We start from the raw sequence: 56,969 nt of genomic DNA, 5'->3' as shown, positions 1-56,969 counted from the left end.
GGCAGCGGGATGAGCGGGCTGGGGGGAGGAGTCCGGGGCGACGTGGCCTGACAGGTCGGGCAGGCCTGGCAGAACCGCTTTACCTCGGCGTCCAGGCCCGGCCAATGGAAACGGTCGCGGATGCGTTGGGCAGTATTGGCTGCCGCGAGGTGTCCTGCCATGGGGTGGGAATGGGCCAGCTCCAGAATGGTCTCGGTCTTGGCACGAGGCACAACTAGTAACTTTTTCTCCTCCCCCCTACGCTGGGCGACACAATACAGCAGGCCATTCTCTACGACAAAATGTGGGAGAGGGTGGGGCCGGGGGAGGACGTCCTCTCCATCCACGACTTGCACCTGGCTCCAACAGTGCTTGAGTCGGTCGTCCTCCCGCTGTTCCTTGGCGAAAGAGCCCCCTCCAGCGGCCTGTTGGTAGACATCATAAAACAGATTAGTAGATTGGGAGGGGGCCTCACCTTCTCTCCCACTGTCGGAGACGAGCAGGGCCGGTCGGCGGCGGGGTCCAGGCGGCCGCCTCGGTCTTCGACGGTTCCCCTTGGGGCTGGCAGGCTGGGTAGCGGCGGACAGCAGCTTCTCGAAGCCGGGCCAATCCCTTCCAAGCAGTACGGCCACCGGCAGGTCCTTCACCAGGCCTACCTCCACTGGCCAGGTGCCTTGGGGGGACGAAATGACCATTTCACGGGCCGGTACTTGACGAGTGTCTCCGTGCACACAGGTAATCGGTAGGAAGTTTTTCCGGCCGCTTCGCGGGGCGCACAGCCGCGCCTGGATGAGGGTGACCGCACTGCCTGAGTCCAACAGGGCCCGGAACCGTCTTCCATCCACCTTCACATCTGCTTCGGGGGCTCCCGCCGGCACCCGTTGGTGAAGGATGCAGCCTGCCAGCCAGGCTCGCGGAGGCGACGGTGGTTCGGCACTTGGCATGGGCTCATCTCGCGGTGGGGGAACCGTCGGCCTGCTGACGGGTCGCGCGGTGCCTTCGAGCGGGCGTCGCTCCTGGACCACCCTCCGGGGGAATGGCGGCAGCCGGTCCCCTGCCCCGCTGGGATGAACGGCATCCGCCAGCTCGATCGCCTCCACTAGTTCCCGGACGTCACGTGGGTCCCTCATGCCGACGGCCTGTCGGTGGGCGCGAGGTAGTGCGCGCAGGAGGCGATCGACCACCACTCGTTCCGCTACCTGTGTTGGTGTGGGGTTTCCTGCCAACAGCCAGTGCTGGGCGAGGCGGCTGAGTTCGGCTGCCTGGGCACGGGCTGGCACCCGGGGCTTGTATTCCCACTCGTGGAACTGCTGGGCGGCACTTACAGGGGAGAGGCCCAGCCTCGCCAGGATCTCTCGCTTCACTTCGACATAACTGTCGGCACTCGTCAGGGGGAGCGAGAAGTAAGCCCTCTGTGCTTCACCGGTGAGTAGGGGTGCCAGCGCACGTGCCCACTCGTCCTCTGGCCATCCCTCTCGGTGGGCAGTGTTTTCGAAGACCTGAAGGAAGGCTTCCACATCGTCATCGGCCGTCATCTTGGGCAACAGACGGGTGGCTTGTGCCCGAGGCTCAGGTAGCGGAACGCGCTGGGCCGCGGCCGCCCGGACGGCGGCGAGTTCATCCTCCGTCCTGCCCAGGCGAGTGGCGAGGTGTTCCGCTATTTGCTGCTGGCGGATGCTAACCTCAGCGAGGCGTTGTAAGACGTCCTCCATCGCGGGGCCGCGCGTGCCGCCTTCCGGGGTGCTGCTGACAGAAAGCAAAAAAAAAATTAGGAGTTGGGGCGGTGACCTTGTCGGTGATTCCTCACTGTTTTGCCCGCATTCTCCACCACTGTCACGGGGTGAAGAACCACTCGACAAGAGGTACGTGAAATCAAAAGCCCCGGAGGGTGGGTTTATTGAAAAGTGAAGGGTGCCTGGTGAAGTGTCCTGATCTGCTTTCCGCTGGTTGGTGCTCCCCGTGTGCTCTCCGTGCTCCTCTGTGCCAATCAAGGGGAAAGTGGGTGTCCAGACGTGGTCCAAAGGGTGTGGGCTGTCGGTCACTCGCTGCTTTCTGTGGGGATAGGAGAGAGGGGTTAGTCCAGCTTTGCGTTCTGTTTGAGAACCTCTTCTCAGTGCAACATGTGCTGCTTTTCAATGTGCTGGCTGATGGGGAGCAGCTGTGACCGATCAGCCGGTGACGAGGACGTGCAGGTGTTTTGGTTTGGTTTCCAGGGCGACGCTGATTCCTCTGGGAGTGCTCGTCACATCATCTATATCTATATCTATATATATATATATATATATATATATATATATATATATATATATATATATACACGGTTTTTTTTTTAAGATAGGGGCTACATGTTTCTAATCTGTATATTGTAGATTATGTATGGGCCAAAGGGGTTTTCAGGGAAGTTGGACAATAATTAAGACTCTAAAGACTCCATGTTTAATATGAATAAGGGATGATTTATGAAATATCTGTACTGTATTTATAGTTAATGATGACAGATTCACAAACTGAGTTTGTAGTAAACAGAACATGAACACGAGTAGAGCAGCTGATGATACTGAACTGCAGCATGTGCAGGTGTCCTGACATTTTATCCTACCCTGTCAGATTTTCCTACCCGGGTTTTGAGCGATTCTCATTCTCGAGTCAAGAACCGGTTGTATCAGTTTTCAGATCATCAGTAAACTGAACCGAAAACCGTTTCTTTCGGACGCGTCCGATTCGAGAACCGAGGAGCTGATGATACTGCGCATTCGTGATTGACTGACTCCCAGCGCGTCTGAACCGAACTGATTCTTTTGGTGATTGATTCTGAACTGATTTTGTGCTAATGTAATGAGTGCGGGTAAACCGAGGGCTTGAATGAAGGGCAATCTGACGAACCGTAAATTCATTTAATAACAAATACATCAAAATGGATTATGTATCCGGTGAACTGTTTTTTTTTTCAACCGGTTTATTGAATCAAACCGTCCGAAAGAACCGGTTCGCAGAAAAGAATCGAACTTCCCATCACTAATCCACATTGATATCCAGTGAGTGGTGCGTGTGTTTCGTCTACAAGCATGAGACTTCTGCCTGCCGGTGTGGTGCAGTAAAATGACAGAAGGGGATACATTCATTAATTTATCATTTCAATTTTATGCTGGTTTTATTTTTACACATGACGTGGACTCGACTGTACTCGGAATATTTTCCGAGTCCAAAATGTTCAAGTCTGTGTCAAGTCCGAGTACAAATTCACCCGAGTCCGTGACAAGTCCGAGTTCATTCAAAATTGGACTCGAGTCCAGACTCGAGTCCGAGTCCAAGTTCGAGTACCCCAACTCTACTAAGAACGTTAAAATGTTAAATTTTCTTGTCATGATTAAACATTATTTAAAGGATACAAAAACAGTTTTCACAACATTCAACTAACTTTATTTTGACAAAAAAATTGAGCCACGGGTTTAAATTTTCGACTTAAACACGGTAGCAGTCGATAACTCAATATCACGTTCCCAACGTCCTTTTAGAACAGCATATCTTCGCTTTACTTAATCTTAATCTTATCGACCACCCGGTATAGGCTACAGCCTGCACTCAGGACCGTTATCCACGCGATGCACGCATGGACGAATTTTTTACTGCATCATGCACTGTATTTGAGGGGTCTGTGCATGCAGCATGTGCATAACGGTCCTCAGGGCAGACTGAAGCGGTGGTAATGGCAGAGCGAAGTGTGGATGCGCTGTCCTTGAAGGACGTTCAACTTGGACTGGAAAATGGTCAGTTTACTGCTCAGAAACCCACATCAGGCAAGTCAAGACTATACACAAATTCGGATGTACAATTACAACAGACATATTGACAGAAACCTATCGCAAAATGTCTTTTTTGTCGACAACCATCCATTATGTTAATGAGCAATCTGAGCTACATTCAAGAGTGCTTTTTGCTGTCCCTTTTGACCCAAGCACCTCAAAGACGGGTGAGAATATTGAAATGCACCTGCTGCAGAATCTCAGAATATTTGGCATTCATGCGACAGAAATGGGCGGAAAGATAGTTTTGTCACAGATCGTGGAGCCAACATGATCAGTGCCTAGTTACGAGGATACACAAGACAGCGCACATACTAAAGTGACTCTGTCCAGTGCGTTTGGTTCTGCCTTAATGGAAATGTCTCCAGAGATCGCTGGGCTTCTAACTGATGTTAAAAAGTTGGTCACATATTTCAAACACTCAGGACAGCAGGCCAAGCTAAAAATGTCACTGAAACAATCCGTAGAGACACGGTGGAACTTTTGACATGCTGAATTCTGTCACCTGCCAAAAGGCCTACTGTTCTCTCTAAATTTTCAGATTGGGAGGACAATGAAGAATCTGTTGGATCGAAATCACTAGATATACAGATTCAGGAGTATATGACCATGAAACTTGAACTATCAAGTCAACAAAAACTTTTGCAGTGGTGGAATTCACATCAATCCCAGTTTCCTGCTCTGAGGAACCTTGCAAGATATGTCCTCTGCATCCCGGCCACGAGTGCACCTTCTGAGAGAGCATTCAGCCTTTGCGGTCGGATTTTGGAGGAAAGACATTCGGTATTGAAACCGTCATTAGTGAGTGACATTCTTTTCTTGCATGGACATGGATATTTTAAATAGTTTGGAAAAAGTTGATTTTGCCAAGTAAGTAAACGGGTTTCATTCATTTCATATATTGCCTACAAATTTGAGATGTTAATTTATTATTGGTTATTGTTGAATTTATATATTTTGTTTTGTAGGAGAGACGCTGAAATCGTCGTCGGCGCATTCTTCTCAATGATGTTATATTGTTCGGTTAAAAAGTGATTTCATTTCACGATGGAAGGCGTACATATTTTGCTTGTAATGGATGACGTCATATTGTTTTTTTTTCTCTGACACTTCTCCTGTGTTGACAGCAAAATGTTACGAATTTAGTATTTTGACAATACGAATAAAAATAACAAATAGGCTTCCATTTTTGTAAATTTGTATTTATTTTTTCTCTGCGACATTTTTTCCCCTACTGTGTTGGCAGCAAAATGTTACATTTCGTATCTTAACAAGGCGAATAAATAATAAATAGAATTTTTGTGCATGACTACATTTTTATTTTCGGTCGGGAAGAAAATTATTCTAAGCAGATAGCGGATGAACAAAGAGTGTATATATTTCGGGAACGGGTGGGTGCGGATATAACCCCAGTGGGAGCTGGCAGGAGCAGGACTTATAATTTTGTCTCAGTGACCTCATTAAAACTTCATTTTTGTGCATGTTTTGATAATCTTATCAAATAATGAGTTAATAAAATAATGATTCATTCATCACACACATGCATTGCATTGTGTACTGCACATTTTGAGCAATTTATTGTGCACAGTATGCATACTGCAGAAAATAGCATGCTAGCATGCTGTTCTCAGTGTAATCACAAATGTCCAAAAACATACATTATGAGAGTTTATGTGTACATCTGGTGACATTCTGGACTGGTCCAAAACATCTAATAGATTAGTATAAAAACTTTATTTAGCCACTTCATTGAACTGTGTTACTACAGTGTAAATTCTACTATACTTGTTTTCATAGTCGTAGCCCTCAGACTAGCAAAACACGTGCGCTAGCCGGCATGTTTGTTTGTGTTTTTCCATTTTGTGCAGCTCAAACTATAAACAGGATATACTTTAGATATGAACATCCATAAAAGCATTTCTCTGGTAACTGTTGTTTGCTGCTTTATGATGTCACCGCCAAACGGGAACCAGAAATCATTCATGCTAGGAAATGCCTTAATGATTGTTGATGCAATGCTACTTTCTACTGATAGATAGATAGATAGATAGATAGATAGATAGATAGATAGATAGATAGATAGATAGATAGATAGATAGATAGATAGATAGATAGATAGATAGATTGATTGTTGTTTTGTGTCTGGATCTTTACTCTTAGCTAGACCTAATTGTAAGTGTATAATTTTGCAGTTTAGGCTAATTTTGAGGACAATATATTGATGTTTTCTTTTTTGTTATTTTGATTATTTTTATTTTTTAATTGTAGATGCTTCAGTGTGACGTTAAACTTTGATGGTGTTGTTTAGTGGATAAATGCGTGTTGATGAGTTTGGTCTAAGCAGGTCAGTGGGTTTGGTTACTGAGAACAATATCAGAGCCATATAATGCTCTTGATGTACTGATATGAATGTTTACAGACGATCACGTGAGGACGCGCAGACTCGGCCTGTTTGCATGCTAAATCATTTTATTAGCCGTCAGATTCGACCAAAACATCCGAACCGATCAACAAGTTTGTGTGCGTGTGTGTGTGTGTGTGTGTGTGTGTCGCAGTCATTCCTGAAGCGTTTCTTAATTCTGGAAAAGCAGGAGTCGTGGTGGATGAACGGTCGAGCCCCTTAACTGTCACATACTCACTCTCTTAACTGAAAGGGTGGAGGAAAGCTCCATCAAGCAGACAGAACCGGAGCGTTTGAGTGATGGAGACACAAACAGATCAGTTTACATCTGACAGACGAGATGAACCGGTCCACTAAACCACATTACAGACATTCATTACTGCACACACACACCAACTGATTAAATCTCACTCAACCGCGCTCACTCACTGAACACTTGACAGAAATGAATAATAATGGAACTTTCTGTTGATCTGTGAATCCTGAAACATTAAATATATTACAGTTTCCACAGAAATATTGAGCAGCACAACTGTGTTCAACACTGCTAATAATCAGAAATGTTTCTCGAGAAGTAAATCATCATATTATTCTGATTTCTGAAGATCATGTGACACTGAAGACTGGAGGAATGATGCTGAAAATACAGCGGAGCATCACAGAAATACATTACACTTTAACACAGATTCACATAGAAAACAAAAAAAAAGAAAAAAAAAACAATTCTGTAGTTTTAATCACATGAATGTAGCTTTGGTGAGCAAAAGAGATTTATTTCTGAAATATTACAAATTGTATTTAATCCAAACTTTCTGCACATGGATTAAAGCTGTTAAATCAACTTTAATGTTGCTTCTAATTAAAATCTAATGTGTCGTAATGTTTAACTTCACAGCATTGTGTCATTTCCAGTAAAATTATCGGCTTTGACCTTATGACATCATGTCTGACATCATAATCATTTGTTTATGAGCTCCATACGCTCATTCTTTGTTATGATTTCATGACGTCATTTTTAATCAAAAGACTTAGCAGATCAACTAAGTAATGTTTTATATATATATATATATATATATATATATATAATTTTTATTACATATAATATTACTATTATTATTATTACTAATATACAGTATATATCAGAAAATAACCTGCATTGATATGTATTTATTTGTTTAACTTTTCTGTATTTATGCCTTCATTTATTTAAATATATTATTATTATTATTACATGTTTTTTAGGAACCCATGAGGAGATTTCTGTAAAGTCTGCTTTAACTCTGAACTTCTTGTTGGCACTATTAATGATAGATGAGCTCTTGTTAATATCTCCAATCTTTCTGCTACACAGCAGTGTGTTTCCGATGCTTCACTACTGTGATGTTAAATCTGTTGAGAGGAAATGAAGCTCTGTCTTCCTGTAGATCCGTGACATAACAGCAGAACAGTGAAGGGCGTGTGCCCTCGATTCATTCATCCGCTTCCCATCAGACCCAACAATACAGACTACAGACTTTTCTGAAACGCCGCTGCCCTGACAGAAACCCAGATCCTCTGATGTGTGATCCTACTTTCTTTCTTAGAAAAGTAGAGAATACACTCAATTTGTCAAGAATAACACAATAGAGTTATAACAATCCCCCACCTTAACAGACATCTTGGAAACCTTATTCAAATTCTTTTTTGACACAAATAATTTGGATTCTGTTTTACCTAAATGCAACATCAGTTTGTTTTCAAAAAGCCGTACAAAGCTCCTTAAATGAAATGTATATTACCAACGTCCTTGTCTGAAATCAATAAAGCAGAATCATCAGCAAATGGCATTTATGTATAAAAAGTGCTGTCAATCAATAAAATAAAATAACCAATTAATCACACTTTTTTTATTTATTCACAATTTAATCGAGATTAATCCCACCTAACGTTAAGGTTTTTATTGCAATAGTTTCACCTTTAATCTTCAAATTAATGTAGAAATTGAATAAAGACAGTAACTTTTTAATATTTGTTTAATGGCATAAAGGCGAATATCACTGATAGCAAGACTTTTTCCTAATATTTAACCATTGACTATAGTCATTCAACATTACCGTATAACAGAGAGCTATCAATTTTAATTTATTAGACTTTTAAAAAATATCAATTTCTAATTTAAGTGAACTTAAAGCAATCTTCACCAAAGTCCATTATAATAAATGTCATATTTACCTGTGCCCTTCATCAAGTAGACGTAGACAGAAATGAAAAGAAGTTACCAAACACTAAATTCTAAATTAAATACAGATGAATCCTTACAGCTACAAATGTTATGTATTTCCGCTTTTCTTTTGTTATTTGATTGACAGACATCACAGCAGCTGGTTATTAGGTTATTTGGCTGCTATTACTTTAAGAGTTGCCACTGCTTAAAGTGACATGCATGTTTGTAGCTTCATTCATTCTTTACTATAAATGATACAGTTAATGATATAGAAATGATACAATATGCCCACGCCGCCGTATTTGAGTGTGCAGCTGAAGAGCTCTCGCTAGAGGTGGGTAGTAATGAGTTACATTTACTTCCTAGACACAATTAATATTTATATTTCCACAGTATGTAAGCTTGCAGAAATATACATGTTCACATTTTGCAGAACAGACAGAAGAAGATCCGTCAATGTGCATCTAGTTCGTTATGTTCCGATGAACAGTAACTTAGCCGTCATGTGAGAAGTTTTCACTCTTCTCTGGGTCAGAGGTTATATATATAATACATAATTAATATACTTTAAAGTATAATTTCATTCAGAACATCACTGATAGTAGATCAATATATTGGAATGATTTCTGAAGGATTATGTGACACTGAAGACTGGTAACTTACTACTTGAGCAGTTTTTTTAATCCAATACTATTGTTACTATTATTCAAGTAACTAGTACTTTTAGTTTTAATTTAATTAATATTTCTATAAGTACTTTTACTTGAGTACAGTTTTTGGGTACTCTACCACCTCTGGGCCTGACAGCATCTCAAAGAAACAAAAGAGGGCCTAAAACATTTCCCTGAGGGACTCCATTTTTAACAAATGTTTCCTCAGAAAGGACCCCTTCAGTTTCTACCCTCTGAACTCTCTCAGTCGAATAACTATACTTAAGGCTATCACTATACTTAAAAAATTCCATGACACTTGATTTGTCTAAGAGTTTTGCGCCTCTAACACTTTCTGGAGGCCCAAAAGAGCCATACCACACATTTTGTCTGCCTCCTTAAAAAACTTGTTAAATAAAGAGGTATAAAAATAGTCAAATTTATATATTTGTTTTAATGGAATGATTTTGGCTAACTTTACATCAGATGGGACTATAACATTTTCCAAGGAAAGAACAAAAAATGTAATAGTTGCAACTAAGTTATCTGCAGCATCTCATAAAAATCTATCTGGAATGTCGTCCAGTCAACTTAGACACTTGAAACTCTTCTAGAATTTTCTACAACACATTCTCACTCCCAACTCGTCAGATCTATTTGCACAGCAAAATAATTAATTTAGAGTCATCTTGGAATCAGATTGTGACTCTCAGAATCGGATCATGAAGTGCCTAAAGATTCCCACCCCTAGTGCCTGTACTTATAGTATATTTGCCTGTTGTGTGTTTTATATTGCTCAGAAGTGGGAAGGTTTAGGGTAGGGGTGGGGTTAGGTGCTCCAACGATAGTATACATTTAAATGAAATATTTATATTTTTTTACAAATGCATGCAAATCATTAAATAAAGACAAACAAAGCTAACAACAATGGAGGACCCTGCACACTGAAAAGTGATGTTTTAAAGGGGTCCTGAGCAAGCGTCAATATGTGACGAGTTTGCTGTGAGAATGCGTTGTTGATCAAATTACTAAAATGCTAGAAGAGCTTCAAGTGTCTAAGTTGACTGGACGACATTCCAGCTAGATTTTTAAGAGATGTTGGATCAGTACACTAACTTTAGTAAAAGAAAGACCATTTGGCATCACCCCTTGTTTTAAATAATAATATGATAACTCTACTAGTCTCCACACTAACGTACGATAATGTTCATTTTGTGCACACTTTATATGTTTGTGCTCTTTAAAGCAGCATGGATTCCGATTAGCTGATTGTCAATGTTTCTATCATCGGCTAAAAAAATATCACTATGAAAGTGATTGCGACAGTATTGTTCATTTATAGTGTTATTGTGATGTGATGTGGACTCTGCTATTCTTTCCAATTTTGGATGACTTTTAAAACGATATCTTTGTGATTATAGTTATCGCTCTTGGTGTGAACGGACCTTTAATGTAAGTTACATAATCATCATCAGATTATGAACACAATACGGACAGTTAAACTCTAACTTACCAATCGATCACCAGCATTTATCAGTAATTAAAGTTCTCCTAAGTGACAGTTCAGCCAAAGGTTGTCATTATTAATTATCTTTGTGTCATGACCCTTCTTCAGTGGAACCAAAATGCAGATGTTTAGCTGACTGTTTAGCTTCTCTTTGACACAAGAGATCCTTATCCCATAACCTCTATATGACTCAGTATTTCAGGTGTTTTATGAGGAGCAGACGTCACAAACTGTAATATAATGAAATATCTCTGATGTAAATGTCGCCTGCAAAAACATTTTGTCCTATTTCATCACAAAACACATTTGAATGGATGAAAGATTGTGATTAGCCAATATCTACCAGCAGAGACCAACTAACCTGTGCTAACCAGCTACACCTTGCAGTTTGTCCCGGGTATTCTTTTTCTTAATTTATCAAAAATACTCTATTCCACAATATGCAATATAATAGTTATAAAATACTTTTTATATATTTTAAATTATAATATTAAATATGTTTTAACATATTATATATTAATATATATATATATATATATATATATATATATATATATATATATATATATATATTAATTGTAATATTTAATTAATAATTACACTTTAACACAATGAGGTCATGTGACCACCCTTGCATGTGATGTTGCATAACTCACATGCATTCACATACTGTATATTTTGTTGAACTGTAAAGGCAAGTATAGCGTGTATTTTCTGTGTTTTGACTGAAACCCAAACAAAGAGTTTTCATCCTGGAACAAAAGCTACTATTAAATGAGTAATAAATAATTGGCCCATGTTGATCTCTTTACGTAAGTGTGCCGGGCGTTTCACTTTGTCAGTACCAAAATATTGACTGGAAATGAAATGATTAACAAATTATCACATTCCAAATCCGATCTTGAACTTTTAGGTTTATATGAAACTATAATGCTGCTGTGTTTGTTCTGTAACTGTGTGTGTGTGTGGGACAGAGAGAGAGAGATTGTGTGTGTGGGCTCTTGATCTACATGGATTTTACTTGGAAGTTAAAGGGGAGAAGGCGGGAAAATCCCTGCATACTTATGCAAATCAGTGAGATGAGATCATAATGGGAGCGACAGGATGTGGGCGGAGCTTCATGGTCACTTGCTCTGCACAGAAACCAGCCTCACACACACACACACACACACACACATTTGCACACTGCAGTAACTTTATAACCTACACTAAATCTTCACTGTAACACAACTAGTAAACAAAACTTGGAAAAATAATGTGTTTATTTTAAAGTAAAATTAAAAATATTGTTTACATGCTAAAAATATCTTAATTTCTGCATGAGTCTGACTCTTTTTTGTTCTTCTGTTGTTGCTTAGTTGGATTAACAATCTGGTTAGTCAGGTGACTGCAGCAGTTTATATTGTTTAATTTATCATTTAATCTATTGGGCATTAAATTTTTTTACATTTAATTTTTTGCTATTCATAATTAAGATTAAATATAATTTCATATTTATGTTTAATTTTTATGTTTATAATTGAATAAATTATAAGTATGACTTAATTTATACAATTATATATAAAACATTAATTATTTTTAATTATATTAGTTTTTCAGCAATTTTACAATAAATATAAAACACCCAAATGCTAATTATTACAATTCTTATGGATTTTCATATACTTGTTTATTGTTTGCATATTTTACCTATATAAAGTAAATGTTTGATGCATTAAAATCAAATATTAATATTAAAATATTTTTGTGATGTTTTTACTGCATGCTGGGGTTTCGTTCGGCATAAATATGATATTACACACACACACACACACACACACTGACCATTGCAACTTCCTGAGAACTGTGGTAGAAAGTGGCGTTTCCAACAAACAAGCCTCGACAGGCACTTGAAAAGTGCCAGAGAACACAGTTAACACACATATGAGCTCTTATCTGATCACTGTCAGATAACTCCCTTCTGTTTCATGCACTTTAGTCACACTCAGTAGCTTCTCTTTAGGAGTCACTTCATAATAGTTTTACCTGGACAGGTAAACCTGACAGTAGAAAACAAGCATTTAATGCAGCTTTATTGCAGCTTACTGCAATGCTGTGAATGAAACGTGCACTTTAAAGCATATAAATGATAGCGTCATGACTTTAGCTGTGGGGCATAGTGGCAGATCGAGGCCGTGGGCGAAGCCGCCAGTGACTTCAATGGTGTTTCCAGCTTTCTTTCGGGCTCGGCTTATCGAAAAACATTCTTGACCTGAATAATTTCTGTGTCGGTAATCTAAGCCATGACAAAAGAGATTTTAGGAGTGTACAGGGAATGTTAGTCATGAGAGACACGTTCAAACTGACAAAGCACCTGATGTTTACCGTGCACATAGTTTTGTGTATTGTTCAAAACTGAAATTATAGCAGTGTACGCAGGGAACACACCTGAAGTACGTTATAAAATACATAAATTAATTTTTTTAACATTTGTCAATTTTGTTGAGACCTAATAATAACACACCAAACATGATGGCAGTAAAAGAATTCCGGAGTGAAACTGCTCTATTTAGTAACTGGTAATCAAGTCATCTGAGATGGTTTGTTGGATTCTAGTGTATAAGATAAATTCAGTTCAAGACCATCAGATTAACCATCTCACATGACCTTAATTCCAGGGTAGTTTAAAGTGTTTTTGAGCTCAAAAACTGTTTTGCGACTGTTTTCCTCAGCTCTCACGGGTTTTGAATGGTGAATGTGAGATTTTACAATTCAAAGACTGTTTACTGCTTATGATGGTTCTCAGTTTCTGTCTTGTTCAGCTGCGTCTATTTGCATGTGGATCCAAAATTCAAATGCAATGCCTGTGTATTTGAATGCCAGACCTCTAGAAAACAGTCGCTTTGTGCTCTAAATGCAAAACTAAACCTGCTATGAAAAATGCAATAAAGTTTAAGGCAAGGTCAAACTGCATCAGATGTGTTGTTTGGAAATTCTAGGTCTGAAATATCAAACGACAGCATGAAATTAGTATTTAAAGAACTAATTGTATTTAAACCTAATTGTATTTGCAATCATATTTAAATGTTATTATGTGAACTTAAGGAAAACGGACGTCATACAACCCCCCAAAAAAAATACCAAAATACCAAGACTTCAAACATTTTGGAGAAACGTGTCAGAATTCTTTTTTTTTTTTAAAACAGCTGAATCATTCTGATGATTTGCTGTGAAATTTGACCTGCATTTTTAATCTGTTTACACTTTATCCATCCGTGATACATAAAAATAGCATTCATCCAGCATTCTGCTGCATGTTTGTTTTGAACTTCACACGAAAGAGTCGAGTTTCAACAGATCTCTGATAAGGAGACTTGAGCAAATTGAGCAATTATAAAGTAAATGTTTAAATAAAGTTCAGTGGAACATTGTTCATAAAGGTGAGGCAAAAATGCAAGATAAAATACTTTTAATCAGAAATTTTATTTTTAGAAAAGACGTATACAAAAAAATAGCAAATAAATGCCATACATAATAGTTATAACATCTGAGAGGCAAACCTCATACATATTATCCAGTGACTTGACAAATCACAGAAAAATTGAGCAGAATCTTCAATTAAATATCTGATTTGTACTTGATTGACAAGTATTACAAAGAATATATAGTTTACACATACATTTATATACAGTAGAACAAATATCAATCAGTACAGCAGATATGAACGTTACAGACACTTCACTCTGCCCTGACAAATGGTTTGACAAATATACCTACACACAACACCTAATTTCCCAATACCAAAGAGCCTTAACAAAGCTATACATTCTCTTGCAGTTCAACCAATGTGTAGAACAAGTGATTACATAGAGTCTTAAAGTGATGTAGCAATACTATCTGATACATGGCACGCCTGCGTGCCACTCGAACCAGACAACTGCCACTTTTACAGGTTCATAAAACCTACTTTAGCCAAAACTCTGGCTTACAGTTTCTGTGAAACCTTTTCCCTCTGGGAAGAGTGTGTTTCTAAAGAAAGGATCTTCAGAGCAACCTAAAGTTCCTCATTAGCAGGAGTCCAAAGTCTCTACGTTTGACTGAAAGTGACCCTCTTCTGTCAGGTCCACTTTAATATCCGGTCTCCTCAATTCGCCAACCAGTGGAGTTCTTCCCAAACTTATAGACCAGTCGTCTTCCATCCACTCTCTCCAGAATCTCTCGTTTGTAGTAATACCTGTAGGAAAGAGCAAGCGTTCTGGTTATTCCACTGTCCTAGCATCCACCGAGACAGATCCCCCCTAAACTCCCAGAATTGAGTATTTTACCTCATGGCTCTACTGAGCTTCTCATATGTCATGCTGCTGTTCTTCTTCTTCTGCCCCCAGAGCTGAGCAACAGCTTCGGACTTCAAGAACTTGAATACGCCATCCCTGCGGTCCTCCCATTTCATCAGACCTTGGTTCTTCTCTGGGTGGATCAGGATGTCCCGGATAAACTCCCACAGGTGGGTTCCTCTTGGAGCTGAAATTGAGCAGTAGAGACTAATTTAGTACGGATGATTGTTACTTGATCTAGACCATCAGGTACCTCTAGAGTTATGTGTACTCACCGTGTTTACTTTTTTTGGACTGAATGAAATGTTCAAATCCCTCACTTTGGCACTTTGGGGGTCGTCCTCTGCCTCTCTTTTTGGGCTCTCCTGGCTCTTGTTTCACAAAGTTCTCTGTGGAAAAGAACACAATCAAAGGTTAGATGGGTCGATATGGGTACTCCCTAATTTATCATTCAATTAAAACCTGCTGCTTCAGAGCCACCTACTTGCAGAATTTGGTTTCAACCTGTCTGTAATTGCCAAGTAAACCCGAAGACCTTGATTAGCTAGTTCAGGTGTGTTTGACTAAGGTTGAAACTAGCTTCTGCAGATAGGTTTCCCTCTATGAGCAGAATCGGAGAAGAAGAATCGAAGGAACTTACTGGTGCTGACGGAGTAATGCATCTCTGTGTATTCTGGGTCAGAGTCGCTGCTGTTGGACTCGGGGGAGCTTAGGTTCAGGCTACCTGTAGAAGACATACCAAAAAAAGAGCGTTCAGACTTCAGGAGAACTTTAGGAAGCTTGACCTTAACACATCAATAGAGTTAGTAGTGACACGCACCAGTGTGGGAACTCTGGAAGCTCTCAGTTAGAGAGTCATAGCCGTGATCGCTCTCTGGAGTCAGCTGATTGGGGTACTCATCAAAGTAGCTGTAGCTGTTCTCCGAATTGTCTGTGCAAAGAGAATTCAATTGTTATTTCAAGTGCCAATGGTAGGATATTGTTTTCAGTGGTTTGTGTTGAAAAGTTGCAAAGTGGAATTTGCTTCTCACCTGATGGGATTGAGGGTTGAACCACCACCGTTTCGAGAAGTGGACCGAGGCTCGGTCCGTGCATGAAGGGAAACGAGTTCTGCAGTATGTTGTCCAGTAAGTCTAATTCGGATTCACTCAGACATGTCTCAGACAGATCAGTAGCTGTAGACACAAACAAATCAAGGGTGTTAATGCATTCAAGTACCTAAACTTAAAAGGCTTCTTCAAACAAGTGCCGTCTTTATTGCTCACCATATCTGGACTTTTGGGTCTCCAGGCTGTGGTGAAGGCGTTCTCCAAGCATCGATCCGAACATGCTGATCAAAGTTTCTTTTGACATTGAGCACAGTGTGATTCCATCCATGTTGCAGTAGTTTATATTCAGCAGACTGGCATCAAACCTGCTCTCCTCCACGTGAAAGCCAATCCACTCCAGAACGTTATGCCTGCTCCACATCTGTGGGTTCACCAGGTCCCAGGAGCCTGCCGGAGAACAGGTTCAAAATATGTTTAGCCTCATTCACTACCCCATAGATGCCCCTAACAATAGAAGAACACCCCCTCAGGTTTACTGTCTCCAGGGCCAGAGCTACTGTTGTGTGTTTAGCTATCTGTTGTGTTGATAGCCCATAGGTTTTAATCACAGTGTCAACAATGACTGCTCTGCCCGAAAGACCATAAAGCATTCCTTCCAATCTACTGTGGCCCAAGTTAAACATTGCCTCGGTTAATGATTTTAAGAGTCAGAAACTGAGGTCAGACTTCAGGGATAAGAGATTATCTTAGTGTCTGGGTTCTTGGTTGGTTGATGAGAACCATCCCAATGAGGCAAAAACCATACAGATATCAAGAGCTACTGCTCGTTTATTCTTAAGAGCCATGTTGATGAAGTCTTACCCATTGTGTTGTTGTTACTGCTGAAGGTCATCTCTGAGAGATGTGGTGGTCTGCCCATCGGCGCTGTCATGCTCAACAAGTTGGGCTGCGGTTCAGATGGGTACAGGTTGGCATTGGCGTTGTTGAGAATAAGACTAAGTTCGCTTGACGCCATGAGAATTCTGCAAGATAAGAAACCACATCAATTGAAGCTCATCCAAAACGCAAAGTATCATCAGAAGTATGCTCTTATTAAAATAAAATTCTAATTAACAAAAAAAAAACTTGCTTGGAAGGTAATGATTTAAAAGTTAAAGTATTTACCAGTTGTGGAGGATAAAGGCAGCTTGGTTTCCAGATAAAATCCTAGTGTAAGTGTTCGTCAGGTAATAATCCAGTCAGTAAGGGTTTGTCTACAGTGATTTGAGGTTCACTGTTCAGAGTCTCAGAAGGTTTGCTAATGCACCTGCTGCTGCTGGTGAATTTATAGGGCAGGAATGGGCAAAGAGGGCGTGGCCAGGTGAGATGCATGAGGAGGCATGGTCAGGTGAGCATATTCTCCAGGGAGGGGAATTCCAGCGAATATCTCGCTCGGCCACTCTCCTCCTTTGTTTTTTTTTTCTTGAGAATAGCTTTTCAGACCTTGAAACATGAACTTGAAACATGACAGGGCAGCTAACATACATTCAGAGATAAACGCGAGCAAATACTATGTCACCTGTGCTCTTTCCATGACAACACACACACACACATTAACCCATTCTCTCAACTATTCCTGGAGGGATGAAGTCATTCCTGTCAATATTTACCGTAGACGCAGATGTGTGTGTGTAACTTTATAACAGGTTTCAGTTTGCTGCAGGACTGGTGTTTCTGTGTTTGTGTGTGTGTTTTGGGACTACATACATGGCTGAGTGCTTTAGTAGTAGATGTAGGCGATGCGTAAACACCATTCTGTTGTTGTGGATAAAGCTTATAATAACAGTGAGTGATGTAAGCATTACAACCTCATGTCTAAAGCGATTCGTATGAGCCGAATTTATGTTTCCAATCTTTTTTGTGGACCATTGTAAAGTAAATACCACCATATATGAACAGAAGTTTTTAATTACCATGCATGTGTGCACTGGCTTTTCGATGTCTTTTTTTTACTTAATTTGCTAGCCCACGTTACTAAAAATAGCAGTTCATCATGTGATCCAAATTTAGATGTTTCCATGTTATTCTCTTCACATTTTTCCTCCTCTGATAACTGCAGCTCTTTTTCCATTTCTTGTCAACACTCATGATTGTTAAAGAAAAGATGTCTTGGAATGCAAATGAACAGGTTCTGACGAAGATAAATTATTCTCGAGACCGCAAGACTTTCCAAATGTGGAGGCGTCTATCACTCTATCACCTACCTATCACTCTCTCTACCTGTCTTGCATCATGTCGATTAAACACTCAATAGAGTACAAAGTGCGAACCCATCCATCAGTCATTAGTGTGTCTGTATTTGTAAGGGCAGAATTTTTTGCAAAAATCGTTGCAAATACTAAGAAGCAGCATTTTGAAGAGCTCCTTGTTATTTAAACCAGATCCTCGCTAATATAACTTAAGAAGTCTGTGTGGTTTTCCTAAGAACCTAGTGCAGATGTGATCAAATAAAGATACTCTTTGTTTTCTGACTTGAGATGTTTTATTGGTGAGATAAGATCATGAATAAATACAATCACCTACATGGGAGACAGAGATAAACAATTTATAATACCACTTGGATCAGCATTATAAAGGTCATGTTTTAAAAGGTCAAACCTAACATGTTTTTAATAGCATTCCGGAAAGGTATTCATCTCTCCTGATGATGAGCTATACTTTTGATTATAAAGAACTAAATCAGATGAAATCTCTTTACGTCACTACTAACCATCAAATAAATGATTCATAATTAAAGCTTAAAGTAAGTCTGAATCCATTATGACTAACATCATATAAAAAAAAGGCAAAAAATTCTCAATGACTCTTTTTTTCACATAGAAATTTCCAAATGTTGTCAGTAATGGACTGGACGGGGTTGGGTTTTGTTTGTAATCGTAATTTGCTTTAATTTAAATAACAGAAGTCATAGGGAAGTCCCAGTCAGGATGGCAAACACTAGTCTGTGTGTGTTTCGCTCAGCTTGGGGTCTGTTATATATTCACCACATCAAGCCAAGCATGAAGGTCAGTGGGACAGCGAGGAATTCCTTCTGTCGACTTCCCAAAGTTATTAACTGCTCCAGACTCCATTAATAGGCTAGTTAATGAAGTTAATAAGAGCTGCACACTGTCTGACTCAATAATTGTGAAACTCCTGCCCCCATGCGGAGAGATCCGGGTACTGCAACTACTTCAAACTGCTGGAAAGGAAGGAGGCTACCATACACTGTTGTATTTTTGGACATGTTCCTTGCTATTTTTATGCTTACAAAAAGTACCAGGAAGTATCAATGGTTTGTTGTATTTACATTGTCATAATATTCTTGGAAATTACCTGCAAAGCCATGTGAATACCATGGTAAATGAATTTGGGTATCATGGTAAAAAACATGTTGGAAAAAATATAAACTTGACAGTTTACATCCCCTTGGTTCTTAACACTGTGTTGTTATCTGAATGATCCACAGCTGTGTGTTTGTGTTTAGTGATAGTTGTTCATGAGTCTCGTTTGTCCTGAACAGTTAAACTGTTTGCTATTCTTCAGAAAAATCCTTCAAATCCTCCACTAATTCTTTGGTTTACCATCATTTTTGTGTATTTGAACCCTTTCCAACAATTACAGCGTGGTTTTGAGATCCATCTTTTCACACTGTGGACAACTGAGGGACTCAAACACAACTATTACTAAAGGTTCAAACACTCACTGATGCTCCAGAAGATAAAACCATGCAGAGCTGGGGTGTGAAAACTTTTGAACAGAATGGAGATATGTACAGTTTTCTTATTTTGCCTGAATATCATGTTTTTTCATTTAGTATAGACTTTCGAAACAACAGAAGATACATGTTTCCCAGAAGACAAAGTTAAATTTACCCTGATCTTCAAATGTAAAAATTCAAAAGGAATTTGGCTCTCTCCATATAGCTAAATCGTTGTTATAAATGTCTAATCATAGCTATAATAAACCGCGTAAACATATTAAGCACACAATTTACATTTATAAGCTGTTTCGGATGTTCTCGTTGCTTTTATCCACTCACGCGTCAAATTGTTTACATTAGTGTAAAGCTTCACAATGTAACGAACGGTTTGGTTTGAAGCAGCTTTAAAGATAACCCTGACGTCTTTAAGTGAATAAGATAAACGCGAGCTCTAATCTCATCTGTCCTCAACTTAAACACTAGTCGAGCGTGTCTGTTTATACAGTAACACAATGCCGATGTTTACTAACAGTTTTCATCACCTCAGGAGAGAATTAACTCGGATGACTGACACAAGTTTATCAGGCGAAGCGCGCGCCTCGCGTCACACGTCTGTAGATGACGTCACGGACCGCTAGCGTATGCTCACGCAGCAAAAGGTGTCTAAAAATCCTTTAAAACTAGACTGATGCTTGAGAATCTCCACAGCACAGATGTTACGATTTGGCAGATTTACGATACTGTCAATAAAAGCAACTCTTACAGGAGCATCAGTGTTTCAGTGACTTTTTAAATAAGTTCAATTAAATAAATTTTTGAAATTGAAAACACAGTTTCAACCTTCATATAATGTATGTGTTACAGAAGCCTACATGTAGACTAAATATGGATGAAATATAACCTAGATCAATGCATGATGCTATTTTTTTCATATATTGCTTAAAAAAATCCTAATTTCATTTTTTTATATGTTACAGACAACAACTCGTTTTTACTTTAAACATCAAAATTGCAATTTTTTCTAACTGAAATATTGAAACTGAATTTTTTTTCCAATACATTCTTGACCATTTATTTAAAAATATTTTAGAAAATTCTCTTTTTTCCTTAAATCAGCATATCTATACTTATTTTTCCCATGTGTTAAAGTAATAGTGTTCTTATGAAAACTCTTAAAAATCCCACACATAAGACTGGGAATGATGCAGGGATGAAAAGGTGAGACTAAAGAAAACCCTCTTCCCTTTGATCTTCTTGGTCGTCTAGATTTCAACTCTGGAAGTTCACGAGCTGCATCATGAGAGGCTTTTCACGTGAGGCCTTTGCCTTTGCTCCAACTTTTAAAAAATATTTACATGAGAAAGAAGCATCTAAATGTAGAATAAATGTCCTGTGTGAGATCTCATTTATCTATCGTCTCTGTGACCAGGAGGTCTTTTAATAGAACAGGCTGACAGCTGCACACACACACACTCACACTCCAGTGCTGTTATAAATACTGAGGTGTGTGTGTGTGTGTTCAGTCTCAGAGATGGCCGACAGAAAGAGCAGCAGCAGTGCAGGTGTCAGCTCTCGACTGACCGTCAGGAGGAAAGAAAAAGCAGAAAATGAGGCCAAGAAAGAGGAGAAACCCCCTAAGGAAGGAGAGAAAGTCGAGGTGAACGGGACAAGCGTTCCGGAGGAGACCGGAGAGGCTGCCACCGGAAACGGAGCCCCGGCAAACGGAGAGAACGCTGAGAAACCGGAGCCCATGGAGCTGCCACCGTTTGAGATCATCACCGGGTGAGTCAGAAAAATCATCAGATGAGAAGAAATCAAGCTGGAAATCAGAGATTTCTCATCATTTACAGTACTTTCCGGCTTTCCTGCTTCTGCGGAACACAAGAAATGTTTGGTAGAGCGTATGACCTTCTGAAAACATCATAAAATTAGTCATTATTACTTGTGAATCATAAAACAGCTTTGTTTTGTGGAACAGACCCAACTAATAAGTCATACATTTGCACACAAACATAATAAATCACAATCAGTCACGTGACAACCAAGTGTGCTTGGGATCATTGATGAATTCTAGCGGAATATATTAATTATTAAAAACAAAAACAAATCATGAGATTTAAGGGAATAAACCCATAACTGAGAGTGTTCCACACACAAAGATTAACACAGTCTTCCAAGTAAATGTTCTCCATTGGCATCAGTGGCTCCATGAAGAACCTTTAACATCCATTGAGCACTTCCAATGGACAAAAGGCTTAATTATTTGCTTGTTTTTTGTTTTTTTTTGTTTTTTGTTTTTAGAAAAAAAGTGGAGCTGTTCAGGTTCTTTGATGAACCAAAAATGATGTGGTTAAACTTTTATTTTAAGGTGTCCACGTTACAGTGCAATTATACATTTAAGTACTGAGTAATATTAATTAACTACATGTACTTACTATATGGTTAGGGTTAGCATGTAATTATCTAAGGAACCGCATGCCAGTGGTGTGAGTCTTACCTCTCAGATTGGTCCTTCAAGGTATCTTGGAGAGGTGATGTGTCCAAGTCACAACATCTAGATACTGGGGTGCCTCAGGGCTCAGTTCTTGGACCACTTCTCTTCTCTGTCTACATGGCATCATTAGGTTCTAGTGAGTGTTTCAACATGAACAATCTACTAAATGTTCCACTGAAGAGAGACAGTCATGCGGGTTTGTAATGAGACGAGGGTGTGTAAAGGATGACAGATGTTTCATTTTCAAAATGAACCCTGATAAGAGACTTCAGGAGAAATGCAGACTTCTAAAAGTGTGTTTTCACTGTGATTCCACAGAACATGTGTCAAACACAAGGCCCAAGAGAATATATGATTGTCTTAAAATAAAAATCTATGCAGCTTTATATCGTAAATTTGGAAAGTGTGTATCAATACCACAAGCTTCTGTTTATAAATTGAGATTGGTGTGCATTATATATGATATGCAATGGTAAGGATTAGGGATGTGGGGTGCTCTCTGCTCACAGGTGGATTCCCATTCATTCACTCTAACATAAAACAGACACGCTTTCTATCGATCAGACATTATATGTGTGCGCTCAAAAATTATCTTCTCTCCTGAGTTGAATAAATGCAACCTGGAGTGTGGGCATCCACTGCCAGAAACATACATTGGTCGCATATGCCAACTAATGGAAATAAGTATTTATACAGCATAACAGTAGTAAATGTATCAGTTTTACACTCTCAACAATACATTCTGAAAATAAAAAGAAGATCAGATCAACTGGTAAACTCCTGGAAAGACTAAGGATCCAGTAGGCGAATGCATTCAAATAGTAATGCAGCTCTAAGGTAGAGAAAACACTGCCAAATTCATCAGAGATGGCAGATATAATAGTACTCATGTACAGATGTCAGTAAAATAAACAAAAAATCAGCAAGCTATGTGGCTTAAAGGCAGGAGTGTTTTATCCTGGAAGCTGGCTGAAGGTGTTTTAGATCACGCAGGAGTCAGTGGTCAGTCAGGTCAAGGTAGAGCTGAATTGCAAGAAGTTATTGCTTTTATTTATTTATTTATTTTTGGCACTATATACGTACATTCATTGAAAATGTTGAAAATTAAAAAGTACTTTTTGAAAGTTCCATGGATGTTCTTTATGGAACCACTGATGCCAAAACCCTTTATTTTTCCGAGTGTAAAGGGTGTTTCTCCATTGGTGTGTATCTGAGAATCTATTGGGGAATGTGTGCACTGAACACAGATAAAATCCAACCCAACCCCCACCAAGCTCAGTCCTGACAGGCCGTGATGTGTCTCGCTGTGTGTCGTCTACACGCTCTTAAAAATAACACCAGAGCGTCCATACGCTGCTTTAGAGAACCGGAAACATCAAGAACATAGTTAGAGTCCAGAGGAGCCAACTCGAGAACTATGGAGGGTCAGTTCTTGAGAGGAAGACGGTTCTTGACTGAAAAACTAAAGTACCTTTTTGAGGAAGTCAGTCAGATTGGAGCTGGAATTACATCTCGTTTAGGTGTCAGATGCTTTTCCTAAAACTCCCAAACAGAAATAAAACAACCCAGTCATCATCCAGGAGGAGTCTATGAAATGAAAGCGGAGCAGCGTGATGAGAAATGTCTGAGTTCTTAATGAGATCTCTGGCTTATGAAAATAATGTTTGAACGTATGAATGTAAATGTGCTTGATAACCCGTCGCTGATGGGTTTGATTCTGTCGACACATTGAAGCTGTGAATTGTTGTGGATCATCTGGTAGCAGGTGTGTGTTGAATCAGGTTCATCTGGCACACAATGCCTCCAGACCGTGGGTTCTGTATATGGGTCAGAGACCAAGAATAAAGTTGTGCCCCCGCCGAGGGTATTTATAACCCCAACAGCCCTTCTATCTGTCAGCCGGTGAAGGAGCTGTTAAAAACAACCACAGAAACCCCCTCACAGGCTACTGAGACACATTCCACGATTCAATACAACTGTGATTCGCTACAGTTTGATTCAATATATTGACAAATTTGATTATATTGGAATTTACTTGACGTTGTTTAGAAACAGTTTCATTTCTGCAATTGACATTATTCATTTTGGTATGTTCTGAGATTCGTTCATGTTTATTTAGTCCTGTAACTGCTATTAAATATTATTTTGGAGATTATTGTTTACTTGCACTGCCTCTCGAACAGCAGAAATTGTTTTGTAATTAAAGTGACAGAATTTAAACATTAAGACTTTGTTTCTTACCAAACGTAAGAAGGCAAAAGGATTATTGTGATTTATTTGGTTGGGCAGTGCACTACAAATTCTCTTTCATTAAGTTCCACTCACTTATGAGATATATATCAATGTCCCTGCAGCACAGAAGCAGTCATCAGTTTCACAGATGTATTTGTAGCAATAAACAACAATACATTGTATGGGTTGTAAAAATCATTAGGATATTAAGTAAAGATCATGTTCCATGAAGATATTTTGTAAATCTCTTACATATATTGTGTTAATAAAAATTGAGAAATCAATAGTTTTAACCCAGTCGCAGCACAGACTCCTTGTTAATAGCTTGTAAAGCGAAGAGGCTCCTGTAGAGGGCGCCATGCATGTATTGACTTCACCTCCTGATGTGTCCACAGGGATCGCATGGACCCGTTTTTCTACAAGTTCCAGTTCAAGAACGTGGAGTATTCTTCTGGACGGAACAAAACGTTCTTGTGTTACCTGGTGGACCAGGGGCCCGGAGCCAGCGGGCTCCTCAGGGGCTTCATCGAGGACGAGCACGCGAGCGGCCACGCCGAGGAGGCCTTCTTCCAGCAGGTGCTGCCCAACTACGACCCCGCCCTCAAATACACCGTCACCTGGTACATGTCGTCCAGCCCGTGCTCCGCCTGCGCTGCCAAGCTGACAGAGATCCTGAAGGCCAGGAAGAGCCTCCATCTGTCCATCTACTCCGCGCGGCTCTTCGATTGGGAGGAGCCTGAGATCCAGGCGGGGCTAAAGGCGCTGGCGGCCGCCGGCTGCAAACTACGCATGATGAAGCCGCTGGATTTCACCTACACCTGGAACACGTTCGTGGAGAACGACGAGCAGACGTTCGTGCTGTGGGAGGACTGCCAGGAGAACTACGAGTATTACCAAGACAAACTGGCCGACATCCTGCAGTGATGTAAGAGACGATCTCTAACAAACACTTACACATTACTGGTAATGCAATACAAAGTTCCGGCATTAAAAAGGTCTTACTCATTAAGACCTAATGACATCATTATCACATGGCACGGCTGATTGGTTCTCTCCTGTATCGGTGGCCAATGAGCTCGCAGCTCAACATTCAAATACGTGTCTAGTGCTTGCTGTAGCAGTAGCAGCACAGTTCAGAAGCCCTCCACCTTCCCCAGCTCCACCTGTATAGATCATAAAAGTTAAATAAAAGTTACACCTTCTTACTTTCCGTGAACATCTGGGCAGCATTAAGCAAATCTCCCCACATAGTGACGTAGATATGTGGGGGTGTGTTTAAACTAGAAATTTTAGGAGGAACGTGGACGAGTCTTAACTTTTTTTAAATGATACAAAAATGAATTTGAAAACTATATACATATTTACAAATACATATATACAAAAATTCACGACAAAATTACTACTAAATATTTTAAAGCACATATATGAAAATACTAAAATACAACTGCAGTGTAATACAACATTTTGTTTACTACTTATTTTAAATAAATGTGCTTGCATAACCGTTTGATTTAAAATACAATTTTATTGACCATCGTTAACACACACAAAGTCAAACCAGCACTTGCCGTTAGCATGTGGCTAAGCTAAGATTTTACACTCATCATGCACAAAAAACAACACAATTTTTTGTATGCTTTTGTGAGAGACTAAACATTATCATGCTATCTAGTCAATAAGTACAAAGACATGTAGCACATACAAATATTGAGATTAAAGCAGGTACAGTTAACTAAAACCATAAAAAAAATTGTTAAAAAACACTTTACCTGAAACAAAATAAAAAATTATTTCAACTAGAATCCAAAGCAACATTTCTGATTTTAATTAAGTTTTAATAAAGGTTTTAACTACAAATAAATAAACAATAAATAAAATTAACTAAAATTAATGATTAATACCAAATTGTTTACCAAATAAGAACGTTCAAGGACCCAAAAATTGTTAGAAACCAGTTTTTCAAAACAAGCTGCAATGCATTCTGGGAGTGTCTTGTTTTGTTAGGGTATAGGTAGAGTGGCTGTGTTCAGAATAGCATGTTACCATCCTACTGTTTGTACACATTCAGGATCTCTGAGACGATCTGGACACCGAACAGAGTCTGAAGTCAGCTGTTTGTGTGTCTGTCTCAGAATATCTGGTTTCATCTGATGACTCGGGTCTCCTTCACTGAAGCTTCTGGGTCAAGATGTTCTGAGGGGCATCCTAAACCTATTTTTGTCAATTAAAGCAATTGTTTTTGATCTCTTGCAGGCTAAAGAAGCAATAGCCGACAGACTCCTGTCCAACAGTGAAGAGAATGTGTGTGTGTTTGTGTGAACAAGAGAGAGAAATGTGTGCCAAAAACACTGTTTTCACCTTCTGCGTCCACACTTTGAGAATTGTTTAAATACATTATGTGAAATACTAGTATACTTACAGACTCATTTAGTAACCTTCTCTCATGTTTCTGTAGTTCTGTGAAATAAAGAAGATTTATACTTTTTAATAATTAGTTTTATACGTTGTTTTGCTGCGACACGTTTCATATCGCATACAGTTTATATTCATCATTTTATATTCACGCTGGTCTAAATTCATACTGAGCACTGTGAAATATGATTTTGTATTAATTAAACTGAAAGTAATGTTGCAGGTGTGTATGAGAGTGTTGGAATTATTGTGCAAGCAATAAATAAATAAAAATGTCACATGAGGAACTACTTTCACTATTTTGGAAAACGAATAAATGAGAAATTTTTATGTGCTACGAATATAAGATTATTTTCACTACATTTGAACTGTTTAATCCGAAATGAGACAGCGGTTTACTTAAAAGCATCTTTAATCGCGCACACATAGTAAAAACAAAAACCGATCAGTTCATAGCCTTCCATATAAATAAATATAATAGCAAGAATGATTTACTAAATATCTGAACCCCGTCAAACACGCATACCATGACATCCGATGAATAAATGCACACCAGAAATACTTCCACCCAAAAAAGTACCATCATTATGCACGTGTGTAAATAAATACAGTCATAAAGTACTTTGTGGAAACCATATGTGACACTAGGTGGTGTGTTTGAAGTACCATGGTATCTAGCATGTCTCAAATATAAATGTTTAAAGACTGACAGACAGATTTACACAGCAGCAGTTCTGCGTCTGCGCAGTGGAGACACAGCTACATCGCCTGCGTTATAATCAGCGTGGTTTGTGTATAACAGAGTATTGTTGATCATAATGAGTGTAGACATCAGTGTAGACGGGTGGACAGTCCTCGGTGACTCGGACGTGTCTTCGAGATGATGTTATTTCTCTCCGTCTCCGAGCGCAGCGTTGAGGAGGTGTGGTCTGTACACGTCACTCAGAAGCGTCTCCAGCGCTCTCTTGGGCTGCGCGCGCCACCTGCTGTCCGGCTCGTCCTCGACAGCGCTCAGTGCGCGCGCCTGCGCAGTGTGGAGCCCCTCGATGGCGCTGGACAGCCAGATCAAGCGCCTCAGACTCTGGATGGAGCGACCGCGATCGTGCATCAGCTGATGCTCTGTGACCGCCCTCCTGCTGCAGGGGGACAATCACAGCAGAACTAAGTGAGACTGGGTCAAAACAGGGAGGGACACACTGATAGATCGATCCGGGGCAAAGTGGAGCATATGAAAACTGCACTTCAGATAGCCAACAGCACAAAATAGGCTACAGCACAGAGATTCAATACAACATTACTACATTCATTTCAACACTAATACATTATTAAAAGATTTATCTTATAACCGTACCTGAGCTAACTAAAAAAAAAATTATTAACTAATGTCAACAGAGATTAAATGTATTTCTCATTGTTAATGTTAGTTAAGGCGAGCGATAACTAAAGTTTACTGTATGTAAAGCATTACCTTGACGATGGCGGCTTCGCAGATGGACTCATAATAAAGTTTCTCAGTTCGTTCAAAGGAGATATCGAGGACTGTAGAAACGAGCACAGCTGAAAATATGCAGATCGTTGTGGAGAAGAGTAGCCTATCTAGCATATGTTTATTTGTTCTTTCCCCAATGAAAGCATCTATTTAGCGGATCAAACACTGTACCGATGCTTAAACACGAATGTCTCAGAAGTTTCTAATCTATAAATCCGTCCCCGCTGCTCTGGATTCATTTGTAGGCACTCCTTCATTTGTAGGTTTGTTTCACTATTTTCGAATTCAACTTTCAAATTGAACAATATTTTCAAACATGCGCGTCCTCGCGTCATTAACATTATTGTGGGTGGGACTAACAGAAATTGGTAAGCACCAATAAATAGAGCGGAAATTAATAAACTGCCTGTAATTGACCACTAATGTAATTTAAAATATATTTTAAAGCACATATATGAAGTTATAGTGAAACTACTATCCATTTATAATTATTATCTTTTGGTAAATAACATTCATCTGGAAAATGACCAGCTTCTCACTGAGTGGGCCATTGCACAACTGAGCCACCTGTAGCTTCAGCACTGAGATAGATGGATAGATAGATAGATAGATGGATGGATAGACAGATAGACAGATAACCTCTGGTCCTCCTGACACTGCACGGCTGTGATCACCATCAGTATCATGAGAGCGACGCGCTGCTGAGATCTCTGTGTCTTCAACATCATCAGCAGAAACACTGAAACGCCTCGAGCTGAAGAACAGAAACACCAACTCAGACCTTCATCAGAACAAAACTTCACACACACAACCTCCAGTCAGGGATCATCAGTACTCACGTGTCGTCTCTCTCTCGTCTGCTCTCCTGCAGAAGATTGACCAACAGACGCTCAGGTCCCAGGGTTTATATAGACCCCCGGCGTCCCCAACACAGGAAGTGACCTCACGTCCCCTCCTCCTCCTGAGCCCCAATTATCATAAAGATATGCCTTAGTTGCTTCCACAAAATCATTTATAATGGATGCATCAAACTAATGATCAATCATTGTGTTGGGTTTCGTTCCATTTCTCCTTCACAGGTTTGGTGTTCACACTGAGCTCGCAGCCTGGGATTAAAATTTGAGATCTTCTGGCTTTCAGTTTCTCATCAGAAATGTGAATCTGCTGAGAAAGCCAGCGAGATGAGTGTTTTCCACTAAAAACAGGGGAAGAGATGAAGACGAGTCTCAGAATTGGAGAAGTTTGAGAGTTAAAAACTGACGCAGGATGGTTGTCGAAATGAAAAGTCCCAGTCGATAAAGCCGTTGGCGTTCATAACGAGCGTTCTAGTTAAAATGCCTTTTCGTTAGAACTTCAGAAGTAAGCGTGTGTTTCCACGTCAGCAGCATCGCCGAAGACTCTCACAGCCCTAGCAACACATCTCAGATGTGGTTTCTAACGGTGAGAAATGCCAGTGCTTGATGGGGACGTCGATGATGATTCCTGCAAAGTCAAACATCTCTGATTAGCAACTGCCCTGATGACAACAAACCCACAAAACTACTTCACATGGATAGTTCACCCAAAAATGGTCATCATTTCCACCATGTTCTTCCAAATCTCAATGTCTAATTAAAGTGCAGTTAATGTAGACATATTACAGTAATTAGATTAAACAAGCACTATGTTCCAAGTCTTCTAAAGTCATAAGATCGAGGAAAAACCCAAAAATTTATGGTACAATGTTCCTTTTTAGTCCCAATTGAGCACCTCAATATGAACTGTGATGGCCCTTATGAAAAATTAACAATGATTTCAACAAATAAAGCTCAAAAACCAGGGTTATTACAAATGAACCATGATTTTGCTACGTTAACCATAGTTTATCCACTGTATTTTTACAAATAGGGGTCAATTAAAACCATGGATACTACACTCATTTATTTTTGACCTGAATAAGAGCAAACCCTGCTGGTTTTTGTCGATCTCATGTCAGTGCTTCGGTACACAAAAAACCAAGAGTTGCTGAGAGTATATATATATACACACACACACAAATTGTGTATTCTGCTTAAAATTTTTAGTTTAGCTTCATTTAATCGCATTTCGTGATCAATAAACTCTTGGGGCTTCTCAGGGCTTAGACACGTGATCCGAAGCCCCGCCCTCGAGAGTGCGTCGATACGTACATTACGTGAGTGCGTCCGCATTTCCGCGCTGCGCCATTTCAGAGTGGATCTGATCCAGCAATCCGACTCACACGGTTAGAAACACGCCCAAATTCACGGTAAATCAGCTTATATTTACTATTATTATTTTCCAGTGCGCAAGATTCTGTTATTTGTGGTGCTTAATTCCGAACGCTCAAAGACAGAATTGCGTTTTAAAGCTTGCTTTGTGTTTTCGTGCAGACGCCATTTTACCGTTGACCCGGATTAACGATTAACGTTAGCCGTTTACTACGAGTCTTTAATTACCTGTATTGGTTTAACAGTAGTCTTAATAATATTTCCAGCAGCTCCAGGCTGTTTTTACCCGTTATAGAGATCGATTATGTGTCACAGTGGTTCGTGTTCAGTCGCGTGTGAACGCGTGCGCCATTTTGAGCCGCGAACAAAAGCAGAAGAAAGATGCGTTAAATGCGCTTATTTCTTCCGTGGTTTTAATCTCGCGGGTTTTTCCCTCCTTGACTAATGTTACTCAATATGTAGGAATTTTCTAACATGGTAGTTTAGTTTTATATGAAATTAAATAATTTGGCCTAATAGGAACTCGAACCCTTACGAAAATTGGAAATCATAACGTTGGTAACCACAAATGAACCATGGTTTTGCTACATTACCCACAGTTTGAGCATCGTATTTGAAGTAAAACTTTGTTTATAAAAAATGGTAAAGTTAATCAATACATCAAAAAAAAATAATAATGCACGTTTACTACAATAAAAACATGGTTAATTTGGGTAATGGTTAACCCAACACTCATGCTAAATTTACACCCCAGAAGTGGCGTTAGATGTGTTTTTACACTGTTTAATGCTGCTCAGAGGTGGCTTTAACACTGCAAACACAACTGAATACTTAAATACAAGGAGATGGGGTGTAGGAATAATTCAGTCTTAACTTGGCTGTGTTAAGACACCTTAAAAGTGACTGTAGAAGGTCAGGATCCTTGTTTCCAGGTAATCTATCAATGCATTGGCAATGCAAATAAATGGTAATCGTTTATGGCGAGACATCATTCATCATTGAGAGAGATAGAAAGAGGGAAAAGAGAGGGGGGTGGAGACCGAAAGCAGCCATGACTCCATTAGAAGCGTTAGCTTGGAGGTGGTCCGCTTTGTCATTGAAATTAGTTGGAAACTAATACATTGAGTAGAGATGGTGGATGGCTGACACGTGTGATTGGATTGTCCATTTTTTTTTTTTAAAGAGTTTCATTCAAGTTTATATGTGTAGAGTCACTGGAGGTTGATGGGAATTCTCTTGTTTTGGCAGATTGAGGCCATGCATCGAGACTGCCCTCTGGACTGTAAGGTCTATGTTGGGAATCTGGGAAATAATGGGAACAAATCCGAACTGGAGAGGTCATTCGGCTACTACGGACCCCTGCGGAGCGTGTGGGTGGCCAGGAACCCTCCCGGTTTCGCCTTCGTTGAGTTTGAAGACCCTCGCGATGCCACGGACGCCGTCAGAGAGCTGGACGGACGGTGAGTGTGGATCATAACACTAATAATCGGCCATTACTCAATGACGTTTGGTCTGATTGATGGGTTGTGTATGTCGTCACGCAGGACCCTCTGCGGTTGCCGAGTGAGGGTGGAGCTGTCCAATGGCGAGAAGCGCTCTCGTAACCGGGGTCCGCCTCCGTCCTGGAGCCGACGCCCAGGCCGTGATGACTACCGCAGACGCAGCCCGGCCCCCAGGCGCAGGTAAACCTGTTTTCCAGCTCACCTGTCTCTCCATAGGTTGTGTTCCAGAGGACACTAACCTGATTCTGCCCCCCACCAGCCCTGGAGGCTCCGCCGGTGCCGGGTGTCCCGGTTCTGACCAGCGTATGCCGCAGATCTTTAGCTCCTCCATCTTCATTTTCATTGATAACCATTAAACAGTGATTCGACTGGGCTTCTCAAATTCTGGTGTTTTGTTACAGTGCAGATCAGTAGGTAATTACTGGTTAAGTTCATGACAAAAGGTTACGTTTCACTCCAAAATCAAATGCTTTTTGGCTTGTTTTTTGCATTGTGATTTGACACATAAAATCCCATCGCTGTAACCGTTATCCAACACTAATTAAATTAAGTTTTAGTGATTCGGTGGCTAATTTGTGTTTCATACATTGTTTAATTAAAAATCATAATTTTTATTCATAACTTTTTAAATCGCCTGCTCGTAAAATAGCTACATTGTCCGCATGAGATTGGATTGCATTATCTTGTTCAAATGCTAAATAGCCAGTTCATAAACGTATCGCGAACTAATTTAAACATAATGACAATTACAGTGGTGGTTGACGAGGTAATATTATAAAAAAATGTGATTAACTCTCAGTGCAGAAAACCATGGATGTCTTCAAGATAGGCTTTGTTTCTCTTGATTTTGGATTGAAACGTGACCCAAATTTAATTTTGTAAATTGGACGCCGAAGCCCAGTCGCTAGTTTTCAGTAATCTGCTCGGCTCTAGTAATGGTTGGAGTATGCAATCTTTTGTTGACTTGACTTTACATGAAGGTTGTTTTTATTTTATTTTCTTATCAGCTATATTAATAAAAATGAACCCCGTTGCAGAGTCACCACCATGCCTCTCCTCACCACCCTCTGAGTCAGTCTACTAGTCTTCTTTCAGCATCATGTGACCAGCGTGCCCCAATCAGCTGGCTGGGTTGGTGTCACATGACCCAGGCGTTGCCAGTCATCAGGTCGCACCAGCCCATTGGTTCCTGAGCATGTCGTTGTCAGCAGCTCCTCCTCCTCCAACCTTAACACCCAATCGTCAGCGGCCCACTTCACATTCCTGACCAATCAGCGTATTACGTTCCCCAATGTCTACACTACAAACCACCAGCAACAGCCTTCGGCTAACCAATAAAAGCAGGAAAAATCCACTACATCCAGCCCCCATCCGCAAGCCAGCTAATCAGCTCGCAGCATCTGGCCTGCACTTTCCCGCCAATTCTGCTCCCCGGCCGCCAGCCGTCCTCCCCTTCGCCTTTTCTAGCTTGTTGAAAACCAAAAAGACTAGTAAGTTTTTCCTGCTTCATACAGTTTAATGCTGAATACAGATGTAAGATGAGGAGAAATCTCCTGTTGAGTTGAAACAAACAGGGTTGGTATGAGATCTGGACAGACGTTGTTAAGCTTAGGCTAGCAGACTGATGGGGAGCCCAAGCGGAGGTTCAGGTTACAGAAGCAGCGTGGGCTTTGAGAGCTGCTCTTGCTTTCTTTCACTGTCTTCATTCTGTGGGGTTGTTTGCAGTGCGTTTCTGTTGAGTTTCTCCTGCTAGTGCACTACTTTTGTAGCTCTGTGTACTGGAGCGTAACGCTCTTATTAAGCGAGCTTCATGTGTTGCGAGGTCTCCACTCCACGCCTGTATCAGGGCGTGACGAGTGCGTTTGACTGTTAGTTTCAGGGCTTGTGAGGTGCGTCCGTGTGTTGATTGTGCGCTCACTCGCTCTGCCTCTTCTCTTCTTTAGATCGCCCAGGAGGAGGAGCCTCAGTCGTAGTCGCAGCAGGTAAGAGTCTCGTCGGGTCGCGCAGCTTTCTCGCGTGGTTTTGTGAGCGCTTTCTCAATGTTTTATTCTGGATTCTCTCTAGATCTCTTTCCAGAGAGCGCCGGAGGGAGAGATCGCTGTCTCGCGAAAGGAACCACAGGCTCTCGCGATCTTTCTCCCGATCAAGGAGGTAAGAGTGTCTGCGAATCTTCAGAGAAAACCTATGCCATTGATATAAGCCATTTATGTACCATGGATAAAGCCCAATTACTAGTGTTTACAAGTGGAAACCAACCGCGTAATTTTTTTTGTCACTGTCAGTCAATTTGTATCTTCATTTGACCAATCTGCCATTTTTATTCAGACCAATTATGAACGTAACCAGAATTGCAAGAGATAAATGCAATTCTAACTTTTACAATTGGAAACTTGTATTGTGAGGTAAAACTCGCAAGCGTGAGTTTATATCTCAATTCTGATCAAGTCGGAATTGTAAAATATAAAGTTAAACTTGCAATTTCTCGCAATTATGAGTTTAGATTTGCGATTTAGACTTATTGCGAGATATATTTTTATTCAGTGGCACAAATGGACTTCCGTAGGAATTAGAGGTTTATCATTGTATAAAACTTAATTAAAATGGTAGTTTTTCCTGTAGTTTTACACTTAAGGATGTGATCGTAGATATTGGTGTTGTTCCAGAAGATAGTTGACACCTAGACTCTGTATCAGAATATCAGTGTTTTCACACTACCTGAACTGATATTCCTGTGAGAGATAACGTCGCTTATGTTTGATCTTCTCACTTACAGTCGTTCCAGATCAACTGAACGGAAATGAACTTCGGAGCTGAGAAATACGACGTGACGGAAACCTTGGCATGTTGAAAAACCTTGAAAAGATTAGAGTCCCCCGTATATTTTTTTTGTTGTTTTTTTTTATTAACATTATTTTAGCAGTTCTGTTTCCTTCTGTAGCTACGGTTGTGCGTGTTTGCAGTTTTAATGCGAAGGCATTCCATCTCACACTTTTAAGACAAATGTGTTTTTGTTTTTTTAGTGTTGAATGTGATTGGTCCTGCTGTGCTGAGCTCGACCGTGTTTGTTTTCTGTCCGGTGTAATGGCACTATGACCACAGCAGGGGGTGGAATGGAGAACACCTTTCATTCTTGGGTTTTTTTTTTTTTTATTGTAGTGTTTGTACTGTTTATAATGATCTGAATTAAAACTCATTACAAAAATGATTTGGTCTCCTTTTTTTTTTTATAATCATAGTTTTAAATAGTCCATTTATAGTGAAATATACTGATAGTGTAAGTATTTTTACTCCTAACAGATAACTATCCACTGAGAACAGATTTTACAGCATTTTATTTTATCCAAAATGGTGTAATATATTGTTCCTTTTTTATTATTGTACATTGTAAAGATTTTAGTCTACAAAAAATAAAGTTCGGAAGTAGTTGCAATAAAATACTTCTAGGTTTCTGTTTTAAATTTCACATCGATTCAAGTGTGGTACTTTTTTGTTATTGTAAAATTGACTTGCAATTAGTGTGAGTGATTTGTTATTCTTGTCTAGTTCACAGAGCATAGGTGTTAACACAAGTTTTATATGTGAATGTAGAAATTAAAATGAATGCATTCGGTAGAAGTTTGTTCTTAGTTAATGCCAACAAAACCTTACTGTAAGGTGTTAAGTCAACATGAGAATGTATCGCATGTTTTCTTTATTCTTGTTCTCATTAGCATATATGCTTGTGTACAGTAGTGATCACTGACACCTTGAAAATCCTGGTTAAATATTAAACCATAAAGACATCGGAACCTTGTTTGAAGTTTTATTGTAGTTCGGAGCTTTGTTTTTGTGGCTGGGGTCCAGCTTAGCAAGTGGCTTGTTTAAGATTAGATCGGTGGGATTTGACTAGTGACTATATATGATAATAAGGGACATCTATTTAAAAATGAAATAATTGATGCATGTTCAGATAGTTTGTGTAGTAGCACCAGCAGAGGGCGAACATGAGAACCCAATCCACATCACGCACACCTATATGAACTAGCAGAACATGATTCTGATTCGGTGCAGTTATATCATGACAAATATTGATAATGCACGTTTAAAAAGACTTGATTTAAAGAGTTTAGTTTCTTTTTTTTAAATGCAAAGTATAGACTCGACACTTGAGGTAATTATTAAACATGCATTTTTATAGTTCATTCGATTAAATTTGGGTTCACATCTGTGCTCCAACAACAATGCATTTATTTTTGATAGAAGATCAAAGAGAGAAAGCGCTGATGGATTCTGTTTTGTGAAGGCATAGAGGTTAAAAAAAACTATCTGATATGTCCCAAATGTTGAAGGTTCAATGCCTTTATTCATGAGCACGTGTGATGAAAATACTGTCATCATTAACCACCCTAAAGTTTCTGGTCCCCATTGACTTCATTCATTTTAATTTATTTATTCATTTTTTCATGCAATGGAAGTCACTGTTATGGAAGAACTGTTTGGTCAGCCATATTTTCCCAAATATCTTCTTTAGTGTTCAGCAGAAGTTTGGAACAACTTGAGGCTGAATAAATGACACAATTTTCCTTTTTTTTTGTGAACTCTCCTTTGATCTGGTTTGAGAATGATTCAGACTTCTCAAACATCATTCTTACTGTATTCAAGGTCACCGAGCATACATAAGATCACGTCTTACATAATGTTGACTGTCAATGCGCGTAAAATTCCACTTTTATTCCCTCCAAGTGTTATGTAACCTGCTCACATGAATGGCATGGATTTTTAACCCTTTGTGTTATGAATGGGTGAGGTGGATCATTACCGACACGAATTCGTTTATAACGTGTCTTTTTCTATTACTATTGAGCTCACGAGGCTACACGCTTGATCTGTCTCTATATTAATGCATCATCAGCGCGAGGAAGCGTTCATTTTGAATGAATGAGTCCGAATGAATGAACTCAGAAACTCAAACTTCCCCGCGCTTCCGCTCGCGATCCTCGAGACGCCGTGACGTCACGCTCTGGTGAGTCACGTCTCCCGCGGCTGGCCACTGCCGCTGACTTTTCGCGGGGTTTCCTCGCGCTGTGGAATGTTCTGTTCTCCCGCCAAACGGTAAACACGCTAATGAAGAGCGGTCATTAATTAAACACAAATGAAAGCCTTTCCTGTTGAATATGTGACTGTAATTGTCTGGGAAGGAAGCACTCGGTCTCATTAGTGAGCAAAGGCTGATGTGTGTGTGTCTCTAAATTAGGGCAGTTATTGTTTAGATCTGTTTCATGGAAAAAATGCACAACAATCAATTTATTTCTTTTTTACTAAAATGTAATTAATATCTTCATTTATGGACAGAAAACACTGGTTAACTCGAGAATAAAGAAAGCCTTGTTTTAAATATTTACATTTAGTCATTAAGCAGATGCTTTTATCAGAAGCGACTTACAAATGAGAAAAACAAAATCAATGTTTTTCTTTCAATTATATAATAGATTAAAAGAAAACAGATCGTTAGAATAGTAAAAGAAGTCTTTTTTATAGAAAACAAGCAGTTAGAAAGGTCATGTTTTTTATTGGAGTTATTACTTTGTGATTAACTATTAACTGTATTTAACTATTTAACTAAAATATAGTTATAGACCTTGATAAACCCAGAAATCTGACTTTTTTTCTGTGCAGTTATATCTGTCAATTCTGTTTTCTCTTCTTCTCTCAAGCACGAAACAATATAACCATAAACAAGTAATTGTGAAAGTAAAAGTAGTAATTAAAAAAGTGGGCCTAATTGCGACTTCTCACAATTCAGTTTTTTTTTTCATTGCAATTGCGAGTTTATATTCAACAAATATGACTTTTTGCTTCAGAATTGTGTTTCAAATTGAACCGCAAAATAAAAAGTTGCATTACTTTTTTGTGTGTGTAGAAATAAGCCTCTAAATCTCACTTATAATTATGGTACTGCACATAGTACAGTGAACTGTGTGCTTCGTTGTGTTATTAATTTTAACATATGATGCAGATGAATAGTTTGAGTAATGAGCTCAAGGGACTCCTCTCACATACACTTGAGAGAAGCAGTGGGCGTGGCTTCATTATTTTTAAGGGCTTCTTTCTAACATGTGTCCCTGCAGCACAGAAGCAGTCTGAAGTCTCTGGGGTATATAAAAAACAATACATTGTGTGGGTCAAAATGATAAACGTTTCTTTTATGCCAAAAATCATTAGGATATTAAGTAAAGATCATGTTCATGAAGATATTTAGTAAGTTTCCTACTGTAAATATATCAAAACTTAATTCTTGATTAGTAAAATGCTTTGCTAAAAACTTAATTTGAACAACTTTTAAGATGATTTTCTCAATATTTAGATTTTTTTGCTCCCTAAGATTCCAGATTTTCAAATATTTGTGTCTCAGACAGTTATTGACCTCCGAACAAACCACACATCAATGGAGAGATCATTTATTCAGCTTGTCATGCATCAGTTTATTCAGCTGATGCATGAATCTCAATTTAGAAAAATAAAAAAACCTTAACACTAGCTTTGTGCTCGAGGGTGACATATCCTTTTGTAAGGGAACAAAGTGATCATGTCATTCTGGGAGTGTTCAAATATCTAAGAAACAAAACAAACAAACAAAAAGGCATAGAGGAGATACATTACAAATGCTGAGAATAAAATACTGTATATACATTGTCTCGGGATAATTAAAATAAAAATGTTTACAGTTTTAAAAAACCTGTTTTTAAAAAGGTAATATTTGTATATATATATATATATATATATATATATATATATATATATATATATATATATATATATATATATATATATATATATATATATAATTTACTATACGAAAAATATATAAAAATAAACACTTCAAACTAATAATATGACATGAGCGTGTGAAACAGCGAGGCTCTGTTTTGGGCGGCTCCTCTCTGCTCCGCTCCGTTCAGAAGGTTCTGTTCTGTTCTGTGACGTTGATCAACTGGAATGTCTGATGAACGCGCGTTTACGCTGCACACGTGCTCACGTGTTGGCTCAGTCCACGTGCTGCGCTGAATAGGCCCCGCCTGTTGACTGATCGGCCACGCCCACCGGAGTTCATAAAGGTTCAGCAGGTCAGTCAGCGCAGCAGAAGTCTGGAGTGAACGCTTCTTCTAGTCTAGAGTTGAGTTACGCCTCGCTTTCTTCTCAAAACTCTTCAGAAGTCTTGTTTTAAACTCAGTACTGCCCTTCAGGATCTCTCAAGTATAGACTACTTACCCTGCAGACAGCGAGTTCAGTTATTCGACTTCTCCACACGCTCCAGAAGATACAAAAACACATGTAAGTTGCATGTTTACATCATTTTGCACGTTCATAACGTTTGCCTGAACGTTGTCATGGTTTATCACAACATCTGTTGGATTAATTTTATGCATGCTAATTATAAAACTAGTTGAGAGTCTCTTAGTGTCTCTTAGTGTTTCTGTAAAATAACAATCGAGTCAAACTAAGCCCTCCAGACTAACTGTAACCGAGATGTTCCCTGTCAGCTGAACGGATCCCCGTGGCTCGTGATTCTCGGTCGCTGTGTGAACGTTATCGTGAAGTTATATGTCACGGTCGAGTGTCTGTTTGCGTCGTGTTTTCCACCGGCTCACAACACGAGCTTCACGTTCACGTGGACCGAGGATAGAGTGGGCGTGTCAGGGTCCTTCCTGACCAATCAGACGAGCGCTCGGTTTCCCGCCGCCGTCTTGAACTTATTCGCCTCATGAGCTGCACATTCCGTCATATTAACCAATCAGAAGTGCAGCGAGCGAGACCAGTGAAATTATTATTTTAATAATTAAAAAAAGTATTGGCTAAAATATATATATATTGAGGCTATATATAAATATATAAATATATCTCAATCAATATTTTATTTTGTTACTTTTGTCAGTTTGTTACAATTATTTATATCTTTAATTTATTTCCTTTTTTTTAATTTTTTTTTTATCAATTTTGTCACTTAAACTCATGTATTAGGCAACGTTTTTAAGTTTTAAAAGTTAGGTTTTTCATCTTACACTTATTTCAGATCTAATTCAGTCACCAAAAGCAATAAATAACAACAATTTATTTTTTATAATTTAATAATTTATGCAGATTTAAAAACAGAGCGATTTTTATCTAATGTTAAAAAGTTAAAATTATAATAAAAATGAGTCACAAAATATATAATATTTGGAGGCTTAGTGATGATGTCATGATGATGTGCGGCGCCCTCTGCTGGTCACAGCTCTGCTCCGGAGGAACATGCCCTCACATATCCCTGCAGATCTGCCCAGACACGCTTCAGTCCTCAGGTCAGGGAGGACACCGAGCTCAGACACTGATCGTGTGTTTTCTGATGCAGATGGAGATGCACAAGCGGATCCTGCGGGCTCTCAGGAGCGGCCCGGCGCGGAGGAACCTCTTCGGTCCGGTGGATCGTGAGCAGCTCCAGCTGGAGTACCGTGATGCTCTGAGGAAGGACCTGGAGGAGGCGTCCCACCGCTGGGGCTTCGACTTCACCACCGAGACGCCTCTGCAGGGCGGAGACTTCCAGTGGGAGGGCGTGTCCGGGGTGAAGGTGCCCGTCCTGTACCGCTCCTCTCTGGAGGAGCATCCGTCGAGAACCGGCCCGTCCCGCGTGGGGAAAGAGAACATCCCCAGAACCCCAGAGAGATACAGCATTGTCCCGCAGAACATGGAGAAAACACCAGAAAAGAGGACAGAGCTGAAGAGGAAACAGACCAACATCACAGGTGAGGGGGCGGAGCCTAACAGAGACACGTTCTCAGAAATATGTTCATGTAAACTCAAACATGTTTATTATTTATTTAGTACCCAACGCAACATTTGGTTACTTTTTTATATTAAGTTTTTCGTCTAATATTTGTGTTTTATTTTGATTTAAGTTTTTTTTTTTTTTTTTTATCACCAGAAATATTTTTGTAGTTTCAGAATTCAGAGAAAATTTTAATCATCATGTGAATAATGCACAATGCAATGTTTGTTTTAATTTTTAGTTTTAAAATAGGTGTAATTTTTTTTTTATTGTTAAAATCACAACATTTAGTTTACTTTATAGATTTTTTAACTTTATTTTAATATATATTTATTTTTTAGTATTTTTAGTTATTATTTTCATAACAATAGCAGTAATCTGTAATTTATGCTGATTTAAATGATCATAGTATTTTCAGCTAATTCTTATCTAACATGAGGGAAAAACTAAAAGCGAGTTACAGAATTAAACATCTGAATGCATGATGAGTTTGTTCTGCATCAGAATCTAAAGAAAGCAACGGTGTTAGAACAGGAGTGAGATATGACTCAGACGTTTTGAGAGATGTTGAGTAATGACGTCTGTTAAACGAGGGCGTGTCTGAGAGTTTGACTAATAATAGAAGCATTCCCCCCGTCTCACGCTCTCTCTCTCTCTCTCTTATCACACAGATTTCTACCAGGCGAAGAAGAGAGTGGTGGCTACACCCCGCAAATCAGGACAATGACTCAAACACACACACACACACACACTCAGGAACGCTAGTGTGTCTCGTCTAGACTCTTGTTCTCACAGGAGGAACACTGACGCAAACCACCGCTTCTTCTCACCAGATCTTCTGTTTTTATACTCCGTCATCTACCTTCAGCCTCTCAAGAACTCAAAACAATCATCGTAGCATTTTTCCGTTGCGCCAAACGCAAGAAATGCGCAACTGTCCAGAACTTATTTTCCATCTTCCATCATGTTTTTGAATGTTTTTCATTAATAGGAAATTGCTTATCTGTCATTTCTTCTTTTTCTTGTTTATGTTCGCATGTCAATGGTTAACATTTATACAAATTTCCGTTAATGAAAATGCGTTATAATCCTTGTAAATCGACTAGGTTTTGTGTGGAGGCGGAGAAGAGATTCAGGAAAGATTTCAGAATTTGTCTCTCAGCGGGACGGCAAAATTATAACGAAAGAATTTAATTACGAACAATACGACAGGTTATAAAACACTGATTTTTTTTCAGTGTCCATGTATACAAATGTATTGCTTTATTGCACAATACTTGTAGCTAATTTGAAAAACTAACGTTTGGTGCCAAATGGTTTTTTTTTTTGCATATAAAAGTTGTTTATAATTCTAACCCTTCTAAGCTGACAGTATGTTCTCACACAACTCTCATAAAGGAGCTGCAGTTACGTTTTTACAACGTAAAATAATTGATAAACACTTGGCGTCGTTCGTGAAACACAATCAGAATTGCTTAGAAATGGGTTCTGTTTGTGTTCCTTGAACGCCGCTGCGATCACAGCACATTTACAGACACTTTCAGTTTTACTTGTAGCTACGGAAATACAAGTAACGTTTGTTTGAAATAAACGCAATCACGAACACTGAGCTTTCCACATTCACTAATTGAGACGCTGGAGATATTCATGTATGTTTCTCAAGTTTCGCATTCCAGCGAACGTTCATATCGGTTCTTGTTTTGTGATTATCCTCATATCCTGATACTTGTAGATTTCTGCGACCTTTCTGTAAATATCCTGTTAATATCAGAATTATTCGCCGATGATGTAAAATTGCACTTATTATTTTGAGTAGTGTAGCTTGTATATGTCTGTTATTGTTAAATAGCTCCGAATGTATGCTGTATTTATTTTACGGATGAATATTGTACCGTAAATTGACATGTAATTGTTCTTGTAATAAAGCTGTGTATAAAGAGAAACTCTTGCATGTGCAATTGATTTCTACAAATAACTATTCAATCTTTTGATTCTATACAAAACATGCACTACGTGCTTAAAGTAGTTTTCAAAACGTTCTTGCAAGGTTCTCTCAAAGTTATGAGCAAACGTTCTTAAAGTAACGTTGATGGAACGTTTGTTCAGAGTTACCTGGTTGTTAATAATGTTCGCACAAAAACATTCATGGAACCATTTCTAAAAGGTTGGTTGGGATGTTCATCTAACATTTTCTTTTTTCAGAACATTGTGAAAACCTTCAAATGTAACGTTCACATAATGTTTGCAAAAATGTAAAATGGAATGTGTTCTCAGACATTTGTATAACTAAAAAATATTTTTTTTTAAACTAGATGTTTAGAATATTCACAGAACATCAGAAATAACATTTCTGTTATTGATGGGAACATTAACAAAACGTTTTTAGGACATATTTTGGTTAGTTGGGTACTTCTTTCTGCTAATGTAGTCCTAATCCACCCTTTCTCTGGACTGGTAAGTGAATCGAGTAAATAAAGCCTATGTGTTATGTAAAAAAGTCAAATAACCTGTATTTAGAAATACAAGTATCCCAGTGTTAACGCGTTTTATTGTAATGTATTGAATGGCATCAAATTACTGCGTTAATTAGCTAGATTTAGGAAACATTAACTATAGATAAACAACTATTAGTTACAATTTGAATGTTAACGTTACCTGGGTAACGTCAGTTGTAAAGGAGGTGGAGCAAATTTTAAATTTTGACTTTTTTAAACAATTATCAATCATACCAGCAACATTCAGTAAATCAATTAAATCAATTTAATGTTGACTTTTGTGTATTTTAAACCATTAATTTTTGCATTGTACGTGTAAATGTAACCCAGTTTTTAATGCAATGTTTCCCATTTGTAAACCGAAGCGCACACAGGGACGATACAACCTTATTGTAATGCCAGAGATGCTATTTGTGTTAAAGCAAAATATTGCTTTAAATAAGAAAGCGTAACTTCAGCTGAGCGTCACACGCGTGTATAGCGTATAGCTTGTGTTTATGTGTGCAGCACACCTTCAGAATAGTGACCCAGTTGTTATGAAGCTTGTTGCTATGAGACTAACGTCAGCGTATCCCATCAGCCCCTCTGTCTATTTGGGAAATGTCCTGCACCCCCCCCCCCCCCTCCACCACACCTCACACACATATCCCTTAAAAATGTTTATCACTGTGAAAACACACACATCCCAAATTTGGTCTCATGAACACACAATGAAAGCAAACACACACATAGACCGTTTAAGCTGTGAGTGTGTGTGTGTGTGTGTGAATGCAAACACTGCAGTGTGTGTGTGTGTGTGTGACGCATGCTCCGCTGAACTCCCCTCCCCCTCTGCTCATCTGCTCCACAGCCTCGTCGAAACACTCCGACTAACACACGGCCGGAGAGACGAGAAAGAAACCTGAGATACAGGCGAGACAAAGATGAGAGGCACAGAACCGCAGCCGATACGGTCTCGAGCATGAAGCATGACAGACTGGAGCGAGAGATAGACAGCTAGAGGAGAAGGAGAGAACAGAGAGAGAGAGACAGACGGGAGGGACATGGCCCTCTTACACGTCTCTGCAGTCAAGCTGCACACCCTGGACTGAAGACCATGGTAATTTATCACCAATTCATCTTGTGTTCCTGTCTCGTACCATCCATCCATCCATCTGTCCATCATCACCCGTCTGTCTCTCTCTCACACGCTGTTCTGCATTTCAGTAACCAGCTGCAGTTTTGTTCTCATGTGTTGAACTCTCCCACTGTCATCTGACACACATCCCTGGGTTACACTGCATGTGTGTGTGTGTGTGTGTGTGTGTGTGTGTGTGTGCTGTCTCTCATCGCTCGGCTCCAACCTACTTTCTAAATGCGTCCACCAGCGGTCTGTAGATCGCACACACACACGCGCATGCTCTCGGCAGGTGACATGACTCAGATTGTTAAAAGTGTTAAAAGATGCATGGACTGCGCTAACCTTTAGAGGAGCCCTGCTGCGAGCGCATACAACAAACCTGGTGTCAGAGAAACAGGCGTACTATGTGTGCAGGGTGCATGCATGTGAAGATGCAAGACCGACAGTTACCTCTCGTGAAAAACCCTGATGTGTCAGTGCAACTCTGAACACACATGCAGACCATGCATCTTTTCATGCATGTGTGTGTTTTATCATGCATGGGAAATGCATGCACTGATGCATTATTATTTATTTGGAGTTTGAGATTTGCTTTGTATCATGTACGTGTGACATTCATTCATCCAGCTTGTTTTGGGAGTGAATTGCGACGTTGCATTTATGAATGATTCAAGATGCATAGTTACTATCCTACTGATGACATGCGCTTACTGTTTCAGATTGTTTAGTGTGATGATGTGTACATAGAGATATTTTCAGTGAAAGTGGGTCATGCTGTGTCTCTCTCTCTCTCTCTCTCAGTTTCTGTTCAGCTTCTAAACAGACGTGACCACTCACTCGTATGACAGAGGTGTCATGTTTCTGTTAGCATGACAGCGCAGCTCAGTGCTTTACTTTTTCATTGTGTGCATGCAGCTGGATAAAAGCGACGTGTCCACTCTCAGTCTACCGCCCCCCGTGAGCCATGGGGGGTCAGACGGGAACATCAGCGTGGAGACGGGGTCGGACGGGGCAGGCGGCGAGGTCCAGAGAACACGAGTGGCGCTGGAACACCTCCAGCAGAAGATCCTGAAGATCACCGAACAGATCCGCGTGGAGCAGGAAGCCCGTGACGATAATGTGGCCGAGTACCTCAAACTGGCCCACAATGCAGACAAGCAGCAGGCGTCACGGATCAAACAGGTGTTCGAGAAGAAGAACCAGAAGTCTGCGCAGACTATTGCACACTTGCACAAGAAGCTCGAGCACTACCACAAGAAACTCAAAGAGATCGAGCAGGTAATCTCACATGCATGCGCGCATTGTCCAACTGGGTTCCTCTAGATTGCCACTGTCCTGCAGAGTTTAGCTCCAATCCTGATCAACCAACAGTGAAACAACAGCGAATCAGGTTTCTTGACACTAAAACCAACATTTTGGCACTAAACACTGCAGGACATGGGCACTCGAGGACCGATGCTGCCTATCCCTGTTCTAGAGTAATGACGTGTAATCCCTGTTCTGCAGAATGGTCCTGCACGCCAGCCCAAAGACGTCTTCAGGGACATGCAGCAGGGGCTGAAGGACGTACGTGCCAATATGAGAGCAGGAATCAGTGGTTTCGGAGGTGGAGTAGTGGAAGGAGTCAAGGGTGGAGTCTCGGCGCTCACGCACACCGCCGTCGTCTCGAAACCCCGAGAGTTCGCTAGTCTCATCCGCAACAAGTTCGGCAGCGCCGACAACATCGCCCACATGAAGGACTCTCTGGAGGATGGGCACACGGAGGAGACGCCCAGAGCTCTGAGTGGCAGTGCCACGCTGGTCTCCAGCCCCAAATACGGCAGCGATGACGAGTGCTCCAGCGCTACTTCTGGGTCACCGGGTGGAAGCAACTCCGGCGGGGCGGGAGCGACAATGGGCAGCCCGCGACTGGACGGACATCACCACCACCATCATCACCACCACCAGTCCTCGTCCTCCTCCTGGGATGCCCTGCTGGAAGGCCTCCAGGAGATCAAAGTCGGTCAGGTGCACATGGAGGACGCCATCGAGGACATGAAAGCACAGCTGCAGAGCGACTACAGCTACATGACCCAGTGCTTGCAGGAGGAGCGATACAGGTAAGACCACACCTACAGCAGATCCAATGCTTTCTAGAGCCAGATCTTCAGGTGTGTTCTTCCCTCTCTCCTCCAGATACGAGCGTCTGGAAGAGCAACTCAATGACTTGACGGAGCTCCATCAGAACGAGATGAGCAATCTGAAGCAGGAGCTGGCCAGCATGGAGGAGAAGGTGGCGTACCAGTCGTACGAGAGAGCGAGAGACATCCAGGTGACTAAACTTGATAAGAAAGGGTGTCCACTCCTGCTCCTGGAGGGCCACTGTCCTGCACAGTTTAGCTTTCAATAGATATTAAAAACACCTAAAGCAGCTAATCACAAGCTATGTTTACTTCCAAAGTTTCCATGTCCTTCCAATGAGTTGAAGAAAACAAATCGTCTCTTTCTGATTATCTTGCGTTACTTATCACTAAGAATTCCTGAATTTCCTGCAGTAGGAGAAGGCACTGTATAGGTGTAGAGTAATGGACAGAAATTCATTGGGAGCTGTTTTAAGAAGACAGTCCCGAAAACTTTAATACAAAAATGCACACATTGAATGGTGCCATATTTGCAAAAGCTGAATCACCGACAATTTAGGCGATTTAGAAATCCGAACGCAATTTTTTAGGTCCAAAAAGAGGACATGTCTGGGGAAAAGAGGACGTATGGTCACCCTACCACATAAGTTACAAACAAGTAATGTTATTTCTGTGTAGATTATATAACATAACAGCTTGGAAAACAGACAAAACTGAAATGGTAAGAAGCATTATTTGAGAAAAGGGTGTAAAAAAAAAAAAGTGTAATTTTCTCCTGATAAAAACTCTGAGCAGACCTATAAGTACAGTGTTATATGTGATTTGAATTTTGTGAAAGAGAGTGCCTCTTTTGATACATTTTAAGCCGGGCTTCAGGTGCGTTAACTTTTGAATTTGTGATCTTGTTGACACGTTTTACGAGAAAACATAATCATCAGATCTATACACCTTTCACTTTTTAAGACTGAAACAAAAGATGGCTACAGAAACAACGGTCGCGGTCTGGAGCGCTGATATGCACTTAATCTGAGTTGCAATGGGGTCAGAAGTAGCGATACACTGCTTCACTGGATATAGGAGGAGTGATAAAGGTCTATTCCGATGAGTTTGGGTGTTACCCAGGTGTGTGTTTGCCCGCAGGAAGCAGTGGAGTCGTGCCTCACCCGCGTCACCAAACTGGAGCTGCAGCAGCAACAGCAGCAGGTGGTGCAGCTGGAGGGAGTGGAGAACGCTAATGCCCGAGCCCTGCTGGGGAAACTCATCAACGTCATCCTGGCCCTGATGGCGGTGCTGCTGGTGTTCGTCTCCACCATGGCCAACTTCATCACGCCCCTCATGAAGACGCGCGCCCGGGTCGGTGCCACCCTGGCCCTCGCGCTCTTCCTGGTCACACTGTGGAAACACTGGGACTGGCTGGAGCTCTGCCTGCTGCCCAGCTGAAGAATACACGTCCAGAACTGTGACTCTACTGAGACGCATCCCTTACATCGTATCAGAAGAGGGTGAGACCTTGAAGGACGTAAGAGAAAGATCCATCCATGGCCTGAAGGTGGTGCTAGACCGTGGCTCTGCATTTCCTGTCTTTTCCTTCTGAATGGGTGTCTTTTACGGCTGCGCGATTAATAAGAACGCATATCTCATCGGTAAAGCTGGTTCTGTGATCAGTAGTGAATCTCCATCAGGTGCTTTCAGATGGAGCGGCATTTAATACACACTGACAATCTACGCGGAAAAAGAAAAAAAATCGCAGGCGATATAATCGCGCAATTTTGAAATTGAAGAAATTGTTCGCGATAATAAAAGCTGTTTGCGTAGCTTCTCGGTGAACTACGACACTGTGTATTAAATGCTGCTCTATCTGAAAATGCCACAATTAATAACTTTTTACTCCAAACTTGCTTCGTGACGTCAGTCGAGCGTTTGAAAGTAATTCTTCTGTGAGATGATGTGGCTTCTCAAATAGAATAAGACACGCAACATATTTCCAGCAGTGATGAAGGTTATGTCGATTAGCATTGCATTACTATAATAACAATTAAAATAAGAAGATTAAATCTCATATGAAAGCAGTTGAATCTTGTTTTTAAGCTAGCGCAAGAGATTTCCTGGGTTTCTTCAGATGGAGATTAACCACTGATCACAGCTTTTGTCTAATCGTGATTGTGATTTCATTTCTGTTTATCGCGCAGCCATAGTTTGTTCCTTTTTATTTAAGACCACTGAGCTCCCTTTTGCTTTAACTAATGAATGTTAAAACTGGTTCTTAGAGCGGAGACCAGACATCAGAGTCTAGAGGATGGTCTTCTGCTGATGCATGGCTTTCATACCAACACATGATCCCATTTCAGATCCAGACATCTGAAGAACTCTTTCATGCTGACACCAAAACCGTCTCAAATGTGCTGCGTTTGGTTTGTTTCGTCTCTGTGGAACTCAGTGTCTGTTATTTATGAAATATCTCATCATGGAGGAGAATGAAACTTTCGTCATTTTACTTTGTGTATTGTTAAGTGATAGGACGGAAAGGCAGAAACGTAACGTCGGTAGTCATGAATCAATACTACATCCGTCATCAGAACACTTTTGTAAACACAGTAATAGTGTAACACTCACTGTTAGCATGGTCATATTTCTCATGTTTCTATCCGTTTGCTAGATCACAACGCCACTGTATTCTTCATAAATACATTTGCAAATACATGCTACGATTTGTTTCCTGTTTTGTTATAATTTTGGTGAACATATTTTTTGCATCGGTGTGACAATCTGTTGCTTTAATCCAGATTAAATTCATTAATCTCAGGATGGATTACAAAATCACATGAACCTGCTTCCGGCTCAAAATGAGACAGATATGATCTTCAACTCATACAGCATGCTACGTTTCTGAAATAGCCTCTTTAAACTCAAACAGGTTAAAGATAGAGAGTTTGTCACAAACTTAATCCTGCTCTATAATCATCAGATGTAACGTGGTTCATTGGTAATTAATACATCTGCTCGGTTCACTCATTTAAACACTGCTCAAGGACGCCACCTGGCGCTCAGATGGAGGTCTCACACTCTTCATTATCTTCCTGATGAGAAGCAGCAGCTTTCTTTAATTTACATTATGCAAATAAGATTGATCTGACAAACTTGGAAACGAGGACATGGCTAATATCAGAAGTTAAGTGAAAAGATAAGCACTTTGATATTGTTTATATACATCGATTATTTGATATTTATTCTTATTTTAGATATCATTGAAAAACTGTCCTTAGTTGCGTCCACGGACCGTTTGCTAAAAGCGTTTATTAAGTATTAATATACATATAAATATTTTTTTAAATATATGCTGTGTGTGTGTATACACATACAATAAATGTACCCGGTACACTCATTATGTAAACAAAAACTTTTATTTCGGATGCGATTTATTGTTTGACAACACTAATTTAATTTTAATGTACTATATAATTTAACATCTAAATCATTTATAACTTCCTGCGGTCCTCGGTCACTTTAGTAGAAAGAAAAAAAGAAGAAAAAATTATAAAAACAAATCGTAGCTTCACTGATAATAAAATCTTCATGGTTACTTTCATGACACTAATCCTTACTATTAACAATTTTACATAACATATTTATTTTATCTCATAATTCTGACTTTTTTTCTCGCAAATGCAAGTTAATATATCCTAATTCGGACTTTATAACTCGATTGAGAGACTTAAGAGTTTAGTTTTCTGCCACCAGATAGGCTCCGCCCACACTCGCACACACAATCCCAGTATTTTACGTCAATTTCATTGATAAACGTTCTTATCGCTGTGTGACAAGCTCTTGTAATGTGCGGAGAACATTTTTGAAAATGACATTTGTTCAGTATAATCTGTAGTCTGTTTAAACCTAACTATTTTGTACCGTATGCATATAATTCAGTCAGTATCTCTCCCGGGTTTCTGCGACCGTGATGCGCGCGCATCCTCAATGTTTCCAGACCTGTAAGTGGTCTCTATCGAGTCCTATACAGACATCCAGTGGTTACAACATGAAAGAACATGTTTTCTTTCCTTGCCCTAACCAGGTGCGAATCTGCCGTCAAAAATGGGATTTTATGGGCCTAGTCTCGATTTTAATCTGAAATACTGCACTTATGATTTTTTTTAAAGTACTGTTTTCGATGGAAATAAATTATAATTATTGCATAAATATTATTAGTAGCACAGAATTCTATAAAAATAATGAAAAAGATAAAATAGTATTAGCAAATAAGATACTAGCTTGATTTAACTAATAATTCCATTGTTTCATATCAGTTTATCAACTCACGAACCCCAGTTCTGCCAAACCTCTTAACAGCAAGAACGAGCAGATGTATAAATGGTTTCAGTTCATTTAAATATTCTTTCAAAGTAACACATGTGCATTTAAACACACCAATATTCTATGTATAGAGTTGACTATGAGCCTTACTACATACATCAGCAGGTATTATAATTACACCAGATCGTGAAAATGTTTGTCTATACACACACACACACACATGTTGGCAAGCAATGATGTGAATCAAGTATAAAGCAGACAGTAACTCAAGGCTTCATGATTTTTACTTTTTTTTATTCACTATCATCAGGAAGATCCCACAAGATCTATAAAGTCGATAACAGGCACTCTCACAATACAGGACAAAGGTGAAGGGTCAGAGGTCAGCAGTCACTCCCACACACACACACACATAACTAGACATTCAGCGTCATAGGATTGTTGGGTCATTTACCACTGATGTAAATGAAGAGGCTTTCTGTTTTCCTGAATTTGATCCCGATTAGAAAGAGTAGAAAAGTGTCGGTATCAAAGGTGAAGGATTCCTGATTGAGAGCGTGTGATGATGGTATTGCTGGGTGAGCGTCCGTGTGTGTGTGTGTGTGTCTCTCGACAGCAGGAACGGTCCTCCGGTGAGAGACACACAGTCTACGAGGAGCGCTGCGTGTAGAACAGGATGTAGGCCTGAGTGCCGCACACCTCCTCCACACTGCACACGTTCATCTCCGAGTCGTTACAGTGAACCCAGAACCCTGCAACACAAACACCGTTACTCATACGCCAACAGAACGGAGCACGTCTACCCAGAGTACATTGCTGCTTTGGAAGCGTGACTCACCTCCTTCAGTGTTATAACAGTAGGCCGTGTAGTGCCCTGAGCCAAAGCCTTTCCCATGATGCATCACTACAGCAGATAGGTCATAGGTGTAGGCTTCTCTCTGCGGCGTCAGAGCGGCGTCCGAGCAGCAGTATGGTTGTATATTCAGGACCTGATCAAAAGCCACGTGGACGCCGATCTTCTCCCTGTGATTGCGACCGGACCACCTGGTCAAGTGAGGAGGGGATCGTTAGCATGAGGTGTGTTCAAACCAGGGGAGTCCAATACTGCTCCTGGAGGACCAACGTCCAACACCGTTTAGCTCCAACCAGATCTGATCTGAAGATCATGAAGAGCTGCTTCAGTTGTGTTTGGAGCTAAACCGTGCAGGGACAGGATTGGACGCCCCCGGTTCTAATGAAGGAAGACGTTAAGAAGGTGTTCTGACTGACCGGAAGCGTTTGAGGTGTAGCCGCAGCACCTGAGGTAAACGGCAGATGAGTAACTGCTTACACGCCTCCGAAAGAGACCGGGGCTTATGGGACGATTTACGCCGCTTTCCTGAAAATGCAGGAAGTTTAGATGAATGCATCAACACCTTTGTGATGTCTGTAAGAAAGGTGCTTACTGTTGCAGAAGTTGCAGGCGTAGATGCAGCCCTCCAAATCCTCGGTCTCGGTGAACTTGGCGAGCATCTCTGAGAGCGAGCAGCTCTGTCGACACGCCGCGGCGCTGGGCTTCTCCATCCGGTGGTATCTTTCTGGGAACTCCAGAGACAAATCCCAGAACGGCTCCACCGTGTTCGACTTGCGCTTGCAGGACAGACACGTTACCTGCAGGTGCAGTTTAATAGTGATTTAGTTCAGTGGTCATTGATTCAGTCAATTCAATATGAAACATTTAAACTTGTGGTTCCCAAACACATTCCTGGAGCCCTTCAACACATTTAACACATCTCCTTTCACACTCAAAATAGAGTCTCTACTAAAAAGGTGACGACTCGAGTTGGGTGTGTTTAAATAGATATAATAGCAGTGAATGGGGGTTGAGATCTTAAAGATTTCTTTTGGACTATTGCTAAATAAAAGCCGCTAACTGCCATTATAAATCTTGGAAGAGCCCAGATGTTTTTAAATCCAACACCAATTAGATTTATCTTTAAGAAGAAACTCATATACACCTATGAAATTAGTCATTTTCATTTTTGCTTGACCTGTCCCTTTAATTCAGTAGTGTTGGGGGATCTCCAGGAACAAGTTTGGGAACCACAGGTAAGTTGCACGTCACCTGGCTGAGCAGCTGTCCGTGGAAGATAGTGTTGAGCACTTTAAGGACTTGTTTGGACAGTTTCCGCTGTGTGATTGGAATCAGGATGTGTTTCTTGGGTCCGTCGGACTCCAGTTCCTGCTGGACTTTGTCCAGAAGCTCACACAAGAACTCTTGCGCGTCCTGCTGGTCGTATCCGCGGAACGCCGGGATCAGGTTCCACACAGAGTGCAGCATGGCAAACGGAGACACCAGTGACCAGCGCCCCGACCACATGACCCTGAAGAGCGTGTGCAGCTCGTGACACAGTGACATCTGCTGCCGAGCCGAGGACCGCGGCTCTTTGGGCTGCACCAGTTCTGCCGAGCTCAGGCTAGGCGTGATGCTCTGTTTGCAGAAGGTGCCGCCGCTCGCCCTCCCCATGCGTCCCAGCGCACTGAGGGCTCCCTGCGAGTGGTTGGTCTTAGCCAGCAGCTCCTCGGTCTCACACAGGTCCAGTGTGAGGAAACACTCCCTGAACTTCTGCAAGTGACTCAGCACCTGGAGAATGGAGTTCATGTAACACGTGTTCCCGAGGTTGCGCAATCCAGTGACTCCGGGCGCAGGCTTCCTGCGTCGTGACGTCTGCGAGGAGTGATACCGGTGCAGGCGGCCCGCGTTACGAAGTGGTTTGCGTGACAGGGGCTTGCTGGATAGTGACAGCAAGGACTGTTTGGGAGCCGAAGGGAGTCGTTCCGGAGGTTCACGGAACTTCCGAGGAATAAGTGCGAGAGTCGTTCGAGGAGCCTGGGTGAGCAGCCGCGCGCTTTTCCTCGGAGGCACGTTGGCTAGTTCTCCCATGAGCCGCTTCTTGACTTCCCTGCGTTGTCTGCGCTTCTCCTCTCGCTCTCGCTCCTGCTTCTCCTCGCGCTCCCGGTGTAGCTCCTGCTGTCGGCTCCTCCAGCAGCGCAAGGCACTTTGAAGGAGAGTTTTCCGTCTGTGCCACAACGCCGTCTGCATAGCACCATCCCGCGCTACCTCGTGCACTCTTACTGCGCTAACGGACGTCGATGACCGCAGGGAGCGCTGACCAGGGCTGCGGACGGTAGAAAGCGCCCCCCGAAGGAGCTTCAGGTCGCCCTCCACATTATCATTCAACGCGTAATCTCCACACGCGAAACAGAAGACGTCCAGTTCACGTACGTCCATGGCTAGCGGGTGCTGCGTCATCTGGTAGTGACTCAGGGAGTGTTCCTCCATGTAGCGGCCGCACGCCACGTGAGCGCACTTCAGACAAGCCCAGACGGACTCCGTGGTGCCGCAGTCCACGCAGCGCCACATCTGCGGGTTGAGGATGGAGTGGCCCTGGCCCAGACGGAACCGCACCACATGCTTACAGCGATCCATGTCTCCCAACACGCATGAGCACTTGGAGTCAGGAACCACACGCCATGACCACACTCATCCTGAGGACAAGATAACGCAATGTTCGTAAGCTACCATTTAAAGTAATGCATTAATGCTGACAAAGACGAATGAAAACATGCATGTCTCAATAAGTGCTTTCGCACCGCATAGCTATAGGAACTTCGTTCTTTTCCTTGTTGCATTCAGGAACTCTGAAGCATCACACAGCATCGTTTTCTCATTCTAAACAACAATATTTAATGTATTTGGTTGGTGTAGACTTTAATAAAATCACAATCAAAATCAAATCTAATTGGTAGAAAAAATTATTTATTGTTGGTTTCCTATAGCTGTATCCCCTCTAGCTACAACCACACATATCACGTAATTACTGTATCTGTATTACTGTAAGGATAGGTTTAGGTTTGAGGTAGGTGTAGACGTTAATAAACCATAACTTTACAGGAGCATTTTTCGTAGTCGAAGTGTACTATCCACTGTTTTAGTGTGAGGTAGCAAAATCTGACAGAACACCGGCTCTGAAGTAGAAAGCTAATTCTGTTCCCCCAAAAGGAATTGCTAGAATTTAATACTTTCTAGTTCCTGCGGTGCAAACACGCCAAAGACTGGGAAGTGCCACCAATAGTTCTAGGAAGTATTTAAAGGTTCCCCAAGGCGAAAGTGCCTGCTGCAACGCTTCTCTTTAAGAAACACTACTCACTTTGAGAAAGGTGGAGGTCCAGCATCAGAGCGGACATGTGCTGTCTCTGTACAGTTTATTAGACTTCATCCTGCAGAAGGAAAACTGCTGTGGAAGAAAGAAACTGAATATATATTCTGATTTTAAACATGATCAAGAGTGTGTGTGTGAATGTGTTAGAGTTGTGTGTATGTGACTAGATAGTGTTCTCTAGATGGATGACTGTATTCTTGAGTGTTTGTCTCACAATGCAGTGTGTGTACACGTATGAGTGTGTGTGTGTGTCTCTGTTTGAACGTGTGTGTGTGTGTGTGCTAACCCGCTAGCGCTACTCACAGAACAAAAGACGCTCCGGCGGGAGACACGCGGAACCCGCGGCAGCGGTGGATCCGGGAGGTTCCGGTACCGGCGCTCGCTCGGTGTGTCTGTGTGCGTGATTATACCGGCGCGAGAGATCCGTTACTTTAAACCCGCTGAACAAAAACCATATAAAGAGCTGCAGCCGCTGAGTAAACTCAGACCACGAAGGCACCGATCGGCTCTCAAATACTGCTCCCACGGCACGGTCCTCCGCGAAACAGCCGGTCAAATACGTTTGGCGAGTTAAACGACGGTTGATATTTGCGCGGGGCTCTTTTTACACTCGCCTTCGGCTGTTATTTACCGCCATCATCTGCACGCGAGAGCTGTCACCATTTTCGGCTCAACCGAACTCGCCCAGAGCCGGCGTCACTGCGCTCTGATTGGCCGAGGAGCGATCAATCGCATGACGACAGTGCTCTGATTGGTCGAGACGGTGGAGCCGGTCTCTCATCTGTTCTGGAGGTCTCTGTCAGGGTTTAAAGCTCCAAACAGATTAACCTCGTCCATGGCATGAGTCTTTATTTAAATGTTTCACATTTTAAAGATGATTTTCATAAGCAAGCTCATATAAAATTAACACTTATTATGAGGTTTCTCATTAGTGGGAAAATATGAGAGCAAATGAGTGTAAACAAAGGTTTAAGTATGGACTTTGCATAATGAAGTAGCCTACATAGAGTATATGCTTACCCAGCATGCTTTGCGACTACTTATAACCAAGCAAAATGGGTAATTTATATACATTTCTTTATTTACACTATTTACATGAGCAGAGTTAGTAAAGTCTCGTGGCTGTGAATAGAAGTTAGCATTGTTGTGATTTGCATGATGCTAGTTTAAGATCATTTGTAGTAGAGATGATCGCAGGTGGCTCTGTGTTCATCCACAGTGTGTTCTGCTCACACACATGCAAATCAATTGGTCATCTGCCTCCTCGTCTGTTCTGCATAAATGCAAATGTGGTGTTCCTGTACAAACATCAACATACAAAGGCAAAATCAGAAGATCTATCGTGGGATGTATTTTAAATGTTTTCATATTGGCGGTATGTAGCTGCTTGCCCATGCAAACTTTCAGAGAAACTTCCTACTAGCTGATAATCACCTGGGGGGAAAAAATGCGTGTTTTTCAATTTTTTAACCAATTGACAAAAAAAAATTATATAAAAGATTATGTTTTGAAGCCTTCCGAGCACACAGGCGACCCCTGCTGGTCTGGAGGAAGTGACGAGCTCCAGTATAAACATGTATAATGACACACTTTACAAGACTTTTTTTTACACTTTTTCCTGAAAATCTAATACATTTAGGGTAAACTACAAATCCTTACTCACCATTAATTAAATGTCTATGATTTGTGGTGTTTTATTCATTTGTAGTGCTTTTTTGTGTGTTTCTGAGATTATCTGGTCAATTAGAGACAAAAAAAAAAACACATAATATCAAGCTTATAATGTGTTTTAATGTCACTAATGATGAGGATTGTATGATGTTTGGATCAGATATACTTGAGTTCATCTTTACCACTGTTTAGAACACTTTATACCAATTTAGTATACATGCAACTGCATTATATTCTTATTAAGTACATAAATATGTTAATAATTTGTAGTCCAGCTACTTAGTATGA

General features: G+C 40.6%; 7 protein-coding genes across 12 annotated transcripts; 4 read left to right on the top strand and 3 right to left on the bottom strand.

Moving 5' to 3' along the window:
- Nucleotides 1–13,989: 13,989 nt before the first annotated feature.
- Nucleotides 13,990–17,202, bottom strand: LOC127987589 (ETS-related transcription factor Elf-3-like). The gene is made up of 9 exons (XM_052589961.1): nt 17,070–17,202; nt 16,767–16,927; nt 16,122–16,352; nt 15,888–16,031; nt 15,677–15,787; nt 15,497–15,580; nt 15,132–15,245; nt 14,848–15,043; nt 13,990–14,756 (listed from the first exon to the last, which is right to left on the bottom strand). Exons 2-9 carry the CDS (start codon nt 16,918–16,920, stop codon nt 14,651–14,653), a joined length of 1,140 nt encoding a protein of 379 aa, XP_052445921.1. The 5' UTR covers nt 16,921–16,927; nt 17,070–17,202; the 3' UTR covers nt 13,990–14,650.
- Nucleotides 17,203–21,130: 3,928 nt separating this feature from the next.
- On the top strand, nt 21,131–27,051 carry apobec2a (apolipoprotein B mRNA editing enzyme, catalytic polypeptide-like 2a). Its single transcript, XM_052589979.1, has 3 exons — nt 21,131–21,408; nt 24,748–25,277; nt 26,606–27,051. Exons 1-2 carry the CDS (start codon nt 21,158–21,160, stop codon nt 25,274–25,276), a joined length of 780 nt encoding a protein of 259 aa, XP_052445939.1. The 5' UTR covers nt 21,131–21,157; the 3' UTR covers nt 25,277; nt 26,606–27,051.
- Nucleotides 27,052–27,158: 107 nt separating this feature from the next.
- On the bottom strand, nt 27,159–30,847 carry pth4 (parathyroid hormone 4). 2 transcript variants are annotated; one of them, XM_052589988.1, is made up of 4 exons: nt 30,710–30,847; nt 29,093–29,735; nt 28,893–29,007; nt 27,159–27,900 (listed from the first exon to the last, which is right to left on the bottom strand). In XM_052589988.1, exons 3-4 carry the CDS (start codon nt 28,979–28,981, stop codon nt 27,651–27,653), a joined length of 339 nt encoding a protein of 112 aa, XP_052445948.1. In that variant the 5' UTR covers nt 28,982–29,007; nt 29,093–29,735; nt 30,710–30,847; the 3' UTR covers nt 27,159–27,650. The 2 variants fall into 2 exon arrangements, with proteins under 2 accessions (XP_052445948.1, XP_052445949.1); XM_052589989.1 differs by lacking the exons at nt 28,893–29,007; nt 29,093–29,735; nt 30,710–30,847 and adding an exon at nt 28,233–28,842.
- Nucleotides 30,379–35,188, top strand: LOC127987612 (serine/arginine-rich splicing factor 3). Its single transcript, XM_052589987.1, has 6 exons — nt 30,379–30,519; nt 31,730–31,941; nt 32,026–32,163; nt 33,927–33,965; nt 34,048–34,134; nt 34,757–35,188. Exons 2-6 carry the CDS (start codon nt 31,739–31,741, stop codon nt 34,782–34,784), a joined length of 495 nt encoding a protein of 164 aa, XP_052445947.1. The 5' UTR covers nt 30,379–30,519; nt 31,730–31,738; the 3' UTR covers nt 34,785–35,188.
- Nucleotides 35,189–39,041: 3,853 nt separating this feature from the next.
- On the top strand, nt 39,042–42,708 carry LOC127987607 (cyclin-dependent kinase inhibitor 1). 2 transcript variants are annotated; one of them, XM_052589983.1, is made up of 3 exons: nt 39,042–39,294; nt 40,352–40,742; nt 41,437–42,708. In XM_052589983.1, the coding sequence occupies exons 2-3, from the start codon at nt 40,352–40,354 to the stop codon at nt 41,490–41,492; spliced, it is 447 nt and encodes a 148-aa protein (XP_052445943.1). In that variant the 5' UTR covers nt 39,042–39,294; the 3' UTR covers nt 41,493–42,708. The 2 variants fall into 2 exon arrangements, with proteins under 2 accessions (XP_052445943.1, XP_052445942.1); XM_052589982.1 differs by lacking the exon at nt 39,042–39,294 and having other exon boundaries at nt 40,160–40,742.
- Nucleotides 42,709–44,094: 1,386 nt separating this feature from the next.
- On the top strand, nt 44,095–49,200 carry LOC127987583 (transmembrane and coiled-coil domains protein 2-like). 3 transcript variants are annotated; one of them, XM_052589953.1, is made up of 5 exons: nt 44,095–44,359; nt 45,296–45,658; nt 45,887–46,479; nt 46,556–46,691; nt 47,641–49,200. In XM_052589953.1, exons 1-5 carry the CDS (start codon nt 44,357–44,359, stop codon nt 47,938–47,940), a joined length of 1,395 nt encoding a protein of 464 aa, XP_052445913.1. In that variant the 5' UTR covers nt 44,095–44,356; the 3' UTR covers nt 47,941–49,200. The 3 variants fall into 3 exon arrangements, with proteins under 3 accessions (XP_052445913.1, XP_052445912.1, XP_052445914.1); XM_052589952.1 differs by having other exon boundaries at nt 45,182–45,658; XM_052589954.1 differs by having other exon boundaries at nt 45,182–45,658; nt 47,645–47,930.
- Nucleotides 49,201–51,081: 1,881 nt separating this feature from the next.
- On the bottom strand, nt 51,082–55,729 carry LOC127987576 (ubiquitin carboxyl-terminal hydrolase 49). 2 transcript variants are annotated; one of them, XM_052589944.1, is made up of 7 exons: nt 55,314–55,729; nt 54,999–55,085; nt 52,913–54,336; nt 52,254–52,458; nt 52,078–52,186; nt 51,647–51,852; nt 51,082–51,560 (listed from the first exon to the last, which is right to left on the bottom strand). In XM_052589944.1, the coding sequence occupies exons 3-7, from the start codon at nt 54,275–54,277 to the stop codon at nt 51,457–51,459; spliced, it is 1,989 nt and encodes a 662-aa protein (XP_052445904.1). In that variant the 5' UTR covers nt 54,278–54,336; nt 54,999–55,085; nt 55,314–55,729; the 3' UTR covers nt 51,082–51,456. The 2 variants fall into 2 exon arrangements, with proteins under 2 accessions (XP_052445904.1, XP_052445905.1); XM_052589945.1 differs by having other exon boundaries at nt 54,999–55,082.
- Nucleotides 55,730–56,969: the final 1,240 nt, after the last annotated feature.

The sequence above is a fragment of the Carassius gibelio genome, chromosome B22 (assembly GCF_023724105.1).
Source record: "Carassius gibelio isolate Cgi1373 ecotype wild population from Czech Republic chromosome B22, carGib1.2-hapl.c, whole genome shotgun sequence".
Lineage (NCBI taxonomy): Eukaryota > Metazoa > Chordata > Actinopteri > Cypriniformes > Cyprinidae > Carassius > Carassius gibelio.
The sequence above is the reverse complement of the archived record's forward strand: the minus strand, read 5'-3'. Positions and strand labels throughout refer to the sequence as shown.

What these genes read in the sequence shown, in the direction of transcription:
- LOC127987589 (XM_052589961.1), bottom strand. Translation starts at nt 16,920, where the DNA reads ATGGCGTCAAGCGAACTTAGTCTTATTCTCAACAACGCCAATGCCAAC. An exon ending in CTTCCAGAGTTCCCACACTG is followed by an intron (nt 15,581 to 15,676) that starts GTGCGTGTCACT and finishes TGTCTTCTACAG; the next exon opens with GTAGCCTGAACCTAAGCTCC. An exon ending in GCATTACTCCGTCAGCACCA is followed by an intron (nt 15,246 to 15,496) that starts GTAAGTTCCTTC and finishes TCTTTTCCACAG; the next exon opens with AGAACTTTGTGAAACAAGAG.
- apobec2a (XM_052589979.1), top strand. Translation starts at nt 21,158, where the DNA reads ATGGCCGACAGAAAGAGCAGCAGCAGTGCAGGTGTCAGCTCTCGACTG. An exon ending in CCGTTTGAGATCATCACCGG is followed by an intron (nt 21,409 to 24,747) that starts GTGAGTCAGAAA and finishes ATGTGTCCACAG; the next exon opens with GGATCGCATGGACCCGTTTT.
- pth4 (XM_052589988.1), bottom strand. Translation starts at nt 28,981, where the DNA reads ATGATGTTGAAGACACAGAGATCTCAGCAGCGCGTCGCTCTCATGATA. An exon ending in CAGTGTCAGGAGGACCAGAG is followed by an intron (nt 27,901 to 28,892) that starts GTTATCTGTCTA and finishes GTCCCCCTGCAG; the next exon opens with CAGGAGGGCGGTCACAGAGC.
- LOC127987612 (XM_052589987.1), top strand. Translation starts at nt 31,739, where the DNA reads ATGCATCGAGACTGCCCTCTGGACTGTAAGGTCTATGTTGGGAATCTG. An exon ending in GTCAGAGAGCTGGACGGACG is followed by an intron (nt 31,942 to 32,025) that starts GTGAGTGTGGAT and finishes GTCGTCACGCAG; the next exon opens with GACCCTCTGCGGTTGCCGAG. An exon ending in AGCCCGGCCCCCAGGCGCAG is followed by an intron (nt 32,164 to 33,926) that starts GTAAACCTGTTT and finishes TCTCTTCTTTAG; the next exon opens with ATCGCCCAGGAGGAGGAGCC.
- LOC127987607 (XM_052589982.1), top strand. Translation starts at nt 40,202, where the DNA reads ATGATGATGTGCGGCGCCCTCTGCTGGTCACAGCTCTGCTCCGGAGGA. An exon ending in GAAACAGACCAACATCACAG is followed by an intron (nt 40,743 to 41,436) that starts GTGAGGGGGCGG and finishes CTTATCACACAG; the next exon opens with ATTTCTACCAGGCGAAGAAG.
- LOC127987583 (XM_052589952.1), top strand. Translation starts at nt 45,290, where the DNA reads ATGCAGCTGGATAAAAGCGACGTGTCCACTCTCAGTCTACCGCCCCCC. An exon ending in TTGCAGGAGGAGCGATACAG is followed by an intron (nt 46,480 to 46,555) that starts GTAAGACCACAC and finishes TCTCTCCTCCAG; the next exon opens with ATACGAGCGTCTGGAAGAGC. An exon ending in AGAGAGCGAGAGACATCCAG is followed by an intron (nt 46,692 to 47,640) that starts GTGACTAAACTT and finishes GTTTGCCCGCAG; the next exon opens with GAAGCAGTGGAGTCGTGCCT.
- LOC127987576 (XM_052589944.1), bottom strand. Translation starts at nt 54,277, where the DNA reads ATGGATCGCTGTAAGCATGTGGTGCGGTTCCGTCTGGGCCAGGGCCAC. An exon ending in CGCCTGCAACTTCTGCAACA is followed by an intron (nt 52,187 to 52,253) that starts GTAAGCACCTTT and finishes CTGCATTTTCAG; the next exon opens with GAAAGCGGCGTAAATCGTCC. An exon ending in CTGTTATAACACTGAAGGAG is followed by an intron (nt 51,561 to 51,646) that starts GTGAGTCACGCT and finishes TTTGTGTTGCAG; the next exon opens with GGTTCTGGGTTCACTGTAAC.